General features: G+C 33.2%; 6 protein-coding genes and 1 non-coding gene across 8 annotated transcripts; 3 read left to right on the top strand and 4 right to left on the bottom strand.

The window, feature by feature from the left end:
• Window positions 1-1,210: 1,210 nt before the first annotated feature.
• Window positions 1,211-3,283, bottom strand: LOC131618054 (uncharacterized). Its single transcript, XM_058889318.1, has 2 exons — window positions 3,162-3,283; window positions 1,211-3,017 (listed from the first exon to the last, which is right to left on the bottom strand). The coding sequence occupies exon 2, from the start codon at window positions 2,994-2,996 to the stop codon at window positions 1,806-1,808; it is 1,191 nt and encodes a 396-aa protein (XP_058745301.1). The 5' UTR covers window positions 2,997-3,017; window positions 3,162-3,283; the 3' UTR covers window positions 1,211-1,805.
• A 7,165-nt stretch (window positions 3,284-10,448) lies between these two features.
• Window positions 10,449-13,960, top strand: LOC131616197 (serine carboxypeptidase-like 20). 2 transcript variants are annotated; one of them, XM_058887461.1, is made up of 13 exons: window positions 10,449-10,568; window positions 10,705-10,994; window positions 11,436-11,512; window positions 11,626-11,748; window positions 11,840-11,942; window positions 12,021-12,058; window positions 12,134-12,235; window positions 12,345-12,425; window positions 12,506-12,748; window positions 13,064-13,129; window positions 13,201-13,322; window positions 13,437-13,550; window positions 13,706-13,960. In XM_058887461.1, exons 1-13 carry the CDS (start codon window positions 10,561-10,563, stop codon window positions 13,833-13,835), a joined length of 1,497 nt encoding a protein of 498 aa, XP_058743444.1. In that variant the 5' UTR covers window positions 10,449-10,560; the 3' UTR covers window positions 13,836-13,960. The 2 variants fall into 2 exon arrangements, with proteins under 2 accessions (XP_058743444.1, XP_058743446.1); XM_058887463.1 differs by having other exon boundaries at window positions 10,451-10,537.
• Window positions 13,961-14,080: 120 nt separating this feature from the next.
• Window positions 14,081-17,579, bottom strand: LOC131616196 (linoleate 9S-lipoxygenase-like). The gene is made up of 8 exons (XM_058887460.1): window positions 17,288-17,579; window positions 16,898-17,205; window positions 16,235-16,808; window positions 16,060-16,145; window positions 15,846-15,935; window positions 15,444-15,742; window positions 15,093-15,356; window positions 14,081-15,007 (listed from the first exon to the last, which is right to left on the bottom strand). Exons 1-8 carry the CDS (start codon window positions 17,496-17,498, stop codon window positions 14,251-14,253), a joined length of 2,589 nt encoding a protein of 862 aa, XP_058743443.1. The 5' UTR covers window positions 17,499-17,579; the 3' UTR covers window positions 14,081-14,250.
• A 1,423-nt stretch (window positions 17,580-19,002) lies between these two features.
• Window positions 19,003-21,766, top strand: LOC131616195 (serine carboxypeptidase-like 20). Its single transcript, XM_058887459.1, has 11 exons — window positions 19,003-19,408; window positions 19,484-19,560; window positions 19,682-19,804; window positions 19,886-19,988; window positions 20,072-20,109; window positions 20,188-20,289; window positions 20,382-20,462; window positions 20,543-20,785; window positions 21,019-21,084; window positions 21,156-21,277; window positions 21,390-21,766. The coding sequence occupies exons 1-11, from the start codon at window positions 19,135-19,137 to the stop codon at window positions 21,631-21,633; spliced, it is 1,473 nt and encodes a 490-aa protein (XP_058743442.1). The 5' UTR covers window positions 19,003-19,134; the 3' UTR covers window positions 21,634-21,766.
• Window positions 21,767-21,835: 69 nt separating this feature from the next.
• On the bottom strand, window positions 21,836-28,046 carry LOC131616193 (uncharacterized). The gene is made up of 3 exons (XM_058887458.1): window positions 27,885-28,046; window positions 27,041-27,251; window positions 21,836-26,699 (listed from the first exon to the last, which is right to left on the bottom strand). The coding sequence occupies exons 1-3, from the start codon at window positions 28,041-28,043 to the stop codon at window positions 21,964-21,966; spliced, it is 5,106 nt and encodes a 1,701-aa protein (XP_058743441.1). The 5' UTR covers window positions 28,044-28,046; the 3' UTR covers window positions 21,836-21,963.
• A 6,236-nt stretch (window positions 28,047-34,282) lies between these two features.
• Window positions 34,283-34,354, bottom strand: TRNAT-UGU (transfer RNA threonine (anticodon UGU)). The gene has a single exon. It is a non-coding gene; the product is annotated as a tRNA-Thr (tRNA).
• A 7,025-nt stretch (window positions 34,355-41,379) lies between these two features.
• Window positions 41,380-51,586, top strand: LOC131616192 (protein transport protein SEC23 C-like). Its single transcript, XM_058887457.1, has 12 exons — window positions 41,380-42,184; window positions 42,406-42,579; window positions 43,244-43,405; window positions 46,518-46,660; window positions 48,337-48,412; window positions 48,512-48,687; window positions 48,788-48,869; window positions 49,192-49,269; window positions 49,751-49,912; window positions 50,027-50,290; window positions 51,020-51,124; window positions 51,243-51,586. The coding sequence occupies exons 1-12, from the start codon at window positions 41,459-41,461 to the stop codon at window positions 51,381-51,383; spliced, it is 2,289 nt and encodes a 762-aa protein (XP_058743440.1). The 5' UTR covers window positions 41,380-41,458; the 3' UTR covers window positions 51,384-51,586.
• Window positions 51,587-52,816: the final 1,230 nt, after the last annotated feature.

Here is a 52,816-nt window from a genome sequence, read left to right as displayed (position 1 = left end):
TGCATCCTATCAACAAATACATTCGGCCACGTCTCGGCAAGTTCGGTATGATGAAGATTTCATTCCGATGACGTAGGTGGTATGGGGCATCCCGGTTTCAAAGTGTAATCATATGAGCTTATTAATCATGAGACATTTACATCATTGGTCAAAAATATAAACAAAAATACTATTAATGCAAAGTCTTAAAACACCAATTTTATTTTAATTTGAAACTCAATATAAAATATCAAAATATTATTAAGACAAACATAAAGTGAGAAATAGTACATTTGGCTTTTAATATATACTATGCAACATATTGGTTTTAGCAGGGAAACTCTACTCCGAAAAATATTATATGTAGCCAATATTTTGGTGGAATATGCCGCCAATATATAAAACTTCAATACACTACGCACACATATTATGACTTCTAGTTATATGATAATTACAAAGTGAAATCTTCAGTCAAAATTTAATACTTCCCCTGAATACAAATTGACAACATAGAGTCTAGCACAAGTAGTCACGCACAGTAAATAAAAGACCAGTATCTCAATATACACCAAATATAAAGTAAACAATTTTTACACAAAACTCATAAATACTAGTTCATATGAGAAAAAAAAATCCAAATTTTCAACCCACAATAGATTAAAGAAAACAAAGACAAAATGATAGAGGAAATAAAATGCTAGAAACCAAATTGTAATCTAAATGCTAAAAATTATTTGATAAATAACTTAATTAAAACAACCTGTCAACACAATTCAAACATTATTTTTTTTTGGGTGTTTTTGAATACCTTCAATTGGTGTCAAAGATTAGTCTCTTTTGATTGATCACTTTATTTTGCAAGTACTTTTTAGCATTAAAAAATATTTATAACTAATTGTTTGATTTGTTGAGAGTTCTTAGATTATTACTTTTATTAAAGTGACTTTATTTTAGAAACAACTTAAGAACACTTGAATGAGATACATAATTATCTTCTAAAATAACTAGAATTTTTTTAATTCAAATCCAATCATAAATATCTAGTTCATAAACAAAAAAAAAAATTGTTTTAAAAATAGAAGGGAGGATAATATAATGGAGTGTCTCTGTCCTCTCTCATATTCATTGTGTAACTACTTGGCTTTGAAAATAATCAAACAAGATGAACATAACAGATAGCACTGTCTGTTGATTTTAATTACTCCAGAGCATTTTGCTGATAATTACAGCACCTGAAAATGCCTTTATAACATAAATTGCAGATTTCAATGGAACAATACTTTTCATGATTCATCTAAAGAAAGTTCAATGAGTCAAAAGTTCAAGGAATGAAGACTTTAATCTTTATACATTTGCACCATACATATCATTCTTTAGTTTCTATACAATTATACCATTAAAAAATCTATAAGCAGCATGACTTAGACAATGGCATAATAGTCAAATCAGACCTTGAATACAAATTGAGAAAAATCTACTAATGTTAGGCAATTACAAACTCATGAATATAGTTCATACCAATTTCAGGTCATGTGCAGAAAATCCAATTGTTTAATCCACAACAGATTAAACAACAAAAGGAAAGAATACAAACATAAAATGATGGAGAAAATAGAGGAACGAAAAAAGCATAACCCCATTTCCAAACATCTCATAAATACTAAAACCAAATTATGATCAAAATGTCGTCACCTGACCTCGAGTATCCACATGGGTCCATAATGACTTTTCTCGTCCTGATAGGTTGATTAGTTTTCAAGAAACGGCGTGACACGCTATAATCGACCATTTGGAAGAGTTGAAGAAGATCATAACTATCTCGGAGTTCATGGCAATGAAACTAGACTGTTTCTATGAAGCCATACCTCAACATTGCCTTCATCAATGCCCTCAATTTTCATGAGTTGTCTGGTTTTGATATTGTAACCAAGATGCATGCTTTTTGGGCTGGGAGGTATATTTCCAATTGGGCTTTGATTAATTGCTACCTGAAAGATAATTTGATAGTTGATCCACAATCGGAATGTCACGAACAAAACATGAAGCGATTGAGCACAAGCAGCAACATAATCAAAAGGTCCAATCTCATGATAAAGGCACCATTTTTCTGAATCAAAATCAAAAATAAAGATTTTATATGATTGAGACAAATCTTTATAGGCAATGCAAGAAAGGCGATTTTCCATCCATAAATACACTGGAAGCGAGCCATCAAGCATTGACTCATCGGGAAGTGGATATCCACGTACAATAATTTCCTTGTCAACGTCGATCACAATCACCTCATCAATTGTTATCCAGTAAAGATCATTAGCTCCACTATATATTGGTTCCCAAAAAAAATAGTGGTTAAGTGGAGCTTCTCTTCTAGCTATCTCTTTCCATGAGTTATCTATTCCAATTCTCAGCACATAAAAAACAAACCAAGCAGAACCCGAAATCTCAAGTACATCCACAAGAAACGCCTTGAATTCGGAAGTGAGAGGAACATGTGCTATAGTACATTGGCACCTAATGTTCATCTGTTCAAGTTGCAGAGAACTGGGAAAAGAAGGAATTCTAAGCCAACACTTGATAATGGGGTTCACCGCAAATACTTGCCTAGAAATATTTGATAAAAGCAATATGCCATCACAACTAGCAATTATATCTCCCATTCCTTGAGGTGTTCCGAGATCAAACCTTTCAATTTCACCATTCATGTCATCATTTTTGAATTCCAAGAAATAGGAACTAATTCCTGTCGCCAAACTTTCAACATAAAGACCATGTTTAGAACTTGCACGGCGTTCATGCGCTTCAGCAAAACCGAAGCTTCTAATAGTGGCAGCCCAAGTTTTACAAACATATCTTCCAGAGTTAATCAAACAATTTATGGAAACAAGAGTAAGGACATTAAACATTACGTCTTCAGGGAGAAATGGCTTTGAAATCAGTTTACAACTCTGAGTACTATTTGAGTCTGAATCAGAGCAACTGAACTTCTTAGTGGATTTAACTATCTCGTTTCTATCCATTTTTAGTTAATTAATGTTAACCTGCATATAAAATTAAAACTAGTACTTTTAGTTCCTAAAGAAAGAAGAAAACAGTTTGAAATTTTTAGGGTTTGAGAAAATGGGTTGTTAAAGTAAAATCAAAATTAGAGATGAATAATAATATTGAAAGAGTGAGAGTGATACCTAAAGAAGAAATGGAGAGCAGTAAATGTGGATGCAAGAAGCTCTTCCTCCTCCGCTCGCTTCTGTTCTGTTTCGATCAGTTTCGCTTTGTTTTGGGAATTTCTTTGGTAATTTCCCTCTACTTCTGGATTGGGGGCGCACCTCTTAAAATTTGAAAATTTTATTAAATTTATTCCATACATTTTTGGACCCATCAAATCTTATTTTTGTAAAAACTAATTTGAAAATATATTTTTAAATAAATTTAAGATTAATTCCAAGATTTAATTTCGAAAATATTATTTATTTTAGAAGATTTAAATTAATATATGTTATTAAATGCATAAATTTCTTATTTTAGAAGAATTATTATTATGGTATATGAATGTTTTATTTTAAAAAAAAAATCATATAAATATTATGATATATTTAATTTTTAAATATATTATTATAATTATAAATTTTTCTATATTTTTTCATAAATTTTTTATTTTAAAAGATTAATATTACGATAAATAAATATCTTATTTAATAATTTTTTATATATAAATATTATGATTTATTTAAGTTTCAAATATATTATTATAATTGTAAATTTATTTTTAATATTTATTATTTCATTATTTTTAAATGTTATTGGTAAAGATATCAAACATCGCGGTATATCTTCAATTTATAATCGTTGGTGAATATGTTATTTATGAATGTGTCTTCAATTTTATTCATTCAATTTGAGATTTTATTATCTAAATTAAAAGGTAATTATCAAAAATATCATTTGTTTCAAAACAAATGGTTGAATTTATAGGGAGATGTATCTTTGAATTAAACTTTTATAAAAAATAAAATTTAGTGCGTCTGAAAATATTTCTACAAAAATAAAAGATGTTTTAAAATTTTCATCAACTAAAAAAATAACAAGGATACAATGAAAAAAATGATTATTCTCAGATTTATTTTTTTTTTTTAGATTTATTCTCCCTTGCTTGATTCTATATTTAGTCAAGAAAGATTTGATTTAGTTTTTTTTTTATATAAATATTTCGATTGGCAAAGAATAATTAAACTAAATCCGCTTTAAAATATTTAACTGAAGTTTATTTGATTAAAATATTAAGTTTAGATGAAGATTGAATATTCGTTGATTAAAAGATTAAATTTAGCTGAACATAAAACTCTCTTTAATTAAAATATTGAGATTCACTTTGACTTGGTTTCTTTCTAATATTGCCCTTTTGCATGGACTGATATCTCCATATAAAGAAATCAATATACTTGTGGCACACACACCTATGAGATAATACTTATGCTATTATTGGATATTTTTGTTGTGTTTTGTTTTGAATGGTATTTGTTGCATAAAATTATATCATTGTCATTCTTTTCTTTTCTAAGGAAGATAGAGTTTTTGGTATGTTCTTATGAAGTTTATCAAATTCTAAATTATTAACTAGTGAAAATATTTTTAAGAGGGTATTTGAGTAAAAGTGAGAGAAATTCATGAAAAGTCTGAATTGAAATTTGTGGAACGTAATAAGAAAATGTTAGTTTAGTTGAGATCGTCATATATTATTTAATTAGTGAATTTCCTTTTTTTTTTGGGTGCAACGCTTCAAACCTTCAAACTATATGACGTTGTACAAAAATGTTTCATTAATATATGTGTTTTTTATTTAATAACTTGATTAAGATTTTATTGTTATGTACATTTTTTTCAACATCCTGTGATATTTGTTATTGATCAAATAAATTTTCAATTTATATTTATGAACTAATGTAAAGAAGTTGTTATATATATATATATATATATATATATATATATATATATATATATATATATATTCAAAATTTTATTTATTTTTAAAATAATTTTTTTGTTATTCTTTATAAATATATCAAGAAACTACACATATTTGCTTAGATACTATATAGACTAATTTTTTAGCATGAAGAATGTCCTTTTCAAAGTTAATTTTACCATTTTGAAACCTCATATTATTTCTTGTGTACTTTACTAAAGAATTATTATGATGAGAGTCATGATCATGTTCTAAATTTGAGAACTTCAGCTTCTATTAGCGAGTTTGTATAAGTTTTAATAACTAACTCAATAAATCTTCATGTCAAACAATATATTCATCCAATGCTAAAAAAGTAAGATGTACATGTATCTAAGAAATAAGTGGTATACATTTTCTATATCATGATTTTAGAAATAGCATCTCGAAATCATATACATGCCTCTTCTAACCAAGTTATCTTCTGTTGCAATAACATTATGCAATAGCTTCCAAGTCAGTAATGACTTAGCAGGAGGTAAGAGGGATGTCAAATGAATTCTATCCAAAAAAGTTCAATGTGATCCATCCTGATACAACTATACACATCTTTAAAAGATAGATCGCCATTTATTGATCTTGTCCAAATGAGTTCATCTACAGTAGTATTATCAAACCATAAATTATTCTTCAAAATGTCTGTAAAAATTTGAGGAGGCAAAATGGAAAAGTCATGAGAAATATTTCAATTGATGTCTTGAATAATCAAATCATAAATTGAATATCCATTGGCAATACTAGGTAGAAATATTTAGTTTTGTATCTTAGCCAATTGGCAGTCCATAAATCAATATCCTTGCCATTACCAACCATCCATCTATTACTATGTTCCTCAAAAAAGGTAAAAGAATGCACAATATCAGGCCATATTGAGGAAAAAATATGATGCATGATTAGTTTTTTGTGCCTGAAGTATCTATTAATTATTGGTGGAGAATATGGGAATCGAATGGTCTAGAAAATGGGGGTTGAATGGATTGTTCCCCTAAAACCCAATTTAAAACATTTTCTTTTATAAATTCAAAGTTTTTCAAATACATGAATAGATAACAAATGAAAGCGGGGGGTAATAGGGTCTTATAAACCATAAGAGTAAATGGATATTATTGTTGACTCATATTATTAAAATTCACAACAAAGAGAAAGACGGAGTTCTGAGGAGCATCATTGCGCATTTATGACGGCGCGTGGCTCAACACGCGCATGTGACGTCACCCTTTCATTTTTCAATCACCTGTTCGCCTCCCCGGTAACCGTGCCTCCTCGGCAACAATTAATCTCCTCGACGATCTCTCTTCCTCGGACGAACCAAAAATGCAACCTCTTCAGAAAACGGGCATAGTCCTTGTACACCCTTTCTCGAATCAGGGTCTGCTCTTAAGTCATCACTCCTATGCTCGGAGCAACAATTTGGGGGCTTGTGTGCTGGACTAGCCCGACGGCTAAGCGCGGCTCAATCTGTTTCTGCACCCAGAACGATCCAATAACCTTGACCCAATCACCTGAGGGTAAGGAGAACACCTTCTCTCTTGCCCCTCTGTCGAGGACCCTCCTCCCTCTGGTCCGAGGACAGCTCATCATCGCTGCACCTGACCAGATCAGTCTCGATGCCAACAGTAAGACATCCACCCTGCTCTCCGTTGAGGACAAGGTGTCCTTTTCTTGCTAAACGCCTCTTCCGACCAAAAGTATCCCTCTGTCCGACCAACGGCTAGTTTCAAGCAGTTTCATAGGATTCCTAAGTTTACTCCTAGAATTCTGGCAGTCACGCGTTTTAGGTTAGATCCACAATTCAGTCCCAAAACGTGGACCATTGACATAGAGTTAGGGGCAATATAAAAAACCTCTCATTTGAGAGGGTCAGGTAACACATTTTCAAACTCTTGAAATACTAAAACGTATATGTGCTCCTGCTTACTTGATCGTGAGGGTGCTTTGCAGATTCATCATCTCCTCATCAACAACACCATGCAAATGTCTCTGACTCATTTATGATTCTGATCAGCAGGCCAAATCATATATTAAATATGAATCATTTGTTTAAAATCTAATGATAATAAATATTTTGACTACGTAAATGTGATAAAATTAATCATTTGATTAGCAAAATCCCAAAATATAATGCCTCAATCCTAGTTGAGAATAGGCAAAAAGATTAATGCTTGGCGATTTAAATACATGCATAGCTCATGAGAGTCATGACAAATATCATACAGTATGGTGACCAGTTGAATCCTATCTATTAAATATATTATTTTAATAAAAATATCATGACTTACCCATAATCTATTGCTTAACTTCCTAGAGTTCAGTTACGACCCATACAAAACGGTTACATCACATGCATACCTTTGATAAAAGACACACACTCACATGTCAATTTTCACATTAATAAATAAATAAATACTAATTTAAATATAAGTAATCAATCTCAATCAATTTTATTAAATTTTAAAAAATAATTTTATTTTTCATACCATCATTTCTCTTTATTTATTGTTTTATACAAACAAAAAAAAACAAGTTTATGAGAATGTTAACCGATTTGTTTCTGAATTTTCCAAGATAGAATATAACCAATAGACTAGAGAGAAATTCATAGATTCAATTTGGTCACCATTTTGAAAGGATCTTTCAGACACACCTGTCTAAAAAATTTCTTCTAAGACATATGTTTATAATCCGAAAGCTTTCTTCTAAAATCAGAGCTAAATCTATACGTAAAAATATGATAAATAAATAAAAAATTACACGTAAATTCATAACTAATAACTTTAAAAATTAAAATAAATTATTTAATTATTTAATTAATTTTTTAAATTGATAAAAGTTCTTATTTGTAAAAATGAAAACTGGAATTTTGTTTAAAGATGATAGATTTTTCTAATGTATTTTTTAAATAATTTTTTTTAATTTATAAGTCAAGTAGTGTTGTTTCAATTGTAATACTCTGTTTTTGATGATGCCTCTGTTCAAGTGATTGGGCGGTTCAGGTGGCAGAGTATTTTTTCGGCTTGCTAGTGTGCATTGCAACTCCGTTATAGTGCTTTTCTTGGTGACAACTCTGACGGGTGTGGTAGCTCATTCAATTTCTCTAGGGTGTCTCCTCAACGACAATGGTTTATCCACGATTGCATGTTTGCGGTTCTGGTGTAGGCTTGGTATCCTGAGTTTTTGATTATCTAATTATCTTCATATCTGTTGAGATCTACAAGTTTTAAGATTTCTAGTTTGTCTTCACTAAATCGACACTCACTTAATATTTATATCACTCATCGTGATTGATGTCAAATTGATTTGATACATGTATCATAATGTATGAATGATGTTGGATTGTTTGTCTTGAAAGAGTCGTATTGCTTGCTGACTTTGATTACAAAAATTGTTAGTTCGTGAATCAATCTGTGTTGGCGGTTATTTCACCCACTGTCTCAAAAAGTGAAGACTCGTACAAGACTTTTTTTTACTATTAGGTTTCGCACGTATATGAATTTACCGGATAATGTCGATTGCATGTGTGTTTGCTTTAGTTTTATTTAAACCATTTATATATATATATATATATATATATATATATATATATATATATATATATATATATATATATATATATATATATATATATATATATATATATATATATATATATATATACCCTTCTTAGTTAATTTTGTTAATTATGTGATTTATCTGAATTTGGTCTATGTCCTCAATATGTTGTATTTTCTTAATTTTCTATATATATATATATATATATATATATATATATATATATATATATATATATATATATATATATATATTGCTTTATTAAATAAAGTTAACTAACCAAAGATAAGGGGCTACATACTTTAGACAATAGAAGAACAGCACATCATCCACAAAAATAATTGATCAAGACTAAATTCTTGATTTTATAGGCCACGATGTGATATTAGGAGACCACTATACACACGTCTCTCCAACAGCTACAAATTGCAACTTCTTCAGTGTCACATCAAAACAACATTGAGACGCATGAAAGAATATTTGTGCATTTCCTTCAAACACATCATCAACAAAACCAAACTACTTTCACAAATTTATCATCTATTTTTATTATACTTTTTTTTATGCATGTATTGTTTAACAAATATTCAAGTTTATTTTTTGAATTAATAATTTGAAATAATAAAAAAAAAATTGAGAGTTATTAACCCATTATTCCATTAATTTTTAAATTTAAGAAAATATCAAAAATTAATAATGGTTAGATTTCAGTAAAAACATCTATTTCTGCTTTGATAAAATATGTTTTGATAAAAGTAAAAATAAAAATAAAATATGTTTTGATAAATTTTAAATTTATGATAATACATATATGATTTATTTTCTGCTTTGAATGTGTGAACCTTTATGAATTTAGTGTTTTACAAAAATATTTCACTGGTTTGAACTATATGAATAATTGAATACGAGTTTTAAATATAAATTATTTAAAGTTTTGATTTTTAAATAATACTATTTATGTTCCATAATGAGTGATTCATTTGAAACTAAACGATTTTCTAAAATGAATGATCCATTTTAATTTTAATATATTTTTTTTCAATTTTAAGGTAGAATTTCTACCTCTAATTAATAAAAGTTTCTCTATTCCCAATATATGATAAATTCCCAATATATGATAAGAGTATTATAATAAAAATAATATTATCTCTCTTATTTTTATACACTTTTTATTCTTATACGTTGAATAAGTACTTATTGTGAGACGATGAAATATCACACTATTTGACACGGGTTTAAAATGTTGTGTAAAGTTGCTAGATAAAGTAGTAAAAACAAATTGCCGTGATCTATAAAAATATGATGACCAATAACATCACTTTACTTATCTTCTCAGTTCAGTTACAAATTCAACCAATCCAAAACCGCAACATCACTTTCCATTCATTACAAGAATAAAAACAGTCATATACTATTTTTAAATTATAATTATCTTCATTCAATTTTTTTAATGTTATAAAATACATTTCTCTTAACTTTATTTCCATAAAATATAAATTTAGTTGATTCATTTTAAATATAATTTTTACTCATTCAATATAATAAAATGAGTCACATCATTTACATGTCGTCTAAATGTTTTTTCACACAGTCACTTTTAATGTATATCCAATTTTCTCTAATAAAATTAGTAAACATTCAAAGATAGTAAAATTATTCAAAGAAAAAAATATAGTAAAATTTTGATACATATCTTAAATAATAATATTTATTTATTGTAATAGTAAATATAGTAGGTACCTCACACAAATATTGTGGCAGAAATATATTTGTATAATATTCTTTCTATTCTTATTTATAATAGAAAATTTATTTTTTAGCTTGATTAAATGTATTTAAACTTTACAATTGATCAAAAATATTAATTATTTAATGAATATGAAAAATTAATTTTTTTTTTATAAATAAATAGAAGTAGAGGAGTAAATGGAGTATCACTTTACTTTTCTCTCTCATATTCATTTTGTCTCTCATATTCTGTAACAATTCTTGGCTTTGAAGTTAATCAAGGTTTCACAAATTCCAACTTGATCATGAAAAAGTGACTAATAAACTCATCATCACTCTTCTCTTACATTATTCTATAAATTTAGCTTCAACCTGTGTTTTTCTTGGCAAAATTGTTTTTTATTTATAATTTTAACATTAATTTTTGTTTCTGTTTTGAAACAAACAAGGATGAAAAATACAGGTGGCAGTGTCTGTGTGGTGTTACTTCACATTTATCTGAGCATTGTGGTGACAAATTCAGCACCAGAAAGTGCCATTGTAACGCAGATTCCAGGCTTCAATGGAACAATACCTTCCAAGCATTATGCTGGATATGTAACTGTGGATGAAAGTCATGGAAGGAATTTGTATTACTATTTTGTTGAGTCAGAAGGGAAACCTTCTCAGGATCCTGTTGTTCTCTGGCTTAATGGTGGACCTGGTTGCTCTAGCTTTGATGGTTTCGTATATGAACATGGTAATTATTCTTATTCTCAATTTCTGCATGGGTTGCAATATTATTATGTATAAAGAATAATCTTTTTTTAATGTGAATAGTTAAAAAGTAAATATAGGAAAATAGTGATTAATAATTGTGGTTTAGGGCTAACTCATCCTTATAAAACCGATTTGTATGTATGATGAAAATTGCTCTCACTTATAAACACATGTTCAGGTCATATATTGTATTGTCTGATGTGAGATTCTTAACACACCTTTCACGCCTATAATTGAACATCTGGAAATAAATGATGGATGGTCCGATAGCGGTAATCTGATTGCTGATGGCCCAATCTTGAACCAAGTTCTGATACGATGTTAAGAATTAGGGATGAGTTAGGCCTAAACCATAATTCTTAACATTGTGAATTATGTAATTCAGTTTATAAATCATGTTGCAATTGATTATGTTTTTCAGGTCCTTTCAATTTTGAAGCAGCAAAGACTAAGGGAAGCCTGCCAACTTTGCATCTCAATCCATACAGCTGGACCAAGGTATCGATTTCTTGAACTTTGTCGAATTTTGAAAGGGAAAGACGATTTTTTCTTCTCGTAGTTATGTTTTGTTTTTTCGATGTGTTATTTATGATTCTTATTTCGCATTATAGGTTTCAAGTATCATATATTTGGACTCTCCAGCTGGTGTTGGATTTTCATACTCTAAGAATGAAACTGATTATGTAACCGGTGACACAAAGACTGCGACCGATTCACATGCCTTCCTCCTTAAGGTAGTTAAGGAAACGGCTGGACTTTCGTTGTATTATTTGAACTAGAAAATCTGTATACTCATGGATTTCCTTTCTCTTTTGACAAAACCAGTGGTTTGAACTATATCCCGAGTTCCTTTGCAATCCTTTCTTCATTGCTGGAGAGTCATATGCTGGAGTTTATGTTCCTACTCTTGCCTATGAAGTAATGAAAGGTACAAAATTGTGTCCTTAAAGTGTTTAATCAATGCGTTTCAATCATTAGTAATCTTCACTTTCTCGATTTTCTGCAGGAATTGATGCTGCAGTGAAGCCGAAACTGAATTTTAAGGTCGTTTATCTTTAAGTGATCATATAATTGTTTTTAAGTCTATAATAACTGCAATCTGAAAGTCGTTGTGTGCAGGGTTACATTGTTGGAAATGGTGTTACGGATGAACAAATTGATGGCAATGCTCTTGTTCCATTTGTACATGGGATGGGTCTTATCCCAGATGAATTGTTTGAGGTAAAAATAAACCCTCTAAGAGCAAGTTCGGAACTTTATATTTTGTTTGAAACCTTGCTATGTTGTCTTGTAAGTATGTTTCTGAAAGTCACGATGCATTCTGTTGCAGGAGGCTAATCGTGAGTGTAACGGGAATTTCTATAATTCGGTCAGTGATAATTGTACAAACAAGCTTGCGAAAATTGATGAGGTGATTGAACTATATTGCAGTGCCGAGATCAAATGAACTACGTGAATTTGATACTAATTGATTGATCTTGCTATTTTTAGGACATTGCTGGGTTGAACATATATAACATTTTAGAACCATGCTATCATGGCACTGAGGCAGACAAGATTATCACTACTTATGCTAATTTGCCGTCTAGTTTCCGGAAGTTAGGCGAAACTGAGAAACCTCATCTTGTGAGGAAGAGAATCTTCGGCCGTGCTTGGCCCCTAAGAGCACCTGTCAGAGACGGAATCGTACCCACTTGGCCGCAACTTACCAGTAGCGACAATGTTCCATGCACAGTATGTTTCTTCACTACTATCTAAGTGTCTTTATTTACCTTTTAATATCGTCTTCTTAGCTACTAATGGATTTCATTGCTTCAAAATTCGTGATTTTTTTTCATTCTGTCTTATTGTATCATATTTGCTTTGTTTTTACAAATAAGATATGATCATAACCAATTTTAATATCTACTTCTTAGCTACTAATTGATTTCATTGCTTCAAAATACGAGGGCATCGTGATTTTTCTTCATTCTGTCTTATTGTATCATATTCTCTTCGATCAAATACTACCGGGTTCTTACAACTAACAAGATCTAACAATATCTTTAGGACGGCACTGTTGCAGACGCATGGTTGAACAATGAAGAAGTCAGGAAGGCAATTCACACTGCAGAGGTGAGATTTCTTGTATGGTACATATATGTTTCATGTGAAAGCACTAAATTATGATATTTTTGATGAAACAGAAAAGTGTGGTCAGTAGTTGGGATTTATGCACAGACCAAATTTCCTTCGATCATGACGCTGGAAGCATGATTAAGTATCACAAGAACCTAACTTCCAAAGGATACCGAGCTCTTATATTCAGGTGAATTTCAAGCATTACAGTATTTTTACACATATGCTTCCTCGATAATTGCTTTAGCGAAGACTTCTTCTTTTGTAATCGGTATAAACATTACAAGTTTCATGTTTCTTGCAGTGGTGATCATGACATGTGTGTTCCATATACTGGAAGTCAAGCATGGACGAGATCAATCGGATACAAGATTGTTGATGAATGGAGGCCTTGGTTATTCAATGGTCAAGTTGCTGGGTATTTGCCGCCATTTCCCACTAATCTTATCATACTATTTAATGAATCTTCAAATATTTTGATCATATAAACGAAAGGATCGCAATATGTTATCAAACTTGAGGATGTGACAATCTTGATTCTAAATTGAGTTACTTATATTTTATTTGCTGCAGCTTTACTCAAGGATATGACAAGAATCTTACTTTTCTGACCATAAAGGGAGCTGGGCATACTGTTCCAGAATACAAGCCACAAGAAGCATTGGAATTTTACAAACGTTTTCTCGCTGGATCGTCAATATAAGAAAGAGAGAGTAATGTTGCTATGGATTTTTCATGAACTATATTGATGATATATGGAGACATGATGTTATATTGTATAATATGTTTATTTCTCTAATTTATTACTAGATTTACATGCTTTTCAAATGTTCAGCTTGAAGTGATCATATAGCAATTATCATATTGTAAATTTTATGACGGTTTTTTTATGCGAAAAATGCTTAAACTGTCTACCTTTTTATTATATTATAGTACTTAAGCAAATGGTTAATAAACTTTAGTTAAAGAAGACTCGTTCGAGGATAACTTGGGTTCGAATATTGACTGAAATAATTCTTGGTTAGAAAAAAAGGGAGTGAGACACTACATATTACAAAAGGAAAACATGCAAACAGAGTCGGTGAACCCAAATTCTATGAACAAATTAACTTGATATGTCATAAGACAATCCTCTTCCCATGATTCCATCTTCTTGATCCGGAACTCGGCATCTTAGGATACAAAATATTATGGTCAATTTTTGCAGGGACACGCCTATTCTTGAGCTTAGGATCTTTATTTCTTTGCAAGATCCTTATCTGAATCTCCTTAAGTTCTTCTTTGAACTCAGCAAATCTATTCTGAACAATTTCATTATCTATCCAACCATGTGATGGTTGACATCTCAACAAGTTTATTTCATCGTATGCATTTTTCGAGAGCAAATCTACCAATGCTAAACCAAGACCCGTCTCAAACCTATCAGGTAACATCTTCAGAAAGAACTTATCGGGATCCTTGAGGAACTCACCGAATTCAACAGTTCCTTCTACGGGAATAAACTTCCTGCATAGTGTGGGTGAATTATCATTATGTGAATGTTTTTGGTGGTTTATAATTGCATGTCGTGCCGAAGCAATCCATATGAGAGTTGTTATTGCTTCTACAAGATTTGAGAGTGTTGTCATTTGGTACCACCATGTATCATTGTGGTTGTCGCCGTGGCCAATAGATCGAATCTCTGACCACCATGCTTGAAGTTCAACATCAGCTACAATGGCCTCGTTGTCTTTGTAGAAGAATGAGCAGAAGTCGTTGACCCATGATTTTATGGCAGCCCATATTTCAAGTCCATCAACGGCATAGGGATAATCCAACATGAGAAGTTGAATCCCATTTGGATTGTTCTCATCTAGGCTTTCTACAGCCATGCCCCTACAAAATCGATAATCTATCATTAGAATCTTACGATACATGTTAGTCATATCACGATTCACTAGCTATAATAGTTTCGATGTACCTTTTGAGAAGATCAGCAGGAAGTCCTTGTTCGGTAAATTTCCACTCTTTATAGAGATCACAAGTTATTTGCATACAGGTTTCGCCCGGAAATAATATTTTCTCAAGAATTCCACCAGAGTTAATAAGAATATGTCTAGTCAAGGCATTTATGTGCATGGTGTCTTTGAAATGAGGATTCAATATTTTATGGATTGGATGCATTACACTTAGCCTTCTTTTGGTAGCAATGATAAATGGTTCAACAACTGCATGTGTGTATAACCTGAAAAACTTTTCATTGCAGAATAATTAAATGACACAAATAACTTGTAGTAATTTAGGTTGAATAATAAAGGTTTTAATAACTCACCAATGGCTAACTAGTAGATGGTAAAAAGCATCATTAGCTAAAACATGAGCTTTGGCAAGCTGCCAAAGTGCTGCTTGTGTCCCTTGCTTTGATGGAAGAAAAATTCTATGGATTTCAAGAGCTAGAGATGATCCTGGCAAGCTGAGTTCTATAGTTAGTGGCTTAAGCATGCCATCACTCCTTAAGAATAGAAGTGTCCTTGATGCATAAGCACACACCCCATTTGCATTTATTCTGTTCAAATATGGCATGAGATAGTCATGGTGGTCCAACATGAATATTCTTCCTTGTTCCAAAGCCTAACACAATTTTATGGTGAAAGAGAAAGAAATAAATAAGTTCTTCATCCTAGGTTAGGGTACATAACTAGAAATACAAGGGTTCTAGATTGTTGTTACTTACCTGAGGAAGTGTCCATCCTTCAAGCATCTGTTCTATGGTTGATTGTTTTATTGAACTTTGTACTCCATATTTGTTTTGAGGTGGAAATGTCTTGAAAGGTAAATGGAAACCAACGATGATTAGGCCAAAATTGTGAGTTTAAATAACTTCGTGGCTACACAACTATAGATTTTATGGATCATCATTGGTTATGAATCATGAGTGTATGAATTACCATCAAGCACCGGATTCTGATTGGGTGTGTTCCTGCAAGCATTTGTCGTCCAAACTCCATGTCATCATTCCAAGCCCATTCATTTTCTGAAATGCATAAGATAACTCAAAATATCATAAATTATTTTGCTAATTAAGCAAAATATCAACATACAAATCATATTAAGCTCTTTTACCATATATGTTTTGAGGGATAGGACCATGCAAATGGTTTTCCTTGATTGCATGAGTTATTTCCTTTAAGTCCTCATTTGGCACCAATTTCTTTAAGTTGTCTCTGATCCATCCCTCTATTGTTTGGTTTCTATTGCTAGAGAGCATGTTAAGTATCGCTTCAAATGAGTCAACGCTTCTCGAACTTTGTTGAGGTAACGATTCCGTCTTTGAAGATAGTAGTTGTACTATGGCTTGGATAGAATTCGACTTGAGCTCCTTCAATTTGTTAGGACTAAATGTCTCGTCTGAGGGAACATATATGTCAAAACTTGTTGCTTGTGACCTTGAAGTACCTGATGTACTATTTTTTCGACCGGTTCTAACTCGACGTGGATACGGATACAACCTTGAACCTCCCAAGACAGGTCTAAAATGCTCTGAACCTTTATCAGGATCTCCGAGATCATTGTAGCAGTCATAGTCATAGATTCTATCCCATTCTTTTCTTTCATCCATTCCATTACCTCTCAATTTATCAAGCTCTTCATTTCTTAGTTCCAATAAAGCTCTAGGTGTTTGACTCGGAACATAGCACTGTCACGATTACACAAATTTCTGATTTCATGAATGGAACAACACAAAATTAGCCTTTAAATCAATCATGTAAATGGAACTTAACTTACTCTATTTGAGAAGAAAAGTCTATCAAATCTAGTCTTCTTGATTGGATAAATCCATGAATTGCAATCAAAGTGAATGATTCTATTTGTACAAGTTTCAATAGATGCAGAAAGAAGATAGAATTTCTTCTTGTTTTTGTTTTGAATCACGAAAGCTCTCGGAGTTCCAAAATATGCATCAACATGTATTTTAATCTTATATGTCTTAATCTTGGTTTGTGCATCATCAACATCAACATCATCATGGCGATGTTTCTTGCTACCACATTCTCTAAAATATGCTTTCTCACTCAACCACCCTTTACTGGTATCTGTTCAATACAATACAAAGTTTAAAACTGAATTATATTTTTCAATCAAAAGAACATTGTATAGTGTGTGAAGTTTACTTACTAGGATCGACTTCTGTGCCGCTATAAATCTGAACAGAAATGGATTTTCCAGGTATTGATTTGTTTTGATTCAAGGTGATCACAAACTTTCCTTTGAGAGTTAGTTTTTGGACAGCTTGGCATATAGGATTGAAGTTGTTCAAAATTTTGCTTTTGGTTGAAGAGCATTGCCACTTGGAGATACCAGAAGAAGGCTTTGTTGGGACTTCCATTCATGGATGATTTTCTTAGTGATAATGTTTGTTTGTATGTAAGTCATCATGATTGAGTTTTGCAGTAGTTATTAGTTGTGTTTGAAATTTTAATACTTGTCTTGTATTATACATTTTGGAATATGATACTTTGCTTGTCTAAGATTTTGTTCTAGTTAAGAAAATGCTATGAATCTTTGTTGATATGTTATAATGTGGCTTGTGTGTTAAGTAAAGTAAATGTTTATAAGTTATGCGTTTGAATGTGTGGAACATCTATATGTGTTTATGCACCATATATATATTTGGATTAATTGATTACTTTTGATTATGAAACTCTTGATACAATTATTAAAAATAAGAGCTTTTCCGATGTCGTTAATAATGTTTGTGACATTCTTTAAGTCAATTTTATGTCTTTGTCTTAAGGAAAAAGTTTATCTATTTCTATAACTTATGTAGGCTTATTGCATGGTTCTTAAAATATAAGAGATTAATGTGTAACGAATGGACAGATAGGTATTGCCAAGGGAAAAGAGGACAACTGGAGAATATCGTTTAGCTTTTGTAAGAAGGGTTAGTACAAGGATTGATGGTTCGGATTGAACAATAGGAGAAAATCTCAGGATAATCAATATCTCGTCACATCAATCTAAAAGAGGATAAAAGACACTTAAGTACACTAGGTAGGGTAATCACTCGTTAACCTGCATGCCTAGGGTGATGTGTTTGCAAGGAGAAGTAAAAATGACTCGGTGACAAGAAAGCATTAAATGCCCTTGTCTTACATTACTTTTGTTGTAGACTCTAAACGTTTTAATTTTAGAACAACAAAGATAAATCCTCATTTAACCGACCGCAATCACTAAAGACTCCCTGATATCCAAGGTGTACGTTAAGTCTTGGGGGCAACTGTTATGGTCGGGCAAAAGTGTCTTATAAGGCTTATTCATCTCGTTCGTTCTATTGAGCACAATGTATAAGTACAGTTATAAGAAAGTTTCAGATACACACTCTTTAATCTCCATCTCACTACGATTATCTTGAACCATAAACTGACTTGGGCGTTGGAGTTCTAACCATATAGACACTAACTTTAGATCCACCACACTAGAGATTAGCGACACTTCAAGATCAATGCCTCTAATTCAAAACTCTAATCATGTTCATTACCAAAAAGATAATTTAAAAAATAATCATTTTTATTAATTTAACAAATAAATTTTATAATTTAATCATTTGTTTTAACATTCTAAAAATATTAATAGTAGATTTACCTTTTTGAAGAATCTTTTCAAAATGCAATTATGAAAATATTCATATAGCAAATTCTATTCACATAAATCTCCACAATAAATGCCAAAACAAATAATTCAATGTAGTGATTTACTCCTAAAAAAAATACTATTTTAGTCTACTAAAGCTCAAACATGTATGGGAGTGGCAAAAGCAGTTTATCCAACAATGGAAGGAATGACACGCATGTCGTGGATGACAAAAAAAAACTATAAAAATATCACGACCAATAAAGACACTTTGTTTGTCTTCTTAGTTAACTTTGTTGTTGTTGTTGTTGATAAGATTCTTGTTTTTTTTGTTTTTAAGTTTAATAGTAGTATTACTTCTTGTTTCTATTTTTGTTCAAAACAAATATAGAATGAAAAAAACAGGTAGCAGTGTGAATTTGGTGTTACTTGTTGTTCACATAGTGGTGACAAATTCAGCGCCAGAAAGTGCCATTGTGACACAAATTCCAGGTTTCAGTGGAACAATACCTTCCAAGAATTATGCTGGCTATGTAACTTTGGATGAAAAAAACTTGTATTACTATTTTGTTGAGTCACAAGGTAATCCCTCTCAAGATCCTGTTGTTCTTTGGCTCAATGGTGGACCTGGTGGCTCTAGCTTTGATGGCTTCGTCTATGAACATGGTAATTATTATTCTTATTCTGAATTGTAGTAATTCTTTTGTTTATAAATAATGAATTTGATTATGCTTTTTTCAGGTCCTTTCAATTTTGAAGCAGCAAAGACTAAGGGAAGCCTGCCAACTCTGCATCTCAATCCATACAGCTGGACCAAGGTATCAATCTTTTTGAACTTTGTCGAATTTTGAAAGGGAAACATGATTTGTTCTTGTATATATGTTTTGTTTTGTGATTCTGATTTTCTGTGTTATTTATGATTCTGGTTTTGGATTATAGGTTTCTAGTATTATATATTTGGAATCTCCGGTTGGCGTTGGCTTTTCTTATTCTAACAATGAAACTGATTATGTAACCGGAGACATAAAGAATGCATTAGATTCGCATGCCTTTCTCCTTAAGGTAGATAAAGAAACGTCAATGTATTATTTGAATCGGAAAATCTGTATTCTCATCGGTTTTCTTTTTCTTATGACAAACTAGTGGTTTGAACTATATCCCGAGTTCCTTTCCAATCCTTTCTTCATTGCTGGAGAGTCATATGCCGGAGTTTATGTGCCTACTATTGCCTATGAAGTAATGAAAGGTACAGATTTGTGTCCTTAAATTAAAGTGTTTAATCAATGCGTTTGAATCATTAGTAATGTTCGCTTTCTTGATTTTCTGCAGGAATTGATGCGGATGTGAAGCCCAGACTGAATTTTAAGGTTGTGTTTATCTTTAAGTGATGAGATCATTGTTTTTTAAGTCTATAATAACTGCAATCTGAAAGTCGTTGTGTGCAGGGTTACATGGTTGGAAATGGTGTTACGGATGAACAAATTGACGGCAATGCTCTTGTTCCATTTGTACATGGGATGGGCTTTATCCCAGATGAATTGTTTGAGGTGAAAATAAACCCCTTAAGAGCAAGTTCGGAACTTTATAATTTGTTGAAACCTTGCTATGTTTGTTAAAGTCACGATGCATTCTGTTGCAGGAGGCTAACCGCGAGTGTGATGGGAATTTCTATAATCCGATCGGTGAAAATTGTACAAACAAGCTTGCGAAAATTGATGAGGTGATTTAACTGTATTGCTGTGCCGAGATCCAATGAACCACGTGCATTTGACACTAATTGATTGTTCTTGCTATTTTTAGGACATTGCTGGTTTGAACATGTATAACATTCTAGAACCATGCTATCATGGCACAGAGACAGACAAGGTTATCACTACTTATGTTAAGCTGCCGTCTAGTTTCCGGAAGTTAGGTGAGACTGAGAAACCTCATCTTGTGAGGAAAAGAATGTTCGGTCGAGCTTGGCCCCTAAGAACCCCTGTCAGAGACGGAATCGTACCTTCTTGGTCGAAACTTACCAATAGCATCCATGTTCCATGTTTAGTATGTTTCTTTATTACTAATTGATTCCATTGTTTCAAAATTCAATTGATTTCATCGCTTCAAAATTCGTATCGTGATTTTTCTTCATTTTTGCCTTATTGTATCATATTTGGTTTGTTCAAATACTGTTGAGGTTTTACAAATTTGATATGATCATAACCAATTTTATCGGTGATACTGCTGTATTACCTTTTCGTTGTTTGACAAGTAACAAGAACTAACAATATCTTTAGGATCTCAGCGTTGCAGACGTTTGGTTGAACAATGAAGAAGTCAGGAAAGCAATTCACACTACAGAGGTGAGGTTTCTTGTATGGTACATCTAGGTTTCATGTCAAAGCACTAAATTATGATATTTTTGATGAAACAGAAAAGTGTGGTCAGTCGTTGGGAATTTGTTTCGGACATAATTTCCTACGATCATGACGCTGGAAGCATGATTAAGTACCACAAGAACCTAACTTCCAGAGGATACCGAGCTCTTATATTCAGGTGAATTCCAGCATTACAGTATTTTTATACACATGTTTCCTTGATAATTGCTTTAGCAAACTCGTCTTCTTTTGTAATCGATATAAACATTAAAGTTTCGTGTTTCTTGCAGCGGTGATCATGACATGTGTGTTCCATATACGGGGAGTCACGCATGGACGAGATCAATGGGATACAAGATTGTTGATGAATGGAGGCCTTGGTTAGTCAATGGTCAAGTTGCTGGGTATACTCAAGGATATGACAACAATCTTACTTTTCTGACCATTAAGGGAGCTGGGCATACTGTTCCAGAATATAAGCCACAAGAAGCATTGGAATTTTACAAACGTTTTCTTGCTGGATTGCCAATATGAGAAAGAGATAGTAATGCTGCTATGGATTTTCGATGAATTTTATGAGTCTGTGGGTTTATATAAGATGTTATATTTTTATATGATATGTGTACACAGAAGGATCAACCTAATTGAGATGTTAATGTAATTGAAACTTGAAGTTGTGCATTAGATAATAGTAGAAATTGTATCAACACAGTGAAATTCTACGACCATAATTACATGACATTCTAGGTCCAACAAGTGTTCATCATCAGATAATAAGAGTAAAACAAGCAAAATATTGTGGACACTAGATAATTCAGTCATAAGCAAAATAGCAAAAAACAAAAGTAAGCAGTGGCAATAGACTTAGTCAAAAGGGAAGGCAGAAATGAGGAACTCCTCGTCTTCGAGGTCAACCTGCAGATTCTTGGATTCCATTAAAAAATCAACTTCTTCATTCTTGAATTTCATAACAAAACCCAACATGATTAATTCAGACAGTGCAGGGACATGATCGTGATTCTCACACAGAACTCCTTCAGATATTGCTTCAGAGAAATTTGAAGCATACTTCAATGAATCGCCAGGAACTCCATCAATCTTCTGGATGATGAAGTTGCAACTTTGACTTTCCCAACGTACCCTTTTGTTTGCTTTCTTGGTAATGACATCCCCTGATGATAGTGATAAACTATAGCTTACATTGAGTGGCTCCATTGTTTCGTGGAAACTCAAGTTGATAAGACTTTGAACGGCTTCATGTCTCTTTTTCGGTTCCATTTTCAGGCTAGAACATGCAAGAAAGCCAAGAATAAGCTTAACCAGCCCCTTCAAGTTGAAAATGTTATTTGGATCAACATACTTCAGTTTATCGCCGTCATTCACTAAGGATGATTCTTCTTTACATAGTGATTCAGAAATATTTCTAGCACCAATTTTTCTGTAAATCTCAGATAGCTTACACTTGGACAATGGTGTCATGTTATACTGAGGATACCATACAAAAACCTTTTCCTTCTCAAAAAGCTTCTTCATTTGAAGGTTATCAGGAATAAAAGCATCTTTCCTATCTACCAGAAATATTTCATTATTTCCTGATGTTGTTGGTAGTTTCATCAAACTCCCTGCAAGTTTTTTCTCTTCATTTGTGCTCAGATGTTTCGAGATAGACGTCCAGAACCTGCAGCACTCATCATATGACAATTGCTCCATTGACCTCCCCCATTCATTCCAAAGGTCAACATAATCTTCTAGCGAAGGCTTATTCTTGATTTCCATTGCAAAGTAGAAAAAAAGAAGAATACTGCTGTCGTCATAGATATCTTCTAGAACATAAAATTTTGAACCAAAAAGTTTAGCGGGGTCATGAACAATGCACTCTTTAGAGTCAACCCACTTGCCACCTTTGTTTCCATCCAGAATCCAAACCTTCCTTGCAGCATTCTCCTCGGGTTTCCAGTTGTGTTCACATAAGTACTTATATATTTTCACAATAGTATCATGATCAGAGAGAGACTCAAGGTGAACGGCAAGCAAGGAGCACCCCTTCTCAACTTCACTGATGACTCCTATGACATTGAGTTCTTTCTGGAAAGATGCAATGTTAGGTCCATAAAAATTCTCATCAATAAAAGGCCCATCAGTTGGATTCAAGAAAGAACTCCACTTGGAATCAAACAACAAACACTTCTCTGGAGGCCTATAACCAGCATGTGTCTTCAACCAATTTTCGGACAATCTTTTTCTAAAATCGTCGCCAATGGAAAGCTTGTTATCTTGCATTAGAAGTTGGATGCATTCCAGAAAAGAAAATACACTTTCAGGACTGATGGTGGAGGGATCTGAAGGAAAATTCAGACATTCGGGAACAAACCTCAATCCGTCTTTAAACTCAGTAACAACACCAATGCTCTTCAGCTCTGCCTTGTACTCATGTATTCCCAAATCACAACATTTGTCACCATAGTCAATGAAAGGGAGACAAGCTATAGAAGATATCAATTTCCACTTCGGACCATATAAAATGCATTGTTTTGGGCACCTAAAACCATCAACACTAGTATGCAACCACTTCGATTTACGTATGATGGTTTTGAATTCAGAAGGAAAACGATAGTCAGTTCCCTCCAGCAGCCTGCAACAAGAGAGAAATGAGATGACATTTTGTTGGTTAATAGAAGTTTCCGATGCCTTTTGTTCGAAGAGACTAGCAAATTTTTTGATGGCATCCATAAAATCAACCAACACTCCTGTTTGCTTCAATTCATCTTTGAAAGTGAAAATCTTCTCCCCATAAAATTCATGATCAATAACAGGAAGATCATCAAATACCTCCAAAATGCAGCCCCATACCGGGTCATACAAGAAACATTCACCCGGTGTTTTGAAACCCATGTTTGTCTTCAAGCAGTTTTTTTCCTTAAGCAAATTTAAGAGACTAGTAGGAGTATTCGAGTGTCTGATGCATTCCATTATCAAAAGAACAGCCTCAGCTGTCAAAGAGGCCAAATTTGAGGGTAATTTTAAATTCTCAATGACAACTTGGTAATTTCCACTTACATCAACTATCACTCCTAGCAACTTGAGCTCTTCTTTGTAATTATCTATTTCCTCACCAAAATAAGATTGATCGATGAACGGGATGTTACTAATTTGTGACGCAACTTGCCATCCGGAATCTTTCAAGACAGATCCCACAGGAGACCTAAGACCCCAAGAAGTCTTAAGCCAAGTCCCTTGTTTGATGCTGTCGACAAAATTGTCCAGAGGAAGAAGACTTTTCTTGAGATATTGGATGAAGTTAAGCATCAAAAGAACGTGACTCCTATGTAAAGAGAAAGACGCTGCTCGAGACATTAGCTCTCTTCCAATGAACTCACATGCTTCCTCACAATTGAGCATCACTCCAACCGTTTTCAGTTCCTCCTTGTATTCGTTTATTCTCTCCCCATAGAAATACTCATCAATCAGGTGAATGTCAACAAGCACTGAACCATTCTGCAAAAGTTTTCCCAATGATGAACCAATTAAGAATGACTTGGAAGGGGGCATGTATCCATTGCCTGTAACTTTAAGCCATCTGCCCCCTTTTATGCATTCCAAGAACTTCTTTGGTAGGCCAACTCCCCTTTTATTCAGATCCCGAATCCAATCCAAAAGTAAAAAGGCATTGTCTTTGGTAAGTGGTGTATCCGCTGCTGAAAACCCAGCATTTGGAGGAGATATATAAGGTATGTCAGAAGCTCCAACAAAGGTTTTGAGGAATTCAATAAGCTTCCCTGAATCCGTATGTTGGCCAGCATAAGAAGAATCATTTAGGTAAGCCTTTCCTAACTCAACATAATTTTCATTTCTCCATGGATTAGAACCAATCAAATCTGCCCATTTGCTCACATTTGCAGGAAGAAGAACTCCGTTTCTGCTTTTAGTTATACGTCCAAACTTGTCCACAAGTGGAATAATATTTCGTAGAGTATCAACCTCCTGACTTGACAAATAACCCTTTGAGATAGAGTGGTATAAGAAATGAGCATAAGCAATGGCGAGCTTGCAGTTACTATCGATAGAACGGCAGATAGCCAATGCAAAACTAAACACATCTAGAGTACGAATATTAACAGTTCTTAGCCATCCCAACAAATGAAGCTTATCGCGCAATTGGAAGAGAGCTTGTTGTGTGCTTTCAGGCATAAAAAACAGGTTTGTCACACATTCAAATACATTGTTCCAAGTGATCAGCCAAGAACAAGGACAATTCCTAGTTGAGGATGCTAGTACTAAACACCTGGCACCAGCACCTAGATGTCTGCATTCATTAAGACTGGAAAAAGACAGAATCCCATCAGAAGCCACATATTTAATCAATGGAATATCATCAGCAAGCTTTGACGGAAATCTAGAAACAAACACTAAAAGCTCAACATAGAGGTTTTCTGATACTCCATCCACAAGATTAGAACTCTGGATGCACTTTGCATACCAATCAAAATTCACCAGTTTCACCCCTAAAAAATTGAGAACGCAATCATACTCGCTTTTATCAAATGAAGAACTCAATATTTTCATCCCATCATGAGAAGACAGGTCAAGCAAGTACACTCCCTCCTTCTGAGCCTTTGTCAAAATATTCCAAAAGCTAGGAACTAGCCTGCTAACTTCACGAGGCTTATAGAAGTGCTTCTGGTTTGTGAATGTCTCAATAGGTAAGATATTTTTTTCAGCCAGTTTTGATCTGATTTTCTGCCTCACCTGATTGAAGTTTTCAAAAGGAGAACTACAAATTGGAAGGAACTTGAGCATATGTGGCAAGCTGGAGACTGGAACTTCATCTGAACCAGTGATAAGTGTTTTGAATGCATTTACAAAAGCTGATGGAACATATTCAAGTATCTGTTTATTCCACTTATCATCAAAGAGAATTGTCTCCCTTGATGAGGCAAGAACAAAATCAGCTTGAATTATGAAAGGAAAATTAGTGACCATCTCTGTAGGAAGAAATGCATAAACCCCTGGTAAGCTCTTATCTTTGTGAAGCCTCTCCTGATGTGGGAAGGCCAATGTCACAACACACTCTTCCACACCCCTTCTCCTTTCCACCACATTTTTCAACCTGACTGGAAACTTTTGCTTCCACATGTAGTAACTGCATTCCTTTTCGTCAGTACTATTTTTCCCGGCAGATAGATGGACTGTATAAGACTCGGCATTGATGTTTTTCCTTGTCTCAAAGTTAATCTCGCTTGAAATAGATACGGAAGTTTCAGTATTCAGTTTGGAGTGCCCATCATTATCTCTGACAGAAAGGTGTCTGATTTTTGAAAGGAACAATAAAACTTCCGGGTGGATGCTTGAGAGCTGCATTTTAACAGGTTTGACTTTATCCGGCTTCAAAGGCAAGATAATTGTTGTAGTTGGAAGGGAATCTTTATCAGCACCATATATCTTCTTTATATCCTCAAGGTTTGGTTTATCCTCAACCCATTCTGGAACTACATATCCAATTCTGCAATTTGGACATGGCCTCTCATTGAACCTTATCTGATATCCGTTGCTAAAAATGTAAGGCTGAGCAGTAACAAGAAACACGCTCTTGAAACCAATACCTGAAATTCAACCATAGGAGAGATTATGTCAAATTTGCATCATCTCCTTCAATTTGGCACGAGGAAACTAACCAAAGATTAGAAGCACAATTAAATCAGTTTTTGTTTTTTTTTCCTCCAATATCATAGCTAAAAATGTACTCTTTACAACAAAAGAAAAAGAGATATTTGACATAGAACTCATTCAAACAAATAACATGAATGTACTTACAATTCAGATATTAAAAATGCCAATATTAAATAAAATATTCAACTAATTATCATTAAAAGAAACAATATTAGCACAAGTACTTCTCGAGTCAAAAGTACAAAACTTTTTAGATTTAAATATGAGAATGTACCTTTCTCTCCGATGTAACCACTGCTCCTATTATCTTTCTTGGTTGATCGTCCAACACTGCAGATGGACTCAATGTTTTTTGGCGAAAAACCCTTTTCATTATTGAAAATAAGTAATGTGGCTGGTGCACCAGTACCAGTAATGTCATCAGAAGTTATGACAAACTCTAGTGTTGGACTCTCTCCTTCAATATAATGGTTGTCTTCAGCATTCTGATGAAGTTGACAATAAATTTACGGTCATGAATAAAAACAACTATAATTCAACAACATGAATGCATCAATCTAGATAGACACAATAATAGTTACATAAGTAAAATAAAGAGAAACATTGCTTTACATGTCTATGTGTGTGCGAGGTACGTAATGTCACCTCAATCATGCATTATATCTGAACAAAATAATTCAAAAGAAAAAGAAAGAATAAACATCATCTTAATATGTCTAACTCAACCTCAGTGACCGTCTTTGAGGGTACTCAAAGCAGACTACTGCACAGGGCGCAAATTTTGTCACGGTTAAAGAGTGACTAAAAAATGCCTCATAAAATATTTGTCAGACGACAAAATAGGGCCTCGATTTGTTTTTCAATAGTTAAACTACAGTAAACCTACACGGGACTTCCGAAAACTTAAGACGGCTCGAAGTTGAGTTAAGGGTTAAAAGAAGTTGAAAGTCTAGGGTTCAAGTTTTCAAGTCCATGCAATGAATACAATGACTACAGAGAAAGAATGTAAATGTTAAAGAGACTAAAAACATAGTACTCTATTACTATTATTATCAATATCATGCATGATTATAAGAAAGCAAAAAAGTGAAACATAGAAGATGAAAGGGTAAATGTACTTGAATGAGCTCCATGAGGAAATGAATATCTTTAGCATAAAGTTCAGCAGAGAGATTCTTGACAGCATGATGAAGATCTTCAGTCAAAGGGTTAGGTTTCCCGCCAATAGAAAACTTTGTTGTCCGTATATCTTCAATGTGTTGTTTCGGTGTAGCCATTAATCTTGAGTCAATGAACTAAACATGCATTACTACAGAGTCAAATGAAATGGTTGATGAACAAAACAAAAACAAAAAAAGTGTGTTGGTTGGTTACCTGGAAGAACGTGTGTTGTTTTGGTTCAGCTTCTTGGAGAAGAAAGGTTGAGAATGAGAGTAGTTACAAGAAAAGTGTGTTTGTACTTTGTAGGCATAAAAAACTCATTTTTTTACCATTTCGCACGATTAAAAAACATGAAAAATAATGGTAACGTGTACAAGTTAAGAAAAAGTTAAGAAAGTAATCATTAAAATTTTGTATTGAAAGTTGTATATTCACTACTTTTTCAATGTTTAAGTTTTAATTTATTTTTAAATGAATACTACTTTGATATTCTGTAAACTAATAAACTATCCGTGCTGCCGCACGGGTACATTTATTTGATATTATATATATAGTTTGTTTAGATATTTAGAATATTGAATGATAAGTATAATTATATAAAAAATTAGATATTCATGAGTTTATATAGGTTTAAATAATTTTGTATAGTTAATTTGTATTCAAATGCATATTGAAAGCAATTTTTATCAAAAAAATTTTTGTGTGAATTTAACTAATCGTGTTCCGTTACAAATAAAAATTGTTAATTAAAATAAAATGGTTATTTAATTGATAGTGCCCCGTGAGAAAAATAGAAAATTTTGACATTTGAAAATAAGAATTTTGTATCTCAAATAAGTATAATGTCAACTAAAACAAAATATGTATTTTGTTCATAGTGATCCGTGAGAAAAGTAGTAATTTTGACATGTGAAAATAATTTTTTTAATAATTATGAATAATTTTGACATTTGAAAATAATTTTTTTAATAATTATGTTAATTCAATTTATTAAAATTGTGAGCGAAAAAATAATTTGTATAAAAAATTAATGATATTCATGAGTTTGTATAGGTTAAAATAATTTTGTATAGTAAGTTTGTATTCAAATGCATATTGAAAGCAATATTTATAAAAAAAAAAAATTTGCGTAAATTTAACTGATCGTGTCCTGTTACAAATTTATTTAATACGATATAGATTTTATTTAAATATACATCTAAATTTGAAATGAGTTATTTAATTATAAAATGAATAATAATAATTTAAATTTAATTTGAATATTTGAAAATAAAAATTGTGTCTCAAATAAAGATAATTATTAATTAAAATAAAATGATTATTTTATTGATAGTGCCCCGTGAGAAAAATAGAAAATTTTGACATTTGAAAATAAGAATTTTGTGTCTCAAATAAGTATAATGTCAACTAAAACAAAATATGTATTTTGTTCATAGTGATCCGTGAGAAAAGTAGAAATTTTGACATGTGAAAATAATTTTTTTAATAATTATGAATCATTTTGACATTTGAAAATAATTTTTTTAATAATTATGTTAATTCAATTTATTAAAATTGTGAGCGAAAAAATTAAAATAAAAGTGAAAATATTGGAGAGAAAAATGCAAGAGAGAAAGAGAGAGAAAAGTAAGTAGAAATGAAATGAAAAATAAATGTGGAGAGAGAAGTGAGATAGAATAAGAGTAGTGTAAGAAAAATAAGAAAATAAATATGAATAAGAAAGTTGAAATGTAAGAAAGTAAGTGTAAGAAAAAGAAATGTGGGGGGAAATTTGAAATTTGAATGAAAAGAAGAAAAGGAAAAGGTGAGGATATGTGGGAAGTGTAGAAAAATAGTTGGTTTATGAAATGACCAAACTAACCCTTGAGTAGAAAATTAGTTAAAAAGGAAGGGCAATAATGTAATTGTGCAGGACTATTGTTTTGATTGCTAGATTGCTAGATAGTAGATTTTCACTATTTTTTTCAATGTTTAAGTTTTATTTTATTTTTAAATGAATACTACTTTGAATTTGATATTCTGTAAATTTTCACTATTTTTTTCAATGTTTAAGTTTTATTTTATTTTTAAATGAATACTACTTTGATATTTTGTACATTTAGTTAAATAGAATTATCTCGTATCTAATATGTACTCCCCCCTTCTTTTATAAATGTCACTTTTGTAAAAAAAATTATTTTAATTTAATTGTCACTTTCAAATTTTAATGTAGTAATTATTATAATTTTGTCAAAATTGTCCCTAACTAATTATTATGAGAGAAAAAAAAGTATATTGAAATGTTTAAAAGTTAATGGTATTATAGACAAAATAAAAATTATAACTTAAAAAGTAACTACCATTATTAATTTTCTTGGTATGTGTAAAAAGTCAAAATGTGACAATTAAAAAGGAACGGAGGAAGTATTCATTACTATCATAAATATAAATAAAAATATTGAATTGAAAATAATACAAATAGTATTAATTATATGGTTATATATGTTTTTAATCTATGTAAATATATCAAAATTTGGTTTTAGTACCTCTAACATTTTTGTTTAATAAGCCTCTTTATTATGCATCTCTGCCATCAATTTTACTTAATGGACGCACACGTGGACAATGATTTGGCATTTTTTAAATAAAAAAATTGTGAAGCTATGCTCAGTTGTCAATTACACAAACTTATATGTACTTAGAGTAAACCTTACTAACACAGTGTCACACTGTATGTACTTAGAAAACATCTTAAAATTCATTCCTTTTCCTCTGCTATGTTTTTGTTTCAAAAGAAGGTGAAGTTGTTCTCCACACTTCCATTCATTTTCGCCACCTTTAATAATCATCATTGTACTTGTCACGACTTGTTTATTTTTGTTATGGTTGCAGATTCTACATTTTGCTTCTCACGATAGTGTTGTGGTCCCAAACAAGGGTTGAAAGGTGCATGCTTGTGGTCTCTTGACATTGAATCTGAGGTAGGTCTAGTTGTCTATTATTAGATTCCATTTTATCGAATCTTGGTCTGGTATATTTATTTATTTGTGTAGTGTGTTGATTGAGAATAAGGTTTTTCCATATTAAAAAATGTTCATTGCGGGTCCAATGTTTATTGTCCTTTTCACTGCATTTTTTAGGAATGGCTTTATTTAAGGTAATATTTTACACCAAGGGTCATTTTGTAAAAGATCAAATTCTGACCTACGAGGGTGGGGAAGTTTATGGTTTTAATGATTAAGACTCAGGTTCGTGGTCGTTTTTTGATACCCGTGATCTAATTATGTCAATAGATCCTGGGTCTGAATACAAAAAAGTTAGGATGTGGTGGAAACATGCTGATGGTAGTCTATGAAATGAAGCTCATACTGTTGAAGTTCCACCAAACTCAAAACATGCTGAAGTTCCATCAGTGCAGGGATCTACTCCAGTAGAAGCTGAAGCTCATACTGAAGTAAATCCTGAAGTTCTATTTGTTCAACTAAATCATGAAGTTCCACCTGTTCAAGTAAATCCTGAAGTTCCGCCTGTGCAAGTAAATCATGAAGTTCCACATGTTCAAGTAAATCATGAGCTTCCACATGTGCAAGTAAATCCTGAAGTTCCACCTGTTCATGTACATGCTGAAGTTCCACCTATTCAAGTACATACTAGTGATCCTGCACCAAACCCAGATAGAAGACGATACCTTGATGAAATCGATCCAGATGTTTTGAGGCAATTCTCAATGATATCAACAATGAGGAAGGAAATGTTCTTGACATTCCACCACTGAATGTTGACCTAAGTCCTATAAAAAATCAGGCTGCACAAAAATCTGGACCAAAAACTTTCTTTGGGTCTGTACCAAAAGTAAAAAAATCTCATGTGAAACCTGCCTTCAAAGATCATGTAAGCGTGATCATATGTTGTTACATACTTTTAATTTTCAATCTTTCTCTGGTATTGACTATGGTTATGGCTCTAGTATGTATTTTTAGGTGGAAGCTTTGAAAGAGTCAAGGAGGACCTATGTCCAAAAACTGATGTGCGTACTAGTAAGAGCGAGGGGCCAGGTGTTGAGGTGCAGCCTAGTAAAAGTGAGGGTCCAGTGGTGCAGACTAGAAAGAGTGAGAGACTCAAGATTGTAAAAACTAAAAACATCAAGGGACCAGGAAAAAACGTTGATGATCCAATTGTGATCATTTAATAAGATACTTTTGAGCCACCTGTCAAGAAGGGTATCAAAAGCTGGCAAGACATAAAAACACTTGACTCAATGAGGAACCTATTTAGATCTTTTTGTTATATTTTGAAGTTGAAAACTATGTATAAGTTGGAATCTATGTTTGCTGCAAACTTTTAGCAGATACTTGTAATTTGCTTATGTCTTAAGTTGCAAACTTTCTTATTTTGGTCAATGTACAATCTCATTCCATTTAATGGATTTATTTTGGATAATATATTTTAATGCTATAACGTCATTTTGAGCACTACTTGTTGAATTTTTAGCTATAATGTCACTACTTTAAAAATGCCAATTTAGTGCAAACTATGTCCAAATTTGTAAAAGGCTTTATGATTGAAAACTTATTTTATCATGACATCAGTTTTGAAGAACTTACTGATACAATTAAAATTACAGTGACAACTATGCAAAACTATGTGCAAATATGCACACTATGTACTAAATAAATCTGTTTTGAAGAACTTACTAATACAACTAAAATTCATTAATCATAACACAATCTTATCATAACACAATCTTACACCATAACCCAGTGATTACATCGCCCATAACACAGTGATTACATTGCTCATTACTGATGCTTTCAACAAATACATTTGCATAGTAGGTAAACATTAATCAGAAGAGAAACCAACAAAAATATAAACTTAATTTTTCTAGTCCATGCCTCTAATATCAATTTCGCTTGCAGCTTCATGTTCTTTTTGGAAGCATGATACAACTCTCTCAGCAATTTAATAGTCTTTAGTTCCTTTAGCTTTTTGACATCTACTAATTCGACACCAACACTGTCGTCTTCAGCCAGATCTTTGTCCCATACAAATAAATCGCAAGTATCTCCACTCTGCCAAAAAGGACCCCTCCAGAAGAGCCTACCTTTATTTGGACCGTTCTTGCACATGTATGAAATTATTCGTGCTTCACAGCCACACTTCCTTCCTCGTTTGCCGCGCACAGAAGACGACGCACTATTCATGGGTTTTTAATCATCGGTTCTGGAATAAGACATCAAAGAATCTTAGATGAAGAAGACGAATGACGACTTTGATATTCTAAAAACAAACTAAGCCAGTAAAAATTAGGAACCCTAGGACGAATTAGGGTAACGTATTTGGGGAAGAAGGATGAAGTATGCGTAGATGGCAAAGATATGTGAATATTTATGTTGGTAATTTGATTACACACGTGGAAATTATCAAATGTGGAACTATTTCTCACTTACTCACACTTGCATTATTATTCTAACATCCCCCCATCAAGTGTGAGTCCATAATGCTCCCTATCACACTTGTACCGCCATTGACACATTGCAACGAGATATCACTTCTTGGACATTTAGATACAAGTGAATCACACTTGTACCTCTGTTGACACCTTGCAACGAGACACCATTTATTGGGGGGAATAACTAAAGAGACACACCACTTATCCACCTAAAACCTTAAGGTGATAGGTGAGTGGGTTCTCCCACTTATAAATTTTCAAGTCACCACATTCCTATCCAATAGTTTTTTACTAAGGAACATTGATATATAGTGTAAGACTAGGCATATTTGTTAGAGACACACCACTTATCCACCTAAAATCTTAAGGTGATAGGTGAGTGGGTTCACCCACTTATAAATGTTTAAGTCACCCCATTCATATCCAATGAGAGACTATTTCCTCACTTACTCACACTTGCATTATCACACTTACATTATTATTCTAACAATCAAACCCTTCAAAACATGTAGAACATTAAACTTATTATCTAACCAAAATTTGTCTAATAAATATTACTACAAAGTTATATTATTATGAACACCATGAATCAAAGAAGTCCTCAATATTTAGCACATATTTCCTAACTCTCGTTTTATTATATCCTTAAATATTTATTATTCTATTTCTTTTTAAATATATAAATTTATATTTCACATTATCATTAATAAACGACAATTTTGTAAAAACCTTTATAATTTTTCTTTTTCATACAACAACTATTATTTATTTAAAATGTGTGAAAAGTCTAAAACCACTTATAATAAAAAATGAGGTAGTATTATATTTGGGTTATATATATAATATTTAAAAAAATGATTAACTGTGTTGATTCAATAAATAAAGATATATTAGGGATAAAAAAATATTGAAAAATATAAAAGATGCCCTCACGCAGGATTGAACTACAGACCTTCAGTTTACAAGACTGACGCTCTACCACTGAGCTATAAGGGCTTGTTGATTTTTTGAAACAATTATTTTTTTTAAATTAAGAAAATCTTTAATGTGACACTTTTTTATGAGATTTAATGAATAATTGTATATTATGTGGTTAACACATATATGTGGTAGTTAAATGTATTATTGTTTTTATACTTATTTTTTGTTAGATAATATTGTTCATTTATTTAATAAATGGTTATGATAGACAAAATATTGAATAATTTATTTTTGTATTTATGTTTTTTTGATTGGCCAACACATTATTTAAATAAATATTTGTGGATATAAAGAAATGTAATAATCCATATTCAAACTCAGGATTTCATATAAAATATTTTTGTTACATAACTAGTGAATACAATAGCCATGACAATTCATTTCATTATTTAACTAATGAGTTAATATATTTTCTTAACAAAATTAGTTTTAAAAAAATGACAGTGTATTATTAATGACTTGAAAATTATTGGTTAATTAAGTTTATTATATGATTAATAAATTTATCTTGTTATATTTTTAGTAAAAAATTGTGTTATATTTATTATCCAGTACTTTTATCTGTGCATAAAAAAAAATTAAGAATAGATATTGTATTTTAAAAAATATATATAAATGAAATAATAACAAAATTTTATATCTTTATAAGTTATGAATATAAAAATAATAATAAATTGGTGGAAATAAGTTCTTGAAATTAACGCTTAATTAAAATTATGAAGAGTTTTTAATATGAAAAAAATAAAGTATTTGAATAATTAAATACAATTAAGCGGGATATTGATGGATTTGATGAGAAGTTGTCTTAATATACTAAGGATTATATAATAAAAAAATCAATTTAAATATACAAAATATTTATTAACCACATAATAATATATGTATTATAAATGAATTAACTATCTAATAAATATTTGAATATGAACTAGATCGTGTTTCAAAAAATGAGTTTAAAAAATAATTGATCATCTATATTATAGGTCACTAAATGTGTATTTGAGTTGCGTAAATCAATTAATTATGGTATGAATAGTAATATTAAAAACTTGTCTTAATTGCAATTTAATCCTTTTATTATATTCGTTTGATCCCTTCATTTTAAAATTCGATGTCACGAGTATTGCTGCCAATTTGAATAATGAGGAGATTAGGAGAGCGATGTTCGATATGAAGCCATGGAAGGCTCCGGGACCAGATGGTTTCCCAGTCGGTTTTTATCAAAAGGCGTGGGATGTGGTTGGAGAGAATGTGACCAAGTATGTTCATAGAATATGGGAGAAACCGGGAGAGATAACTAATATTAATCAAACTGACATTTGTTTGATTCCGAAAGTGGACAATCCGATGATGGTTTCTCAGTTCAGGCCCATCTCCTTATGTAATACCATCTATAAGGTGGTGAGCAAGATAGTTGTGGGGCGTCTCAAGATCCACATGGATAAATTGGTGTCTCCATACCAGACTGGTTTTGTTCCAGGCAGGCTGATTCATGAAAATATTATAATAGCGAAAGAAGCAATGCATTCAATGGAAAGAACAAGAGGCAAGACAGGATATTTTGCTATTAAAGTTGATTTGTCGAAAGCATACGATAAATTAAGCTGGGAATTCATTTGGCGTACGCTTCAAGAGATTAACATTCCTGAAAAGTTGTTGAACGTGATAATGAACTCAGTCACGAGCGTTGAAACGAACGTTAACTAGAACGGTACTAGGAATGCGTTCTTCCGTCCCAAACGAGGCATTCGGCAGGGTGATCCGATTTCTCCATACCTTTTTGTGCTGTGCATGGACAAGCTGTCCCACTTAATAGAAGAAGCAGTAGACAACAAGAGGTGGAAAGGTATAAAACTTGGGAAAAATGGTATAACAATTTCGCACTTAATGTTTGCCGATGATTTGCTACTCTTCAGAGAAGCTACAGAGATGCAAGTGAAGACTGTTATGGAGACTCTCAACATGTTCTACAAAATGTCGGGGCAAGAAGTTAGTTAGGAGAAAACTAGTATCCTCTTTTCAAGCAATGTTCCCAGAAGTCTACAAAAAAAATTACTGCACATTACCAAATACAGGCAGACTAAGAGTTTTGGGAAATACCTAGGAGTTTCTCTAAGTGGAAAAAGGCTTAAGAGACAAGACTTCCAATATATCATAGACCAAGTTGCTGCTAAATTAAATGGTTGGAAGAAAAATAGTTTATCATTGGCAGGAAGAATCACTCTAGCGAAAAGTGTTATAGAAGCAATCCTTATTTATCCCATGATGACTAACAAGTTACCAGCCGCGTGCATTGATGAAATTCAAAGGCTCCAGCGAAAATTTGTTTGGGGAGAAGCTGACGATAAAAAAAGAATGCATGTTGTTGCATGGGATACGATAACGAAACCAAAGCAGTATGGCGGTGTTGGGCTTAGGGATCTTAAAGTTTTGAATGATCTGTGCTTAATGAAGCTTGGGTGGAAAATGTATAATAATTCTAATGAGCTTTGGTGTTCTGTGCTGAAGAATAAATACCAAGTGCAAAATGCTGCGGATTGCATGGATATTAGAGCTACCGATTCTAGCTTATGGAAAGACATTGCCACTGTGATCCCAACTTTGATAGGCACGGGCATGTGGGTTATTGGAGATGGAAAAACAATTAATGCCTGGGATGACAATTGGCTAGGGCACGAGTATTGTTTGGATAATTATGATGTTCAGATTCCAGAAAATCTTAAGGGAGCCAAAGTTTGTGAGCTTATAGATGAGAGTGGTGATTGGAACTTTCGAATTCTCCAAGACTGGCTCCCTGAGCAGTGGTTGGATAAATTGCGATCGTGTGTGCCTCCTCAACTGGAGGATATTTCTGACGTTTTCTATTTTGCAGGTACAAGTTCTGGAAAATTCTCGGTGAAAGATATGGTTCATGAGGTTGAAGGATTTAACCTTGATACTGAAGACATGGAGTGGAAGCTGATTTAGAAGACAACGATTCCGGAGCGTTGTAAAACATTCATGTGGCTTCTCAAACATGATAGACTTCTTACAAACCTGAGTAAGAATAGGAAAGGTCTTGGCAGTGCTGGGTGTAAGTTATGTGGGTAAGTGTGCGAATCAACCATGCATGCTATTCGTGATTCTAGTAAGTGTTTGCAAGTGTGGAAGAGCATCGTGCCTAGCGACATGATGGTAGAGTTTTTTTCAGCAAACCTTCAGCAGTGGATTAGTCTTAATCTAACGTATTGTGGTGTTGGTAGTGAGGGGTGGAGGAGTTTGTGGGCCATCGCCTGTCACGCGTTATGGAATTTGCAAAACTTGGAAGAACATAATGATGATTACTCTAGACCGCATGATCCACTGTTGCATATTTTGAAACGGCGAGAGGACTATAACAATGCAATTCGGCTCTCCCATAGTGTGCGAGGTGTTGAAAATGCTCCTTGTCTAGGATGGAAGCCTCCGGTGCCGAGTATGTTTAAACTCAACACTGATGGAGCGAGTAAAGGAAATAATACGGCAGGGTGTGGAGGAATTATCAGAGACTCTCATGGGAGATGGAAAGGTGGCTTCGCAAATTTTTTAGGTAATTGCAGTGCGCTATTAGCTGAATTTTGGGGCGTTTTGGAGGGATTGAAATTAACTGATTCATTGGGCATTAAAAGGGTGGAGCTTAATATTGACTCTTTGTTGGTGATGAAAGCTTTAGAAGAAGGTACGATTGGGAATGTGGAGTGTACTTCCATCCTAAGAAAGGTGAAGGATATTATGGAAAAGCATGAGGTTGTCATAGTGTCTCATGTTTATAGAGAATCAAATTGGTGTGCGGATAAGCTAGCTAAGCATGGATGCATGATAAGAGATTTCGTTATATATGAGGAGGTGCCAGATTTTATGCAACCTTTTTTGGATGCAGATGTGAACGGGGTTATTGTCCCTATGACTGATATTTTGTAGTTGTTTTTCTTTTTTCGGGCTTAGGCCCTCCCTTCAAGCAAAAAAAAAAATTGAATTTTAGTTTCTTTTTAGGTCTTTTTTCGAAATTGTAGTCCCCTTTACAAATTTAGATCAAATTTTAATGGCATACATGTTGTGTAGAAGTATGAGTTGTTAGCCCCATATTGCCAGGTAATGTGGAGGTTGAGCACTTTATAAGTAAGATGACTCATACGCCTATCACCTTAAGGTTTTGGGTGAATATGTGGTGTTTCTTTCATTTGTGTGTTGCTCTTGATCCAATATGGATGCTCCACATGATGACCTCACAGTGGTATAAGAGTCGATGGTTCAATTAAAGGATCAACTCCTTGTATTAAAAGTCTTATTGACAATGTGGTGGTCAGACGGTGTATCCCATTGTAGTGTCCACAACGACTACAAGTGTATGTGGATGAAAGAGCTTCCGCTTGAGGGAGAACATAGTGTTTGAACTCACACTTGAGGGGGAGATTGTTGTGCATAAGTGTGAGTTGTTAGTCCCATATTGTTAGAAATATGTGGCGTCTCTATCATTTGTGTGTTGCTTTTGACCCAATATAGATGCTCCCCGTGATGACCCAACAATACATCGATAGTGATCATGTGTCATTGCCACGTTAACTAAATTTAATTTCACATTATTTCTTTTAATTTATAATTAAATTTGAACCCATACCCTCAATTTTATAAGATGAATATTTTCCACTTGAACGACACTCAAACTTGTCAATGTTATCCCATATTTTTTATTTACTTTGCAAATACTTTTCATCTCTATCATCATCTCCACAATGCAAATACTCTTCAACTTAACAAGTAGATGTCATAACATAATAAATAAACAAGACAAACAAAAAACACGATAATAATTTATCTCAGATTTCAATCTCCAGACTAAGATTTTAAATTCCAATAAACATGAACCATGCACGGACCCTAAGCTCTAGTGTTAAAAACTCAAAACAAGACAACTAAGGAACAACACAAATGACATATCCATTGCATCTAAGTTTAAAGTGTCATGCGTATAAATTAATTTTTTCTTTTGGCTTTATACCACCGGTTTAGTCCGGTTCGGGGGCGAGTTCTGGCATCAAGTGGTTCCATCCCCCTTCCGATCGCAGTTGCGGGGGATCGAACCGTGGTTCTCCCTACCAAGTCCAGCGCCAATCACCACTGGACCAACTAACGATTGGTTGCGTATAAATTATTTAGGTAATGAATGTGAAGTCAAAAAAGAAAGAGAGCAAGGAAAAACATAAATGACATATCTATTGCATTTAAGTTTAAAGTGTCATACATATAAATTATTTAGGTAATGAATGTGAAGTCAAAAAAAGAAAGAGAGTGATCAACTTTCCAATGCAATGGAGTATAACTTCGTATACGTTAAACAACAACATATTTCCAATCTACATTAGAAAATAAAAAATTGAAATTTAGATTATTTTGAAAAATGTACAGTTCGGAGTACGAAATTGACAATATAGATTCTAAAGTCCGAAGTTTTTAAGTATTTTTTTGTTTATCACCATCGATATAGTCCGACCCCCTCACGATCGCAGTTGCGGGGGATTGAATCGTGATCCTCTTTACTAAGTTCAGCGCCAATTACCACTAAATCAACTAACAATTGGTGAAGTTTTTAAGTATATCTTTGACTTGTTTTTAGAGATGTCTTTTTTTTTCTTCTTGTTATGTATTAGATATATTCAAAATTTTAAAATTCAAATCTTAAATACCATATTTATTTGTGTGTTTAGCTATGATGTGGTTTGAACACATCAAACATATTTTGATACCATAAAGTCACTTTCATTTTAACTATTCACGAGTCATAATTCTTCCTAATTGTAGGTTTTAATGATATTATTATTAGGGTTAGTAGTTTGTACGAGATTAGGATTGAAAAAATTACATTGAAGACTAACCAAGTACTTGGACTCCAGTAGGAAAATATAGGGGGTGTTCAAAATCAAACCAACTCAATAGAAAATCGCAAATCAAACCAAACCAAACCAAAATCACAAAAAACCGCATTTGGTTCGGATTTGTTTGGATCATCTTTTAACAAAACCGCACGGTTCAGTTCGGTTTGCGGTTTGTATTTTGTAAACCGAACCAAACCGCATTATATTACAACCTAACTTTTACTTAACTCACATCCAACCCAAACTTAAACCTATTATACCTTAGCCTTATGATTACGAACAATTTTCTCATCCTTACACATATGATTTCAGTCTCGATCTTCTCATATCTATAATAGCATTGGCGCGTCTTCTTTGCCACATACATTTTCCCTCTTCTTATCTAATCTCTACCCTCTTATATTCTTTCTTTTTCACCTTCTCATTTTTATGCAAATGTTCCGTATTTCAGTTTCATTTATCGCACATCTTCTTCTCTAATATCTCAATTCTTTTATTTTTCTTTTTCACCTTCACTAATCTCTCGTATCTTCTATTTCATTTTGTTTCATTATAATAATTTTTATATTGTTTTATGCTATTATTTTATGTTTACTATTCCACTTTTGTCTAATTTAATTTTTACATATTAAATGAAAATTTGTTTTCAAAATATGACGAGTTTTGTTGTTATTTGATAGTGTATGAATGTCTAAATACAAAGTTATATATTGTCATCTATATGTATATGTTTGAATCAATAAAATATTTGTAAAAAACCAAACCAACTGAACCAAACCACATTGGTTTGGTTTTTTCCTAAAAGCCAACCGGACCAAACCAAATCGCACGATTTTTTCTCTTGCGGTTCAGATGATTTTTTCGTCAAAACCGTCCAAACCGCACCGCAAACACCCCTAGGAAAAGAGCTTCTACTAAGACCAAATCATTCGAATATTACTCGAGTTTGATTCTTGATCGAAATAAGATTTGACCAGTAAATCATCCCTCTAAACTACAAAATCAGATTAATGGATTTACTATATAGATCTGAGCTAATTGGCAAAATAAAAAACAAAAAAAAAACACATAGAGCTATTGAAGAACTTAAAATAGAAATAAAAAGAGTAATGAGAAAAATAAAATAAATTATATAAAAGTATGATACTGCTAAGACCAGAGTTTAACTGCGCATAATTACAAAACCATATCAGTTTTCTCACATCGCCGGAGCTGCTCCGATTCCAAATCAATGGCGGAATTCGTCGATCTCGAAACCCAAGACGGCGTTCGCATGCCGTGGAACGTGATCCCCGGCACAAAACAGGAAGCCTTAAACGTCGTCGTTCCAGTTGCGGCAATCTACACTCCAATCAAACACTTCCCTTCCATGCCGGTTCTCCCTTATGCTCCACTCCGTTGTCGAACCTGCCGTTCAATTCTCAATCCTTTCTGTATCGTCGATTTCGCCGCGAAGATCTGGATCTGTCCTTTCTGCTTTCAACGTAATCATTTTCCGCCTCATTACGCTTCCATCTCCGATGATAATCTTCCCGCCGAGCTTTTCCCTCAGTACACTACCGTTGAATATGATTCACCTAGTGATCCCGCTCCGCACGTGCCTCCTGTTTTTCTCTTCGTCGTTGATACGTGTGTTATTGAGGAGGAAATCGGTTTTCTCCGATCTGCGATTTCTCAGGCGGTTGAGCTTTTACCGGATAATTCGCTGGTTGGTCTTATTACGTTTGGAACGTTCGTTCATGTGCATGAGCTTGGGTTTGGGATTGTTCCTAAAACCTATGTGTTTAGAGGTTCTAAGGATGTTTCCAAGGATCAGCTGTTAGAGCAGATGAGTTTCTTCGCGAAGAAACCGAAGCCGGCGGTCGGTGTTGTTGCCGGTGCACGGGATGGGCTTTCGTTGGAGAGTATTTCGCGGTTCTTGCTTCCGGCCTCGGAGTGTGAGTTCGCGCTCAATTCGGTAATGTGCTTTGTTTAATCTGCATTAGAAAGTTTGGTTGTGTGTTGATCAGAAATGTCAGTGGCAGGTTGTGGAAAACTGTGGTTTGTTCAAAATCCAGTGCTATAGCAGGCCAACACTTGCGGAACAATTGCGATTTGTTCAAATTCCGCCATGCTATATCCGCAATTTGATAATACTTGTACTGAAGGATTGAGTTGTGAATTGATTTGTTTTTGCAGGTTTTAGATGAGCTGCAGAGGGATCCCTGGCCGGTAGCGGGTGATCAGCGGGAGGCGAGGTGCACAAGCACGGCACTAAGTATTGCAGCTAGTTTATTGGGGGCTTGTGTTCCTGGTTCTGCTGCAAGAATAATGGCGTTTATTGGGGGACCGGCAACTGAAGGACCTGCCGCGGTAAGTGTTTTTTTCTTACTTACAGAGGGACAGTGTAATTGGTTTGCTAGTTCCTTGGACATGACACTGTGTTTGGCAAATAGAAGCAAAGAGTAGCTTTACTTGTGCCTAGCTAATGAAGTAGAGACTCAAAGTAGTTTTTGTTCAAATGCATTGCAAAACACGTGGATTGAAGTCCAAACACACACTATATAGTCAAATTAATTGTGAAAAAATATGTCATTATTCATGGTATAATTCATTAAATAGTAGTATTCAAAAGAAAGTACTGAAATAATTTAAAATTTGAAATTACACGTGATGTAATTAAAAATTTGAAATCACACATGAGGTACTCGAATGCATAGTTTATTGGTTAAATCAGTCCTATTTCACTAAAGGATCACACGTTCGAGGACTAATATGTTATTCAGGAAACCTTCAAGATAATATTCTATTATTTACGAACATGAAATTATTATATCTTTTAAAACTAATCCGACTATTTTGGCATTAGTGTGTATGATAATGATTGGCCTCTATTTTATGAGTGCCTACATCAAGGGAATGTATTTGATTGTTTATTGACTTTTACTGATATCATGGGCAAAAATGATTTCCATCTTATTTGATTGCTTGACGATACTCTAGTGTATCTGTCCTTACGAACTGTTGTATCATATAGATTGTATCCAGACAACTTTCTGAACCAATTCGCTCCCACAAGGACCTCGATAAAGATTCTGTGCCACATTACCATAAATGTGTGAAATTCTATGATGGGCTTTCGAAGCAGCTTGTACATCAAGGTCATGTGCTGGATCTTTTTGCTTGTGCTCTTGATCAGGTAAAATTTTCTCTATTTTCAACAGATCTTTTCTGGCTGGTATACAGCATTATGCATGTTTATAAGCTGGCAATGAATGTCTGTTTTCCACCCAGAGAACTTTTCACTTTTTAACTTTTTTCAAGCACAGAATAGTTAGATGATATCTTCTGAGTACATCCAGTTTAATCAAGAATTTCTGATAACTGTTTAAATTGTAATTCACTTCTTCAGTTCTTTCCTTACTCCAATTTATCTAAGTTTTTCAAAGTAGTTTATGTTGAAATTTTGTATGCATTTTTAATCTTAATTCACTAACTTAGTAACATCCTTGGCCTTGCATCTTTTTATTCAATATGAGTGGCTGGACTGAAAATGTATTAACCATAATATGAGTGTATGCCTAACCAACTGCTCTAAATAGTAACAAGAATTACACGTTACATCTAATCTAACCTCCTCATTTCCACCAAAATCACTAGTGTTATTATCAAGTAACCAAGAGTTGGTCCGAGGAGATGGGGAAATGGGACTACCAAACATTAAAAGAAAGGCAATGTATTCTCCAAATTAACAACAACAGAACAATGTAATAAATAACAGGTCTGAAAGACTCCCTTTACTGCCAAACTCTTTTCATCTTCTGCTGTTCTTCTGTCTCAGCCCAATCTCAGGTCACGCACCCTTTGAAAGTAGAGTTACTGAAATTTGACAGTGTCTCTCATCTATTTTTATGACATCCTCAAAGACCAATTAATTATTGAGACTATAGCATAGCTCTAGTGTAACTATAGAATAGCCTCAGTCTAACTAACTCAGAAAGTTTGTTATGACTGCTGTACAGTGATTGATACCTGTCAGCTTGTCATAGGGTGACCTGCTACTGCAGGTTGACAGTTGGTTTCTATAAAGCAAGTGATGTAACTGAATTTGTAACTAACTATTCATTCAATGAATCCCTAGTTTGATTTTCTAATAATTATCAACAATGTATATAACAACTATCTTCTCTTTGTACAACTCAAAAGAGAAGAATGACTCATATTCCTATAACTGCGTGATATTGATATTGAATTCTAAAAATAGCAGAGACCATTCATGATAGAAGGTATTCCAAAAAGAATGAACTTTGAGATATATATGCAAATGCCAAGAGAATCCTATTCTGCAACCTGTGAATCTAAAAATAAAAAAGGGGGGTGACTAACAAAGATTCCGTGAGAGCATAATAAACAAAATGAACATGCAGGTGAGTTAGAAATTGCACAAATTTGTATTTAAAATGACTTTTAATCCAAAAATCCCATCCTTTAAAAACTCATTCATACTTATAAAAATATTTACTACATCAAGGATAACATTTTTCTTTAAGATTCTTTGTATGAACCAACCACTAGTCTCATATATGAAGTTCTACATACACATCTACAATTTAAAATAATAATTGTAATAGTAATAATATTAAGATATATTTCTATCTCATATCATATCACCCTTCACTATGTGCATATAGACCGCATTATCTCTTTGTTGTGCTGAAGGGTATCCCGCTCCTCTCCCATTATCTTAAACGGTTTTATACTAAGGTATGATAATCATAGGTAGTGTACACTGTTTCTCCCCCACTTTTTTTAGGGGTTATGTACTAGGTTATGTTACTCATAGGCGTGGTACCCCGTTCCTCCCCCATTTTTTAGCAAGTTGTGTACTAGGTATGTTACTCACAAATAGTGTACACTGTCCTCCCCTACTTTTTTAATGTGTTCTATACTAGGTCTTTTCTCATGGTTAACCATGAAATTATCGGTACTTAGCACATAGGCTGCACATTCTCTTTGTTGCAACAAATAGTATCCAATATATCATTCACAATATCAATTCAAATATTCAAAATCAAAGTATATCACTTCAAAAAAAATGAACAATTCAATCGCAACCACAATTTCAAACCAATGCCTGCTCACAAAAATTATATGTTGGAGGTAGAAAACTAACAACGTAGGTGTTGGCACATAAAAACAAATTAAAATCAACATGCTTTTCTCAAAGGAAAAATATTTGAATAAAAAATTGCAATTTAGTAAATTTGCTACTCACAATTGTGAAGAATCAACTTTCGATAGGAGCCATCAGCGTAATTTTTGATAGGAATCGCCAAAGTAATTTCCATAGTCTTAGAATGTGGTTGGGCCGAACTCAACCTTACAAAACCGACTCGTAAGGTGAAGATTGCCCCCACTTATAAACATATGTTCAAGCAAATATATATTGTCTAATGTGAAACTTTTAACACACGACGTCACGGCTAACACTAAGTCTTGGTGCATGGATATAAATGGTAGGTGACCTGATAGCGGAAACCTGATAGCAGGTGATCCAACGGATCATGAACGAGGCTCTGATACCATCTTGAAATTGTGGTTAGGCCTAACTCAACCTTACAAAATTGACTTGTGAGGTGAGGATTGCCCCTGCATTTAAACGTATGTTCAGACCATATACTGTCTGATGTGTGAGACAGACCCTCTAATTGTTGCTCTCTTGACTCAATAACAAAAGGGATTCCATGCAGATGACCTTTAAACCAGTTCACTAGTTTTATGATCAGAAAGTGGTAACCAAACCGAGAGAATTTGAAACACCTGGGTATAATGTTTACAATTTCTTTTCCATGAATGTTTTTATGTCTAACCAAATTTTTTTCCCTCCACCTAAAGGGATTCTTGATCTTCCTTGCTTGTAATTTCATGGGAAAACTGTTTCAATAATTTTTTATGAAGCTTAAGTGCTGTTTTACATCTTGAGATAATCATGAAATGACACCTCCTACTATCAATAACTTGATTGTCCAGCTTCGTAGTTCCTGTTGTCTGAAATCCTTGGCTAATTTCAAGGAGATTATAAAAAATGTGGAAGATTTGTTAACTGTCCTACTTGTTTTTGTTTTGTTTCTATTGAAATTGATTTATGTATGCTAAACTTTTTAGTTTTAAGATAGGTATGTAGGCTGACACATGTATTATTGCGGCAGTGCCTCAAATATTTGTAATCATATTCTGGTGGTTATTTTTGCTTTATCTAGTGTTTTTTAATATATATTTGAAAATATAAAATTTTACTCTTTATCTTCCAGGTTGGCATTGCTGAGCTTAAAACTGCTGTTGAAAGGACCGGGGGCCTTGTTGTACTTACCGAAAGTTTTGGCCATCCAGTGTTCAAGGATTCACTTAAGCGTGTTTTCCAATCGGGTGATTCTGATCTGGGCCTAGCATCAAAGTATGTCATTAAAGATTTTAGTTTTTCTATGATATGGATTGTCTTGAATTTCTTGCTTGTAATTTCATGGATATCCAACTTAACTGGATTTAGATATGGATATCCAGATGACACTGCCTTAGAGATTTACATGTAGATCATAGCCTTCTCTTGTAACTCAACAATTCATTTCCATCAAGTTTACAAGAAATATCCTCTCAAATTCTGAGAACTCTAGTGCCTTTCAGCTTCCTCCTCTGCTTGCTGCTCAGTTCTTGCAGCCCTCTTCCAATCACTTAGGCTATGTTTGGGAGTTTGGAGGGGAGGGGAGGGGAAGGCTTCCAAAAACAAAATTTTAAAAAAATGTAGGAAAATATTTGATATTTTTTGAAAAAATGAATTTGTTTAGAATGATAAAAGAGTTATTATCATTACTAAATTTTTAATTTTCAAAATAGTATAACAACCTAAAAGATATATCGAAAATTTATGTAAGCCTTTCAAAACCCTCCAAAACCCTCCTTCAATACAATTTTTGAGTTCCCCCATTTTATGGGGTTTTTGGTGTTATGAATAAACTCAAACCCTCCAAAACCCTCCTACCCAAAATCTATTTATCCTTTTCACCCAATTCCTCCTATTTTCCAAAGCCCTCCCCTCCCTTCCCCTCCAAACTCCCAAACATAGCCTTGGAAATGAGAGTTGTAACTCATATTAGTTGATACAAACTGGTATTTTATTATAGAGAAAAGTTACCTGGATTGCATACTAGATTGCAAGTTTTTAAGAGTTTGCACCTCCATATGCCTAAATACCCAAATCTTTCTCTCAAATGACTCGATATCTTCCCTCTCAACCAACCCTCTTGTTATTTATATTCAGCATGGTCCATCTCTTAACAGTTCCCACCTGACTAATGGGGACAATCTACTGTATGCACAAATTTATATTTGTTAGATAAGATACTACGCATTTATATTTGGTAAACAGTACTAGTTACATTCATGTACCTGTGTGTAATTGTGTAAAATTGGAAAACAAGTTTATTCTTGTCGAGACTACAAGTTTTAGGGTTAAGGAATGTATATAAGAGAAAAAGACGGTGAGCTATAATTGGGACAAGATGATTTTGAAGTCGATCACATTTATTTTTTAAACATTCTTGAAGATAGTCTAGAAGATGAAACCATTTTAACGGCATATACACCAGGAAACTAGTCGACAACCATTATAGTAGGATACTATTCCTAATTACTGGAGGATTCTATCTCCTGTTTACGTTGTATAACTAACCAAAAAATAATCAAATACTAATGTCAATAGCCACATTAATTTTATGCTACCATTGAGAACAATAATTTTGGAATTTAAGGAGTATCCCTTAGTAAACACTGGCAAATAGCCACCGACAGATTAGGAGTATCCAAATCAAAGTTGCTGGAAGTAATTCTGTGGTATCTGGATCCAGAAACACTATTTCTGGCTACGAATAAACTAATGAAACTTTGAGAGGTTACATAGTACCTTTTGTCCAAATCTGAAAGATTCCTCATCCCAGAAGCAGAAGCATATCTCTTGCGGCTTCTGATTCCTACCAGGAAACCAGAAACACATGTTTTCTAACTGAAAATAATTAAATCAATAAGCTGAGGGAGAAGCTGATTGGCTCTTAACCTTATTTTATCTTCTTTGTGCAGTGGAATATTTGAGATAAACTGCTCAAAGGACATCAAAGTCCAAGGGATTGTTGGCCCTTGTGCTTCTCTTGAAAAGGTATATCTAGAAGCTTTGTTTTATCTTTTTCATATATGTTAAATTCTCTTTAGCCCCCCCAACAGAAAAAAATGTTTAGCTGCTTCTTTGTATATGCAGAAAAGCCCATTATGCTCAGATGCTGTTATTGGTCAAGGGGGTACTAGTGCATGGAAGATGTGCGGCCTTGACAAATCAACATCACTGTGTCTGTTTTTTGACATTGTGAGGAAGGAGACTCCTGACGCTACGATGCAGTCCACAAGCAATCAGTTTTACTTCCAATTCTTGACTTAGTATGAAAACCATCTTAATGCACCTTTCAGTAACCTGCCTGTTGTTGTAATGTAGTTGAAATATTTCTCTTTCTCACTCATCACAGATTTTTTGCTTCAGTTATCAGAATAACAGTGGACAAATGAGATTTCGGGTTACAACCCTTTCACGTAGATGGGTTGCTGGGCCAGGAAGTATACAGGTAAGCTCTCATCTAGCACCCTTTGATTCACTAAATTTAATTATTTTGGTATCCATTATTAATACTGCAAAGAAATTCACGTGGGAACTTTATAGCTGGTTTTCTTGGGATGTTTGGAAAACATGGAATCCCTGTCTATCTAAAACTTCATTGGTTCCTGATGATCTGATGGTAGTGAAGGTTTTATTGGGGTCAATATTCTAATTTCTTATAACAAATTAATGCTTCATAATATGATTTATCAAGTAACTTCGAGCACATCATTTAAGTCATTTCTGGAATTCATCATTGTTTTATATCAGTTATGTCTAAAATTTTGTAGGACTTGATTTCTGGATTTGACCAAGAAGCAGCTGCTATAGTCATGGCACGTCAAGTGTCATTCAAAATGGAAACAGAGGTGAGTGCTGGATATTTTCTGCACCTTTTGAAATTATATTTTGGATAATTGTATCTCACTCTGCTCCACATATATATTGTAGTTTTTTTGCACTATTTTTCTAACATGTTATACTTAATTGTTATGGATTCTAGTTCGGTAAACTAATTATTCCACTGAAGCATGAGATTTTTCAAAAGAAAAGGGAGATATTACAACATGTATAGTGACGGTTTTTCCATTTTTTTACTCCATTCATGAAAAAGAATAAAGGAATACAATGAATTGGAACCCATTACACTTTCATATTATATTGTTGACAAGGACATTGATACAAAAGTATTCTTTGTCTGTTTATTTATGACATATCACATAGCTATATAGTTGTGAGAACTATGGACTTCCTTTTTCATTCTCAATGATTAGTTTGATATGGTTTTCTGTCTGCTTATGTAAAATGTCATTGTTTTGACACCCCGTGATGATGCAACTTCTGTATCAGGCTGAGTTCGATCCTATCAGATGGTTGGATAAGGCATTGATAAATTTGTGTTCCCGGTTTGGAGATTTTCAAAAAGACACCCCATCTTCATTTAGTTTGTCTCCTAGGTTGTCAATATTCCCACAGTTTATGTTTCACTTGCGTCGTTCTCAGTTTGTTCAGGTATGCATTTTGTGTTTTCAGACCTCTTATAATATTTGTCATTGCTGATATTTCTTGCTGCTACATTTTCTGTTTCAACAGTGTTTACATAAATTTTTATTTATATTATTGCAGGTCTTCAACAACAGCCCAGATGAGACTGCTTACTTTAGAATGATTCTAAACCGGGAAAATGTTACTAATTCTGTTGTCATGGTCCAGCCTTCCTTGATTTCATATTCGTTTCATTCTGGTCCTGAACCTGCTCTTCTCGATGTCGCAGCCATTGCTGCTGACAGGGTTCTTCTTTTGGATTCATTTTTCACAGTTGTTATTTTTCACGGTTCAACCATTGCCCAATGGCGCAAGGCTGGATATCATAATGAACCAGAACATCAGGTATTCTTTGGACTGGTAATTGGTAATTTAATACAATGTCTGCTAGTTACTTTTTATCAGAACTTTTCTGTGGTAGAATAAGAATATCCAGTTGACAGGGACAATATAACACTGTGAAAGCATATGAGTAGAGGTGAAATCATTTAAATACTTTGGCAGTTTCATTGTTGAAACAAATTGTAGTAATTTATGGGCTTTACTTGATCATTATGATTCTAGATAAGGTTCGGTATGCCTATGCTTAAGTTTATATTTCAAAATAGGGATGTGTTTGCAGCTTCTACAAGATTTTACTAAATGTTGCTGACCCTAGGCTTATGCTGGGCACCGGTTTTCAGTTTATTGGGCCTTGTATTAGTTTCTATGACTGTGATTTGTTTGTTTTGATGAATGCATCCTGGTAAGAATGATAAGAATCAAAATCAAGTGAATAAAACATTAATGAATTCAATGTGTAGGCAAGATTATCAGAGAGCATGTTTTTATGTTTGTAAGAAAACTTTTCTTTGACTGAGGTTTCACAAAATTATGCAAATTTTGAACTTCTAAAGCACTGGCATATCGGAAAGCCCTTGTAACTTTAAGCATTTGACTATTTGGGGGCATAATTAAGGTCTTAATTAGGAAATCCATGCTATGGCCATCTGCTATTAACAACATTGCTAAATGAGTGACCATCTTATCTTCACATTGGCAATTTAGTTAATTTGAGTCACATATATTTTGCAGGCATTTGCTCAGTTGCTTCGAGCTCCTCATGATGATTCAGATTTAATAATGAAAGATAGATTTCCTGTGCCTCGTCTAGTTGTTTGTGATCAGCATGGATCCCAGGTTACATTCATATACTTTGAAATATCTTGTTTCATACTAGTATTTTTTGTTTAAGGTGACTTTGACCAATTAACTATTTTGGCATGTGACATGTTTGGCGTTCATGTACAATATGCAGGCCCGATTTCTACTAGCCAAGTTAAATCCTTCTGCAACATATAACACTGAAGCTTCCCTCCCTGGAGGTGATATTATCTTTACGGATGATGTTAGCTTTGAGGTCTTCCTGGATCATTTACAGAGATTAGTTGTTCAATAGGATTAGTGTGTCCTATGACTTTTATGTAAAATTTTCCTTGGATTGCTATTATTGTTTCCAATTTGAATTAGTGCCAAATCTTGTAATTACATCTACTTTACTGTATCTAATTACTTGTTAAATTTTGTGGTGTTCAAAAGATGACAGTCCAAATTACTATATCTAAACTCTTATAATATAGAAAAGACCAGTGAAATGAATTACATCCTATGTATCAACGTTATTATTTATTTTAACAAGGCAGATCCATTATAAAATTGAAATTAGATTTTTGCGGAATTAGTCTCTAAAATACAATTTCGGAGACTGAATAAGTTTTATTTTTTATTTATTTGATGCCAAATTAGTAGAGTTGAATTACAGTTACCATCTCTATTCAAATATGTTGCTCTTTAAGCTTTATTTGGATTCATGGAATTGGATAGAGTGGAGCAGAAAGTGATGAAATGATATTTTATTATTTGAATTATTTAAAACCGGATGGAGCGGAGCGGAATAGAGTGATATATAGATTCTATTTCATCCCTTATCACCCACCTTATTCTCCCTCCATTTGGGCGAATGAACATGTCTTGTTTCGTCCTCAAATTTTTAAACAATAGAACGAAATCATGGTCGTCCTCAAATTTTCAAATAATTAGTTCAATTCCATTCTGTTCAGATTGGCTCAATAAAACTAAGAGTCTATGCAGCGACACATTTTTTAGTAACACTAAGAGTCTATGCAGATTGGTTCAATAAGTTATGTGTTTTAAGTAAATAAATTATCACTTGAAATGTGCTATGTGGCGTGTAGTAGATGTTTGTAGAGTGTGGTGAGAATTGAGCTTTTGTGAGAAGTAACAGGAGTATGATGAAAGGGTAGAGTAGGATTGTATATGTTAATTATTGATGTCGAATTTGAGATTGTTGATGTTGTTGTATGCTGATTATATAAAAATTTTCGTGTACTTTTGTAGTGTATTTTTCTATTTTTGGTGAGTGAAATATGTATGTCACTGTTGGAGTTTTGGAGGTTTGGGGTTCATCATGTTATTATTGATGAAAAGTATCCAAATTAATGAATTAAAAACGTGAAAAATTATGTGGTATTATAACACAATTTTCTTTGATTTATATTGGATTAGGCTATTGAAAATGGTCATACCTCTTGTGCCCTAGAATTCTCTCCTTGTCTTAAATAATAGTTGCAAGACAGTCAACCTCCACTTCATTGATTAAGGTCTTGAATGTTCTACTTTTGACCAATACTGATTTCAAAATCAATCTTTTCTTTACATCTGTCTTCAAAAGTGTTTTGTAGATCTTTAATCTTGACTTCACCAAGTTCTTTTGTTTCTTCAATTTTCACCACTTAGTAATCAAATTTTATGGTTAGTGTTCTCAACACCTTATCAATTATCACCTCATTTTTCATGGCATATGCACAATTC

Source organism: Vicia villosa, linkage group LG7 (genome assembly GCF_029867415.1).
Source record: "Vicia villosa cultivar HV-30 ecotype Madison, WI linkage group LG7, Vvil1.0, whole genome shotgun sequence".
Lineage (NCBI taxonomy): Eukaryota > Viridiplantae > Streptophyta > Magnoliopsida > Fabales > Fabaceae > Vicia > Vicia villosa.
This window is presented reverse-complemented; position numbering and strand designations above follow the sequence as displayed.

Coding starts and splice junctions, on each gene's coding strand:
- LOC131616195 (XM_058887459.1), top strand. CDS start 19,135: ATGAAAAAAACAGGTAGCAGTGTGAATTTGGTGTTACTTGTTGTTCAC. Junction 19,409..19,483: donor TGGCTTCGTCTATGAACATG/GTAATTATTATT, acceptor TGCTTTTTTCAG/GTCCTTTCAATTTTGAAGCA. Junction 20,290..20,381: donor TCCCAGATGAATTGTTTGAG/GTGAAAATAAAC, acceptor ATTCTGTTGCAG/GAGGCTAACCGCGAGTGTGA.
- LOC131618054 (XM_058889318.1), bottom strand. CDS start 2,996: ATGGATAGAAACGAGATAGTTAAATCCACTAAGAAGTTCAGTTGCTCT.
- LOC131616196 (XM_058887460.1), bottom strand. CDS start 17,498: ATGGAAGTCCCAACAAAGCCTTCTTCTGGTATCTCCAAGTGGCAATGC. Junction 16,809..16,897: donor GACTTTTCTTCTCAAATAGA/GTAAGTTAAGTT, acceptor TAATCGTGACAG/TGCTATGTTCCGAGTCAAAC. Junction 15,936..16,059: donor TCAGAATCCGGTGCTTGATG/GTAATTCATACA, acceptor TTACCTTTCAAG/ACATTTCCACCTCAAAACAA.
- LOC131616193 (XM_058887458.1), bottom strand. CDS start 28,043: ATGGCTACACCGAAACAACACATTGAAGATATACGGACAACAAAGTTT. Junction 27,252..27,884: donor TCCTCATGGAGCTCATTCAA/GTACATTTACCC, acceptor CAACTTCATCAG/AATGCTGAAGACAACCATTA. Junction 26,700..27,040: donor TGGTTACATCGGAGAGAAAG/GTACATTCTCAT, acceptor GTTGAATTTCAG/GTATTGGTTTCAAGAGCGTG.
- LOC131616197 (XM_058887461.1), top strand. Junction 11,749..11,839: donor CACATGCCTTCCTCCTTAAG/GTAGTTAAGGAA, acceptor TGACAAAACCAG/TGGTTTGAACTATATCCCGA. Junction 13,130..13,200: donor AGGCAATTCACACTGCAGAG/GTGAGATTTCTT, acceptor TTGATGAAACAG/AAAAGTGTGGTCAGTAGTTG.
- LOC131616192 (XM_058887457.1), top strand. CDS start 41,459: ATGGCGGAATTCGTCGATCTCGAAACCCAAGACGGCGTTCGCATGCCG. Junction 46,661..48,336: donor GATCTGGGCCTAGCATCAAA/GTATGTCATTAA, acceptor TTCTTTGTGCAG/TGGAATATTTGAGATAAACT. Junction 51,125..51,242: donor GTGATCAGCATGGATCCCAG/GTTACATTCATA, acceptor TACAATATGCAG/GCCCGATTTCTACTAGCCAA.